We start from the raw sequence: 69,714 nt of genomic DNA, 5'->3' as shown, positions 1-69,714 counted from the left end.
AAGAAAATCACCGTTGGGCGCTCCCCTCCTGCCTGCCTACTCCCGCCCCCCCCCGCATGACCTCTCCCCTGCCTGCTCACTCCTCCCCCTATGACCTCTCCCCTGCCTGCTCACTCCCCCCATGACCTCTCCCCTGCCTGCTCACTCCCCCCCCATGACCTCTCCCCTGCCTGCTCACTCCTCCTCCATGACCTCTCCCCTGCCTGCTCACTGCCCCCCCGCGTGACCTCCGCTCCTACCTGCTTACTCCCCCCGAGCCCCCCCACCTTGACCTCCCCTCCTGCTTACTTAGCCCCCTGTGATGCGTCTGCTCCGGAATCACAAGTCTATTCCCACAGAAGTCTCTGCCTCGGGCTCTGCTTGCTGAGAACAAGGGACGAGACCCCCAGCAGGTATGTGGGTCCCACATCCCAGGTCTTGGGCATCCAGAGTCCGTGTCGGCCCCGAGCCTGGGCACACGCGTCTGCCTGGACGTCCACGTGTGAACTTCTGGGGGTAAAGGTGAGGAGCGGCTCCAGCAGGAAGATGCACCGGGTACCGCTAACTGCCGCTTTTCTCCTCCTTTCCCTCTAGGCCGAACCCCCAGGGTGTTTGGTAGAGGAAAAGCCCCTTTATAAACGATCGCTTCCCACAGACGGCAGCACACCAGGCGCGATGCTCACCCCGCCCGTCCTCCGGGAAACGCGGCTCAAAACCACGAGGCACCGGTCGCACCTGTCAGGACGGCTGAACTCAACAACACAGGAAACAACAAGTGCTGGTGAGGGTGCGGGGAGCGAGGCCCTCGGCCCCTGTTGACTGGACGCAAACTGGTGCGGACCCTGTGGAGAGCGGTGTGGGGCTCCTCAGAAAGGTAAAAATGGAGCTAACCTGCGATCCGGCAGAGTCACTACTAGGTATTTACCTGAAGAACACAAAAATATGAATGCAAAGGGGTACAGGCATCCCTGTATTTACTGCAGCATTATTTACAATAGCCAAATTATGGAAACAACTAAATGTCCATGGACTGATGAATGGATAAAGAAGAAATTATACACACACACACACACACACACACACACACACACACACACACAAAGGAATATTAGCCATAAAAAGAACGAATTCTTGCCATTCACCGTGACATGGATGGAGCCAGAGAGTATAATGCTAAGAGAGAAAAAAGTCAGAGAAAGACAAATACTATAGGATTTCACTCCTATGTGGAATTTAAGACAAAAAACAAATGAGCAAAGGGAAAAGAGAGAGAGACAGGGCGGGGCATCTGGGTGGCTCAGTCCGTTGAGAGTCTGACTTCAGCTCAGGTCATGATCTCCCAGTTCATGAGTTCAAGCCCCGTGCTGGGCTCTGTGCTGACAGCTCAGAGCCTGGAGCCGCTTCGGATTCTGTGTCTCCCTCTCTCTCTGCCCTGCTCCTGCTCACTCTCTCGCTCTCTCTCAAAAAATGAATAAACATTTTAAAAAATTAAAAAGACAGAGACAGGGGCGCCTGGGTGGCTTAGTCAGTTAAGCGTCCGACTTCGGCTCAGGTCATGATCTCACGGTTCACGGGTTCGAGCCCCGCGTCGGGCTCTGTGCTGACAGCTCGGAGCCTGGAGCCTATTTCAGAGTCTGTGACTCCCTCTCTCTCTGACCCTCCCCTGCTCGCGCTGTCTCTCTCTCTCTCCTAGAAATAAATAAAACATTAAAAAAAATAAAAAATAAAAATAAAAAGACAGAGACAAACCAAGAACCAAACTCTTAACCACAAAGAACACACTGATGGTAACCAGAGGGGGCGGGTGGGGGGACGGGGGGACAAGGCGATTGGGATTGAGGCACCCGCTTGAGATGAGCACCAGGTGATGTGCAGAACAGTAGAATCACTATATTGTACACCTGAAACTAACAGAACACTGTATGTTAACTACATTGGAATTAAAATAAAAACTTTAAAAATTTTAATAAGTAAATAAAGGGAGATTTGGAGGTTGGAAGGAAAAAGGATGGCTTCCCCTCCAGCCAGGGTGGCCATGTGACCACACACATGACGAGATGCGGCGGGAGGATCTGGCACAGGCTTCTGAAGAAACACTTTGAAAGGCCAGTCCCTTTGGATCTTTGCTCTTCCTGAAGGCTGCCGACCTTGACCCTGTGTTCTGGCCGGAACGTGCAAGTGGTAAGGGTGCGCAGTGGCTCTCAGGCTGTCATGGGAACGGAAACCACACGCTTTTCATCCTCAGATGGAGAAGGCTGGAAAGAGCATCAGTCTCTGCAACAAGAGCAGCCCCGAGTCTACAAAATTGTCACTTAAAACATTTTTTTTTAATGTTTATTTAATTTTGAGAGAAAAGGAGAGACAGAGTGCAAGTGGGGGAGGGTCAGAGAGAGAGGGAAGCACAGAATCCAAAGCAGCTCCAGGCTCCAAGCTGTCAGCACAGAGCCCGACGCGGGGCTCGAACCCCCGAACCGTGTGATCATGACCTGAGCCGCAGGCAGGCACTTAATGGCCTGATCCACCCAGGCGCCCCAAGACTTTGCTTTTATATCTGATTTTTAGAAGTCTGCAGATCGTGTGTCTTGGCGGGGGGGCAGTGGGGGGCGGGGGGGCGGTAGTGTATTCATCTTGTTTGGGATTGTCTGAGCTTCTTGGGTCTGTAACTAATGTGTTTAATTATTTCTGAACATCCTTGGCCATTTTCTCTCCAAACATTTTCTTGGTCTCCTTTTCACACATCTGCCTCTGGAATTACAATTATTACAAGTGTTAGGTTATTTGATATTGTGACATTGCTCCTTCGTGCTCTGTTTTTTTCATTATTCTTTTAATTTTCACTTTGTGCGTCAGCCCGGGTGAGCGCGAGGGGCATATCGTGAGGTTCACCGGCCCTTTCTCTGCCCGTGTCGTCCCCTGATGCGCTCGAAGGACGCCTCCTCTATTACCCATTCTGTTTTCAGTGACACGTGTCTGTGTGAAATATGCGTCCCTTCTGTGGTTTCACCTCTGCCAAAGTTTCTCACTCGCCCCTGAGCAGCGGCGTCCTTTTCCTCCAAAGCCCTGAGTGTGGTGGGCGCGTCAGCCCAAACCTCTGTCTTGTATGTGGTTGCTTTGTCTCCTGATGGGACGTCTTTTCTTTCTTGTCGTGTGCGTCCTTATTTAGAACAAATGCAAGGAGTCACGTGTAAGACATGGAGACTGAGGTCTATGGTATTCGTGCTGCGGAATGGGTGCAGCTCCCTCTAAGCCATTAGTGTGTGTGATCATGTGTCTATGCAGGCACGCACCCATATAGGTGCACACCACACACGTGTGCGCATGTGTATTTGTGGGTAGGTGTGCATACGTCTGTGTATTTGCATGTACACGTGCAAGAGTGCACATGCATACATATCGGTAAGCATGTGTGCGGGGGGGTGAACAATCGTGTGCATGTATGACAGCGCGTACGCACGTGCATCGCACAGTTTGTATATACATGCATAGGTGTGTGCATATGGGTGTGTGTGCACGTGTGTGTCTGTGCGTGCATGCACACATACGTGTGGGTGGGTGCGCGTGTACATGTGTTTGCATGTGTGTGCACGTGTGAAGTCCATCTAGTCTGGAGTGGAGCTGGGTTTGGGCTCTGTTGCCGTGTCACCGTCGGGCACAGCTGGCTGGGTCCCTGTGACACAGCTTTGCTCCAGGCTGGGCGTTGCTTTGGCAGAGGGGGTGTCTCTGTGCTCCCGCTCCAGGCCTTCCTCACAAGCCGGGACATCAGGCCGTCTCTCCCTGTGCTCTGGCCTCTCCCGGAACCGGGGTGCCGCTGCTGGCCAGCCTGGTATCGGGGGGGGGCAGTTCTGTTTTCCAGGCCCCCTGCTTCCGTTTCCGGGGCTCGTGTGCTCTGTCCTCCAGCAGCAGATGCTGCTCCCCTGTGCCCGGGTGCGCCGCACGGCTGTCCTTCCCCCAGAGACGTTGGGCCTTCGGTTCCTGGGGGGAAGGTTGGAGGCAGGCATCGCGCCTGGGCACGTGTGCCCCTCTGAGAGGCACCTCCAGTCTTTCCCCCAAGTGCCAGCCGGGTCGCGGAGAAGGGTCAGAGGGGGTGCATGCGCCCCTTCGGGCACAGCGGCCCGGGCTCCGGCTCTCATGCCATCCTGTGCCCAGCCTCTCCAAGCTGGTGACCGGCTTCACCTGCTGGGGCTCCATTTTCCTCCTGCGCCCGGCCACACGCCAGCCGACGCTCATGTCCCCTTCTTCGGAGGGGACACGATTTGGGGCTGGGCAACTTCCCCGAAGCTAACTAGTGGGGTTCAAGGAACGTGACAATTTGGGACTCCTGGGTGGCTCAGTCGGTTAAGCATCTGACTGGGCTCAGGTCATGGTCTCACGGTTCACAGGTTCGAGCCCCATGTCGGGCTCTGTGCTGACAGCTCAGAGCCTGGAGCTGCTTCCAATTCTGTGTCTCCCTCTCTCTCTGCCCCTCCCCTGCTTGCATCCGCTCTCTCTCTCTCTGTCTCAAAAATAAATAAAATGTTAAAAAAAAAACTTGTTTAAGTGAAATGGCGAAGGCAGCAGGAAGGAGAATACACTTTGCATCCAGAGGAGCAGAGACTAGAGCTACAATGGGCTTCTTATCAGAAACCACAGCAGCGAAGGGCCACATGGGGAAGCTTCTGATATACGGGACTCAGGGACCAGAGGCCTGGCCGCCCAGAGTCATGTTTCCAGCCACTGTGTCTGGGCCTCTTGCAACATCTCCATCTGTATCTACATGTAGTAACGTCTCCCACGATGGGGGGGGGGGGGGGGGGGGGGGAGGCAGGGAATGGGGGGAGTGACTCCCTGTGGCACAGAATTTCATCAGGGGATGAAAATGTCCTGAAATTAGATAGTGATGATGGCTGCACTTGTGAATATACTCATGGATATACTGATGAATACACTTGCGAATGCACTTATGAATATACCTCTGAATATAGTAAATATTGTGAATATACTAAGTATCACTGAATTTTATGAATATTATAAATACACTAAAAATCACTGAATTGGGCACCTAGGTGGCTCAATTGGTTAAGCACCTGACTTCAGCTCAGGTCACAGGTCACGATCTCACCGTTCATGGGTTTGATCTCCGCGTCAGTCTCTCTGTACTGACAGCTCAGACCTGGTGCCTGCTTCAGATGCTGTGTCCCTCTCTCTTTCTCTCTGTGCCCCTCCCCCACCTGTTCTCTCTCTCTCTCTATCTCTCCCTCTCTCTCTCCCTCTCTCTCAAAAATAAATAAATAAACAATAAAAATCACTGAATTTTACATTTAAAAAAGTGAAGTTTATGGTACATCAGTTATATCTCAATAAAAACATGGAAGAGAAAAAAATGAAAGAGAAACAAACATCTTTTCAGCTGAACAGAAGCTGGGAGAAGCCATTACCAGCAGACCAGCAATACAAGAAACGTGAAAGAGTTCTCTGGGCAGAACAACGCAGCCTCAGACACGCAGGGATCTGCATGAGGCAACGAAGTATCCAGAAACGGTTACAACTGATGGGACTAAGAAAGACAGTTTTATTTATTTCTGATTGCTGCAGAAAGGAAATTATCTGCAGAACAGAATGTGCTGTGGGTTGATAGCAAATGTAAAAGTTGCGTGTAGGAAACAAATCACAAAGGCTAGGAGGGAGGAGGTGGGAGTGTACGGCTGTGAGGTGTGTGCACCACACAAGAATGGACCGGTATGTGATGATTTAAAGACATCTGTGTTATGACAGCCACCGCAAAGCCATTCAATAAATCTCAGCGCAACCAATGGAAAGAAAAGACTATAGAGGCACAAGTGATAAGCTAGTAATAAGGCATAAATGGAATCCTAACAAATTCTGAATTAAGTCAAAGCCAACAAAAAAGGATAAAAGGACAAAGAACATGGGGCACCTGGGTGGCTTAGTCGGTTAAGCGTCCGACTTTCGCTCAGGTCATGATCTCGCGGTTCGTGGGTTCGAGCCCCGCGTCGGGCTCTGTGCTGACTGCCAGCTCGGAGCCTGGAGCCTGTTTCAGTCTGTGACTCCCTCTCTCTCTGACCCTCCCCTGCTCACGCTGTCTCTCTCTCTCTCTCCTAGAAATAAATAAAAAAAAAACATTAAAAAAATAAAAATAAAAATTAAAAAAAAAAAAAAAGACAAAGAACAGATAAAACAAATAGACAATAGTTGGCAAGAATATGGCAGATTTAACACCAATCATGGCAATCATCGCATTGACTGTAGACGATCTGAACACACCGAATAACACAGAGGTTTCCAGATCAGATAAAGACCCCAGTATATACTGTCCACAAGAAACACATCTTTTTTTTTTTTTAATATTTTATTTATTTCTAGGAGAGAGAGAGAGAGACACAGCGTGAGCAGGGGAGGGTCAGAGAGAGAGGGAGTCACAGACTGAAACAGGCTCCAGGCTCCGAGCTGGCAGTCAGCACAGAGCCCGACGCGGGGCTCGAACCCACGAACCGCGAGATCATGACCTAAGCGAAAGTCGGACGCTTAACCGACTAAGCCACCCAGGCGCCCCGAGAAACACATCTGAATAGTATTTTTTTATTTTAGAGAGAGAGAAGGGGAGGGAGAGACAGAGCACGAGCATGAGCAGGGGATAAGGGCAGAGGGAGAGAGAGAATCCCAAACAGGCTCCACGCTCAGCACAGAGCCCAACATGGGGCTCAATCTCACAACCCTGGGATCATGACCTGAGCCGGACGCTCAACAGACTGCGCCACCCATGCGCCCCAAGAAACACATTCTAAATATAGACACCCAGCCAGGTTAAAAGGAAGAGTAGACAGGAAAACCATCTCTTACAAACGCTAAGGAAAACTGAAATAGCCTTGTTATCAGAGCAGACTTCAGAACGGGCTATTTTCATGGGATGAATTCAGCAACAAGGCATATATATCTAACAGAAGAATTAACAAAATACACAGCAGAAAACCAGCTATCATCAAAAGGAGAAACAGACCAGCCCACGGGTGTATTCGGAGACTCTTCTCAGTCATCAATAAAATAAGTAGACAGAAAATCACTAAGGATACAGAAGTGCTGACCAACATTATCGACCTAATTGGCTTAATGACTTTTATAAAACCCTCAACAACAGAGAAATGACATCCTTTTTAAGTGCACATAAAACATTCACCAAAACAGACCATATTCTGATCCATCAAAAATATGAATTATCAAAAGCATATAAAGTATGTCCTCTAATCAGAATTAAACAGAAATCCAAATGAAAGAAAGAAGTCTGGATTTAAGGTGATGAAATGTTCTAAAATTAGATTACAGAGATAATTACATGACTCTGTTAATTAAAAAACACTGAATTGCCCTGTTTAAATGGATACACTTTATAGTATATAAATTACCTGAATGAACAAGAGAGTTTACCAAGGTCACACAAGAAATATGGCCACCATAAAAAATCTACTGAATTTGATAGGCTAGCAATGAATGATTAGAAATGAAAATATGAAAAATGTAATTTGTAATAGCACCCACATGAAATAGGTGTAAATCTAACAAAATATGTGCAAAGAGTATCTGCATAAATGGAAAGATGTACTGCATCTTGGGCTGGATGACAGAGTATTTGTAAAGTGTCAATCCTCCCGCACATAATCCCACTCAAACCCCACCAGGATCTTTGATAGAAATCAACAAGCTAATTTTAAAATGGACATGGAAAGGCAAAGAAACTAGAGTACTTTTCCAACTATTTTGAAAAATACGTACAAAGTTGAACATTTCCATAGTGACGTCAAGACTTTCTATAAAGCTGCCAGTCATCGACAGAGTGTGATACCAATGAAAAGTTAAGTCTGTTCAATACGTAGATTGGAGCAACTAGATGTCCACATGCAAGAAGAAGGCCCTCAACCCACCCCTTGCACAAAATTTAACTCAAATCATAGTCCCAAACATAAAATCTAAAACTGTGAAACTTCTAGAGAAAATCACAGGGAGAAATCTTTGCGGCCTCAAGTGAGGTGAAGACTTACTTAGAAAGGACATAGGGGCGCTTGGGTGGCTCAGTTGGTTAAGCATCTGACTTCGGCTCAGGTCATGATCTCATGGTTTGTGAGTTCGAGCCCCGTGTCGGGCCTATGCTGGCAGCTCAGAGCCTGGAGCCTGTTCAGATTCTGTGTCTCCCTCTCTCTCTGGCCCTCCCCCACTTGTGCTCTGTCTCTCTGTCTCTCAAAAATAAATAAACATTAAGAAAATGTTTAAAAAGAAAAGACACAGAAAGTGCAAGCCATATGAGAAACAAAATGAGACATTCACCAAAATTAAAACCTAAGCACTTCAAGAGACAGTGGTAAGAAAATGAACAAAAGACTGAAAGAAAATATCTGCAAAATGTGTCTCTTGATAAAAGTCACTCAAACCTCAATAAGACAAAAACCCAACGAAAATTGGGTAAAGGATCTCGAGGAGACGATTCACCAAAAAAGATACATTGATGGAAATTAGCACATGACAAGACGCGCCACAGCTGTAGCCTGGGATGGAAATGCAAATTAAATACCAGGAGATAGTGCTGTGCCCGTATCAGATTAGGGAAGAACCTCAAGACCAAGTGCTGGTGGGGAGGTAAGACATCTGGCCCTCTGCTACATGACTGTCAAGAATGGTTCAGCCACTTGAAACATAAATTTGCAGTTTCACGCACACCTAAATCTCTCCCACCGTACGACCCAGCAATCGCACTCACAGGTGCTTCCCTGAGACATGAAACTCAGGTTCGCGCGAAAGCCTGTATGCACACGTTCACACCAGCTTTCCTCACCATCTCCGAACACCAGGAGCAAAACCCAAATGTCCTTCACGTAGTGGATGGGTTGACAGACTGTGGCGTATCCATAAATTAAAGTAGCGTACAGGTTTTCTAAAGAGGGAAACATACTGCTACCCACAACAGCATCAAACTCAAATTTATTATCCCAGTTGAGAAAAGCCACCCAGAGGTCCGCAAGCTGTAGGAGTTCATTTACACGGCGTTCTCGGAAGACAAAACAGACACAGAAAACGGGTCAGTGGTTAGCGGTGGTGGGCGTGGAAAGAGAGGCCGAGTAGAAAGGGGCACAAGGGGAATCTGGGAGTGTTGAGCCTGTTCCCCATCGTGTCGCCATGGTGGTCACGTGACTCGACGTGTTTGCCGAAATTCACAGACTACTCGCAAACAGGGCATGTCTTTTCTACGTGTGAATTATATCTACATTATTAAACTGGTCTAAAAAGACCTGCAGGCTAAGAACAACCACAGGTTGGAAAGAGCTTGTGTCCTTGGTGACATCATGGGACTGCCATGCTCTCCCTCTGTTTGGCCGGGCCATCGGAGTGTACTTTTCAGTCATGTGCACTTGAAAATCATCTCTAACCGATACGGTTGACATGCTGATTGGGGCTTCATCTTGAGCACTCATCTTAGATGATTCTTCAGTCCCCAGTGAGTTTTCTGCTTTGTCTCTGGACTCAGTTGCTTAAACGGTCATGGGGTACCTGCCTACAAGTCCATTTCCATTAACAGATGGGATCGTAAGTGACAGTGAAGCACTAACTAATCGTCATCTGTCATTGCCATTGCTGTCATCATATGAGCAATTAGCATATCATCCAGCAAATGACATAGTTCGCCATTAAGGAGTGAAACCAGCGGCACAGAAAAAGACAATCAATTATCTTGCACCTTTTGGAAAATCATGCTGAACCACTGCGGCAAAACCAGCAATTAATTCTTTACTTACCGTCTTGGTGAATAACGACGTCAAGCTCCACAGAAAACTTCAAACATGCTGCTGCATTTCAAGAGGTTCCTTCCCGGGAGAGCTTCTACCACCAACTACCAAATGCTGAATTTCTTAAAGACTCTGCGAATGGTATTAACCCAGAAATTTTGAAAAGACAGATATTTGGATATGACGTCCAGCTGAATTTCAGCACAATCCTGTAAAATAACCCAAACTGTAGCCAAACGGCTATCACAATACCCTCCCCAAACTTCCTCCTTGAAGACTATGTCAATCAGGGTGCCTTCTGTCACAGGTGACAGAAAACCCAACTCAAAACTCCCCCTGTCTTCAAGAACAGGGGGAATTGCGATGTACTCAAGCTATGAAAAGTCCAGAGGAGGGCAAGGCCACATTCAGGACACCGTCAAGATGGCCAGGAAGTTCGTTCCTATTTCTCAGACTTCACTTACCTTCCTTGGGCTCCGATCTCTAGAAATGGAGAGAGAGCAACAGAAATAGTAGATATGCGGGTAAAGATAACATAGTATTGTTCCCCCCAAAACTATCTAAACGTGTTTGACAGTTGAAAGCAAAATGAAAACAAAAACATTGGCTGGTGGAGACTTTAATGTCTGCAAACAGAGCGTGTAGGACAATTGTGCATAGAGAGACCCACAGGGAGATGAGATTCCTATATTCAAATTGAAGCTGTAAAATACTGATTCTAATTAAACTGTGAAAAGTCAAAAATGTACTCTGCAATCCCTATAGCAACCATTAAAAAAAATTATGCAAAGAGATAGAGTCAAAACCAAACTAAATAAAATGAAATGCTAAAATAGACTCCAATAAACCAAAAGGAGTCAGGAAAGAAGAAACAAGAGAAACAAGAAAGAAGCAAACAGAAAGAAAATGTGTGTAAAACGGTAGACCTCAACCTAAACTTACCAATAATGACGTGATATATAACCCACCACTTACAAGTGGTTCTACATGATGACCTAAGGGCGTGCCATCTACAAGAAACTCACCTCAAACATAATGACTCAGGTAAATGAAAAGAGAATGGGAAAAGATCTACCATGCAAACACTAATCCGAAAAAATCAAAAAGCTCGACTGGTTTTCTTAATATCAGACAAGACAGACACCAGGACAGAGAATGTTACCAAAGACAAAGAGGAAGAATACATCCATCATAAAGGAGTCATTTCACCCAGAAGACCTAAGAATAGCACATGTGAGTGCACCTGTCTACAGAGCTTCAAAACACGGGAAAGAAAACCCGGCAGAACTGAAAGGAGAAATATGCAGATGCCCGAGTGCAACTGGAGACGCGAGCCGTCCTTTCCCAGCCACAGAGAGGCCGGGAGACAGGAACTCAGCCAGGGGGTGAGAAGAAACGGGCAGCCCGGTGGGCCATCTGGATCCAATCAGCATTTATGAAGCACTCCACCCAACAACAGCGGAACACACGAGACACTCGCCGAGAAAGGCCACATCCCAGGCCATAAAATAAATCCTAATTAATGCAGATAAGCGAAGTCAGAGCAGGTAAGCCTCTGGATGTAATGAAATTGAACCAGAAATCAATCACAGAAGAGTAACAGGTAAATTTCCAGCTACTCAGAAATTAAACGACGTTCTCCCAACGAACCCACAGGTAGAAGAGTAATGCTCACGGGAAACTAGAAAATATTTTCCACTGGGTGAAAATGAAAATACGATCTATCAGAATGGGTGGGGTCCACCCTCGGTGTGTGGGGTGGGGGGGGGAACTCATGGCACTGACTGCTTACAGTAAAGGAAGACACACTCCCAGATCAATCTTCCAGGCTTGATTAAGGACCTAGAGAAGAAAAAGCAAAACGTAGACCCAAATCAAGCAAAAGGAGAGAAGTGAATCTCGCCAAGTTGCCAAAAATTTCTAAGCAGGTACGTTCTTGCAGAAATACAGGCATCTCGGCAATTTCTCCGTTTTGGAGTCTTCAGTGAGAATTACCCACCGAGAGAATGCTTACTAAGTGTCCCTCCCCACGTGGCCCCACGTAGCCCCCACATCCCCGCCATCCCCTCCCCGTTTTCCCAGCTCAACATCCCAGCTGTGGCCGGCCGGCCCCCGCTTGCCTCCTGTTCCCTCCACGCACGCGACGCGCCCGGTCCCCTGCCCCACTTCACCCTAAATCCGTACGCGACCTAATGTCTCCATCCTCAGTCCTGCGTACTGAACACTGATATAAGGTGCTGTTTTAGGGGTCATATACGTGTTGTGTGGTCTAGTGTTTCTGATAATCCTATGGTGTAGGTACTGACAGTTCCTACATTTTACACGTGAGGAAACAGAGTCACCGACCACTAAATGACTTGCCAAAGATCCCACAAGTCATAAAAAGGGTAGCAGGTGAGCAAACGCGGACAGCCTGGGTCCTGAATGAACGCCCTCAGCCTCACCCCCCACGGTCTGCCTCCCCTCTGGGCACCCAGGACATAGCGGCTTCCGTAAGTTCTGCCTTGAATTTTGAGTGTTCATGTCCTTATTTTAATTTTCTTATTCGACCATGAGTCCTCAGAGCTCAAAGGCCACTTCATGTCAACTTCCTATGGAATCAAATTCAGGCTTAATACATAGCTCTGGGGTGCGGGGAGCGAGGGGAGGTGTATTGATCAGGGCTCCAGAGATAATTAGTTCATGTGATTGTGACGCTGAGAAACCATGAGATACGATTCAACGTCTGTCTTTTTTCTCTTTAAAAAAAATTTTTTTAACATCTATTCATTTTTGAGAGAGAGAGAGAGACACAGGGTATGAGCTGGGGAGGAGCAGAGAGAGCGCATGCGTAGGGAGGGGCAGAGAGAGAGGGAGACACAGAGTCCGAAGCAGCTCCAGGCTCTGAGCTGTCAGCACAGAGCCCGACACGGGGCTCGAACCCACAAACCATAATATGGCCTGAGCCGAAGTCAGACACTTACCCCACTGAGCCACCCAGGGGCCCAGCCATCTGCCTGTTTTCTTACAACCACCTCCACCATCTGCCCGGTGGAATTTTTCTATTTCTATTTTTTTAAGTTTATTTACTGATTTTGTGAGAGACAGAGACAGTGCGAGGGGAGGAGGGACAGAGAGAGGGAGAGAGAGAGCCCCGAGCAGGGATTCCTGAACCCATCGTGACCTGAGCTGAAATCGAGGCCGACGCTTGACCGACTGAGCCACCTGGGCGCCCCTGGAATTGTTTTTAGATACGTGCATAACCTCACAGAAGCTTCAGCTCCAGCCTGGCAGCGCTTCGGCGCAGCGGACCAGGCACGGCACACCCCACCTCTGCAGCCCGGCCGCCACCGTGGCTCAGAGAATTCATTTATTATAAATACTCATGGGGCGTCGACTGCACACCAGATACTCTTCCGAGCACTGGGGTGGAGCCGTGCACAGGTGTCTGCCTTCCAGGAAGTTCTCTTCCAGGGAGGGCGGGGGAGGAGCACACAAACACAGAAAGGGCGGACGTCGAACATCACACGCAGTAAGTGCTTTAAATAAACTAAGATGCCATTTGTTGTTCCTGATGGGAGGGGCGGGGGGCCAACGTGTCGCTGTAGCTGAGGGTCCGGGAAGAACATTCTTGCAGAACAGCTGCTGCCGCCCCGAATGACCTGGCGGATCCGGGCGCGCGAGGCTGTGAGGAAGGAGCAGAACACGGTAAGCAAGGAGGGAGGGTCAAGAGGAGGCTGGACGCAGGCTCGGGAGGCCCTGAGCCGCGGGACTGGATCCGCGTGGATGGGGAGCCACCGGAAGGCTTAGAGAGGCGGGCACTCGAGTTAGTTTGCATTTTCACAAGATTGCTCCGGCTGCCATGTGGATGGTAGACTGTTGGAAGGCAGGGCATCCCTGGAAGCAGAAAATGTCTTTTAGAATCTTCTGGAGACATCCAACCAAGAGGTAATGGCGGCTCAGGCCCAGGGGTTGGGGGGGATGGGATGCAGAGAACTGGGATAATTTAGGATGTGCTTTTGGAAACAGAGAGATGGGGACATAACAGCGACCCGGATGAGGCCAGGAGGGACTCGGGGAAGCCAATGGTGACCCCTCGGTGTGCGGTGTGAGCAACCAGGCAGGTGGTCACGTGACTTCAGAAGACTGAACCTGGAAAGGAACAAGGACTGGCATCAAGGGAAGGAGGTGCTGGACCCACGAGAAGCCCAGAATTCCACGGATAACAGCCCCCTGTTCTGCCAGGGCCCAGAGGGTCTGAGCGGGTGATTGCCAGGGTCCGAGGGCAGATGGGAGCCCATCGTCACCCCGTCGCCGTGTTGGGGGCCCTTCAGGAGCGGCCTGGTCACTGGGGAGACTCTGGGGGTATCATGAGAAAGTGGGAAAAGGGGAAGATCTTTTGGGAACAGGTTTGCCCACGGGACCTCCAGCAGCTGGGCTCTGAGGCAGAGGAGGGGACACGGGGACCCCAGAGGGTCTCCTGGAGGCCTCTCACCTCTTGTCTCAAGAGCGGATCACAGATGTCCCACTGCGCGCTGGCGAAGCTCCAGAGGACTCACACGTCGCCCACAAGAACCACTTCAGAAACCGCCTACGGAACTAAAAATGTCCTTGTTGAGTTTCTGGTTTGTAATTGGAAGGGGATGGAAATACCCACTTCTCAGCTCGCTCGCTCTAGTGCGTCTGTCTCTCCGTGAGCCGAGCGGACCCGCTGGGTCCCCGCCTGGGTGCCAGCCGCCGGGCTGTGAACGCTGCCCCGCGGACACCCCCGCGTCCTGCTGTGGGGCTCACCCATAGTTATTTGTTTTTGATACGCTGTTTTGCTAAGAGTCCGTGGAATGCGCCTCCCTTGCCAACCGCTCTGGGACAGAACAGAGAAGAGGCGGCTGAGAAGACAGTCAGCTCCTTAAGAGTCACTTAGAAAAAAAAAACCAAGGAGGCAGTTTCTCTGCCCTGCGCAGCTATCCCCAATCTTTCCCGAATAAAAGGTTCTTTCCCGTTACCTTTTCTTCTGAGACCTGAGAGCCCAGACCGGCCTCAGAGCGCTCACATCCCAGCCAGCGTCTGCTCTGTAATAAGTCACTTGGAATTCAATCAATTAGACGTTGTTCTGGCGAGCGGATAGGACCCAGGGGGAGGGGTGAGCACATTAGCACTGTCCCCTTCCAGCTGACGGAGGTCTCACCGGGACGGATTTTTTACCTCTCACTTGACCTCATTGAAGATAATCTATAGTTACATTAAAAAGGGGGGGGGGGGGGCTCCTGGGTGGCTTAGTCGGTTAAGCGTCCGACTTTCGCTTAGGTCATGATCTCGCGGTTCGTGGGTTCGAGCCCCGCGTCGGGCTCTGTGCTGACAGCTCAGAGCCTGGAGCCTGTTTCAGAGTCTGTGTCTCCCTCTCTCTCTGACCCTCCCCTGCTCACGCTGTCTCTCTCTCTCTCTCCTAGAAACAATAAATTAAAAAAAAAAATTTTTTTTAAAAAGATTATTTTACTTGGAGCGTAGCTGGTCGTACAGCTAAGATACCCCTGAGCGTTCCTGCTCCTAAAACACTTCAGAAACTCCTGGGAAAGAGGAGTTGAAGGAACTCCCAGCTGTTGGGTCTCATTCCAGCCTGGCCTCAGCTCCCGCAGAGCCTCTGGCCCACCGAGAATTCCAGAGAAGATGGCCTATCTCATATTGCAGTTTCTAAAATAAAGCAACGGTACCGCGGACTATTTAATGGGAGTGATTTTGCTGATTTTGTTTGGTGTGTGTGGGAGGGGGGTGGTATAGACGAGCAGAGCCTCCCATGAGCACATGTAAACGTGGGTACAGAAATGGGGAGACAGTGTAAAGGGCAGAAACAGGGCTCAGCCCCTGGCGGGGGTGGGGACAGCCACATCCAGCGATGGCTAATGGTAATTACCTGAAATGTCCACATTTGCCACAGAGATGATCATTTGGGTCACAGAACAAAGATACATAAATAGTTAATGAGTTTTAGTCCAAATTACTTTATTTCCTGATCCCTAAGTTTTGGATGTCTGCCTATAAACCACACTTAAGAAATCGTCTAACCCAGAATGTGAGGAATTTTTGGAAATTGAGTTTTTATGTCCCTAACTCATCTATTTGTCTCACACTTAACAACTGCAAGTTGTTCATGCCACTAAATAAAAACACACCACTTATGCAATGATTAAAAATCTTATTTCCTGGGGCTCAATCGGTTAAGTGTCTGGCTCTTGATTTCGGCTCAGGTCATGATCTCACAGTTTGTGAGTCTGAGTCCCACATCGGGCTCTGCACTGACAGGCTACTTGGAATCTCTCTCTCTCTCTCTCTCTCTCTCTCTCTCTGCCATTCCCCCATTAGATTTCCTGAATCCTGAACATAGTCTCTTACAGGTTACTTTAAACTAGTTAATTACTATTATTAATGTTAAATGCTGGTTGCATGGGTAACATTTATGTGCCCTGTTCCTTTTCTGTGCCTTTTATCAAATTATTGCTATAATAGCAGGAACCATCCTGTTGTTATTTCCTCATACACGTACTCAGAGATTACCAGACAAAGAGTATGTCAACTGATAATTATAAACATGGGAGATAATACCTATTTAAACTAAATGCTATTAAACCTACTAATGATATTAAACCTACTGAAAAGTATATTCTTCTGAAATCATTTGGTTTAGGTCTCAAACCATATCCTGGGGGCGGGGGGTGGCCAAAGTCCACTTGAGAACTAGAGTATGTCCTACGGCAAAACTTTCCCAATGTATACGCTCACAGTTTCAGGAAAATCTTTCCAAAATAATCCACAACATCAGAATACAATACTTCTTTAGCGCGCAAAGCACTCAGAAGGATGTTGTATACGGAAGGAACACACTCATGACTATAACCCAGCAGAGCAGACTGTCCAGCGTGTTGCTCAGACCCAGAGGACCAGCCGTGACACAGGCGGGAGGGAAACCCTGGCCTGTAGCCCCATCCAAGAGTAATACTATGTCTACAACCAGCCTTGCTTTCCTTTCAGTAGGAAAATAACCTTGAATCTGTGTAGCTGCTGAGCTGAATAGATGAAGGAACGCAGAATCCAAGACCTCTGGGCACCATGGAAGAGGCAGCAGAACAACGGGGTTTCCCTATTCTGGAAGATGAGAATGTGTGTCTGAAACCATGACTTTTTTAACATTTTTAGTGCAAACATATTCTTCGTTTGATCTTAGACATTTTGTGTATGCACTTGTAATGAGGAGCTCCTCAATCAGGCTGTGCCAGGTAGCACAGAGTCCTGGTTGAAAGAGTTAAGATTGTCACCCTTTCTTCACATCAGTGTTTATCACCATCATCTTCATCATCATAGACATCACCTTCATCAACACCATCATCACCTTCATCATCACTTTCATCACCACCATCACCATCACTGTCACCATCATCCCATCACCATCACCAACACCATCACCATCACCATCATCACCATCACCATCATCACCATCACCATCATCACCATCACCATCATCCCATCATCACCATCACCAACACCATCACCACCACCACCATCATCATCACCATCATCATCACCACCATCATCACCATCGTCACCATCACCATCACCACCATCACCATCATCACCATCATCACCATCACCATCATCACCATCACCACCATCACCATCACCATCACCACCACCATCATCACCATCACCACCATCATCATCACCACCACCACCATCATCATCACCATCACCACCACCACCATCACCATCATCACCATCATCACCATCACCATCACTACCATCACCACCATCATCATCACCACCATCATCATCATCACCACCAACATCATCATCATCATCACCACCAACATCATCATCGTCATCATCATAGACATCTTCATCATCACAAACATCACCTTCATCATCGTCTTCATCACTATCATCTTTATCATCATCCTCATAGCAAACACAACACAACAACCACATGCAGACCTTGTTCAAAGTGCCTACGTACAATAATTCATTAAACCCCTACAACTACTCTGTTGAGTACATGGGTTTTTGTTTTTTTTTTTTGAAAGAGAGAGAGAGCACCAGTGCAAGAAGGGGAGGGGCAGAGAAAGAGGGAGAGAGAATCTCAAGCAGGCTGCACACTCAGTGCAGAACCTAACGTGGGGCTCAATTTCATGATCATGAGATCACTGAGCTGAAATCAAGAGTTAGAAGCTCAACCAGCTGAGCCACCCAGGTGCCCCAGTACACGTGACTTTTAATCACTGCCTTGCAGGAAAATGAGGCCCCGCTAGGTGACGTAAGTTCCTAAAGTCACACGATTTATGAATAGGGGAGGAAAGATTTACACGAGGAAATCATACTCCAGCACCCACATTCCCAACCACTGCACTGGACAGCCACTCTGTGTCCTAATATTACAAAAGAAAAATAGTTTGCAGAAAGAAATGTACATTTTTAAATCTTAATTTTTGTTTTAATGTTTTTATTTATTTCTAGGAGAGAGAGAGAGACAGACAGCGTGAGCAGGGGAGGGTCAGAGAGAGAGGGTATAACAGACTGAAACAGGCTCCAGGCTCTGAGCTGGCAGTCAGCACAGAGCCCGACGTGGGGCTCGAACCCACGAACCGCGAGATCATGACCTAAGCGAAAGTCAGACGGTTAGCCGACTAAGCCACCCAGGCGCCCCGAAATGTACATTTTTAAAGCCTGCCTTACCTTGCTACTTGTGCTACTAGTGCACAAACATTCTACTAGTGCACAGCCTGGCACACAACTAGTGACTGCTTTTCTCTCTCTCCTTTCTCACACACACATCTCACACGCAGGCTCTCACATGCACCACAGAAGAGGGTATTTTTAAGTTTTCACAGAGATTTTGTGTGTGACGGTTGAGACTTTGGAAGCCTTCCCAGTCTCATGGCATCTTCCTTGCAAGAGAATGCTTCTTTCTTTAACATAAAAAGCCCTTCATTTTTTATCCCTGCTTTCACCTTTACCATCAGTCTCTTCTGGTTCGCCACAATACTAAAGCATGGGAATAGCGGGCCGAGGTGCCCAGCAGACTCTCATTAAGAGAGAAATAGTACCCCTCACACTTTGCTCTGCCTGAAATTAAGTCTGAGGCGCCTTAGGAAGAATTTTAAATTTGCGAGTCCACGTGGAACAAGAAAACAAAATCGCCGTGCAGGGCAAGTGTTTATAACAATTTACAGGGCACGCTGTTTCTTCTGTTTGAGGGGGGAAATATGATGTGGAGGCAATTAGATGTAAACTCTTGGCAGGGACTCAAGACTGACGAATACAAGAAAACATAAATGTAACGAGGAGCCAGCAAAACCTCTCCATGTGTTACTTTCCCAAGGCTTGAGTTAAGATCACCATAAAATGTGTAGCCAGATAGGTTATACCATCCTTACACAGAAAAGAATTCTTGCTATTTTTGCAGCGTTACCTGAGCCAAACATGAACTAATACCCAAGTACACATAGTAACCATTATAGAGTCAAACAACTGATGACTCAAGCTGTGTACACTGTTGACACTTTGGTCTTCTGCAAGGTTGAAATACACTGTGAAGAGGAACACTGTATCGAGGAGAAAAACAACTTTGCGGAGGATGCCGAAACCAGGAGAAAAAAAAAAAATACCGAGGTAGTGACGAAATCGGACATCGGAGCTCTGTCTGGGAGGGCCGGATCGTTGCCAACCCATCTGACCCATCTGCGAAAGGGGACTATATTACTGGTGCAGTGGGGGAGAAGGCTGGCGGTGCCTCTGGCTGCAGGCACGGATGTATCCAGGAGCTCAGGCGAGTGGGCATGAGGTCCCATCCCGCAGCGGGGCCCTCCCGCGTCAGCCTGACTCTCGGCCCCTCGCCGCATGCTGGAAAGATGTGGGGAGCTGTTAGCAGCTGCAGGCGTGGGCTCCCCCTCTGACTCATCGCGATCATGTCTCCAGACTGGTTTCTGATAAACATCATAGAGACATCGTGAGTACTTAAATCTCAGTTATCAAAGAACTGCCTTGAGTGCCTAATTAATTGAGATGAATGAATACATGGGAGGAGAAAGCTACCAGAAAGGAACCCTGACTTGCTGCAGATACTTGGGGAGGGGGGATCCTCAAAATGATAAGGATTTTAGGAAACATAAGGAAATCCAAGATTATTTATCCCCTGGTAATGGAAGCCAGTTGTCCAATTGCATACATTGTAGAGGCTTCCGAATTCCCCCAAATGCTTCAGAACTGGCTAAACAAGCGTTCATATTTTCGCAGGACAGCGTAGCAGCTAAGAGAAGGGGCATGGCCTACTGGTACCGAGATGCAGGTACTCCAAGAAGAACTGCACGAAAAAAAAAAAACAAGTCACCAAACCATCGGTACAACGTGATACCAGTGGGTGTAAAACACGCAGACAGACATGCTCTCTCTACGTAAGCACTTGTAGAGTCGCAGGAGTGTTCTGGAAGGGAAGAGAATACACCTCTGGGAATGGACGAAGGGCAGAGGCGGAGGCCCCTGTGTGTACGTTTCACCTCCTTCCGAGAAGCACGGAGCCAGCACGTGACGTGAGTCCTTAAAATCCTGTTTTATACGAGCGCCGAGCACACAGGAGGACATTCCATGTAAACGGGCCGCTGCTCTCTTACTGTATGTCCAGTTCTTCGCTCGTGTTTTTCCAAATGCACGCAATCCACCCTTCTGACGTTCCAGAATTTGACATCGACGGCAGAGAAGCTGCCCCTCCTCCCAAACCACGTACAGCAGGCATGGCCCTTGCTTCTGCTTACGGGCAGAAAGCAAAGACTATTCTCTACCCAGGCAGAGCCTTCAAAATTGCAGATGAAAGAATGCCACATGTTCTTAGAGCTCCTGACCCCCCCTCGCTTCTATATTTAGCGTGAGTTTCTTCAGATGAATAACCGCTTGTTTGGGGAAACGTCAGCCGCCCCGTTCCGCTCGGCCTTCTTTAGTCAGAAGCGGGTCTGTGTTTGGAAAACCACGAGCCCCGGCTTCGGAGTGGCCAGCTGGCCCTTGCGGGAAGTGGCCGTCGGCGGGGAAGGAGTCTCAGGGCGGGGTGCACCCCTCGCCGAGGGCGGGAGGGGGCGTAGCCGAGCGGAGGCAGGACTCGCGGCCCGGAGGACCCGCAGCCTTGCCACATGACAACCGTGCCCGCCGCCACCACCGCGGGCAGACGGCACGCGGCCCAGACCTCGCGGTACCTGCTCTGGGTTATCTGGGGGGCACATCGGCGCAGAGGGCTGGGCAATGGGGATTCTTCTCTGCTGCACAGATTAGACTTCTGCGGAGGATTTCCTCTGGGACGTGAGCCCAACACTAGAAAGGATAGTATTTCCAGTGTTTGTGTGTCTTGTTCCCACTGCCCGCCCACCACGCACCTGTTAGCTGGACCACGAGACCCTAACCTACTCTCCGCCTCCAGGCCAGAAACAAAGGCTTGAGCCCCCCATGGAGAATCGGACTAAGGCTCCAGGGTGTTCTCCTCACACTCTGTGTAAGAGGAGGCTGGGCTGTTGTGACAGCACCAACCAGGATCCCCCGCCCTCTGGCTTCGGCTGGGATCGCGAGGAGCCGGGAGTCAGCCGTCTACGCATTGGGGGCTGCCCGGCCGGGGCTGGTGTCCGGGGCGCAGCGTGAGGAGCTGGCTCTCGGAGGGCAGGAAGGAGCTCCACTGGTCAGGGGAGAAGCCACTTCTGGGACAGTGACGCTTCCCTAAAGGGGAGGCACAAAGGGCCACTAATCACACGAACAATTGAGCAACAGCATTAGTCATTAGGAAACACAAATTAAAACCACAGCGAGTTCACACTGCGCACACCCCAGGATGGCTAAAATTACAAAGCCTGACTACCCCCAAACGTTGGCAAGGATCTGGAAGGGTCTGAGCTCACACAGGTTGCCGGGAAGGTGAGCTGAAGGCCGCCGGTGAGACAGGCCATGTCTGCTACAGTGATGGGGGGGGGGGTCGTCTGCACAGCCGGAGGGTCTGCCCTGGAAGCCACAGGCCTGGCTCGGGGGGCAGCCCTCTCCACAAGGCGGAAGTGAGGGCTCCAGTTTGCAAAATCTCCTGATTTTTGTGGGGTTTTTTGGAGACACTGGAAATCCTAAATTTTTCCTAAAACCTGTGTGTGGTTCAACACTGCCAGCCACTCTGGGTTCTTCTGAAAAGACATGTGATGCCAGCAGTGTCTGTGCAGAGTGGTGTTGGCCAGTTTACCACCGGGATTTACAAACAAAGTAAAACCAGCAGGTCAGAGATCCCCGCAGGTGCGTCCATGCCTAAGGCGGCGAACGGCCCGGCCACCTCGCCCCGCCCTCCGTTCCTCCCAGACCCGAGCCTGCTGGATATCACCTTGCCGAGTGGGTCCACCAATCTGCTCCGGCACCTCTTACATGATGCGTGAACCCACACAGGGTCCTTTGTGCGCCCCCATGCACCCCGCTCCCATGATCTTCCCAAGTGATGCAAAAGGGTGTTCTACAAACATGTGAAGACCAGGGCGCCTGGGTGGCTCAGTCCGTTAAGCGTCTGACTTCGGCTCAGATCATGATCTCACGGTTCGTGGGTTCGAGCTCTGCGTCGGGTTCTGTGCTGACAGCTCAGAGCCTGGAGCCGGCTTCAGGTTCAGTCTCTCCCTCTTTCTTTGACCCTCCCCTGCTCACCCTGTGTCTCTCTCTCTCAGAAATAAATAAATAAATAAGAAACACGTGAAGACATTCATGGTTGACGAGGAGAACAGCACTTGTAACTCCGCCAAAGGGGACGGCTACTTTTAGCTTTCCTGATAAGTCTGCATTCCCTCGTACAGTTAAATGTTGCTTAGATTTATAATAGAAAGCAATTAACAGACACATTCACCACCTTCAGCTCATGGCTGCCTTTGGAAGGCAATGTTTCTAAAGAAGCAGATGAAAGCCAGGCTTCAGAGATCATTGTGTGAGGCAATGCCTTTTATATCTTTTTAAAAATGATTACAGAGAAATTTGCTTTGCCAAAAAAGCCAACGCCTAGTACACTTGGGCTTTATTTTCCTGGCATCCCTCAGCCCCCTCATTTTTTTGCAATTAGGGAAATATTTGATGATGATAGCAGCCCACTTTGGGGCCAGGTTACCCCCTTTCCCTGCCCCGCCCTCCCCGGCCCTCCGATCCTTCCTGATTTCCCAAAATTGCCTCCCCATGGGGAAATCTAACCTCTGACCCCTGCAGCTTACTTTTACTGGCTGTGTGTTATCTTGATCCGAATTGCACTCATTCCAAATCCTCCCGGTGAGAAGTAGAGCCTATTTCAAGTCACGGCTGACGCCCAGCAACCCCCACATGGGACAGTGGACGGAACGGGACACAGGCTTTGGAAGCGACGAAACCCAGGTGTGAACCCCAGCCATGCCTCCTGCCGGCCGATTAACCCCCTGCAGCCTGTGAACCCTGTTTCCTCTCCCTGCAAAATGGAGAGAAGCGAGTTTATTCCAAAGGGCCGCGCTCCGGACTGAGAGGTTGCGCTTACAAAGTGCCTGAGGCATAGCAGCCGCTCACCCTAGAGTAGCGTCTTCCCCTGTCGCCTCGGAGCAGAAGGAAGGACCGTATTCCCAAGACCCCTCCCCGTGCACGTCCAGCCCCAGAGGCTGGGCCCCTCCCGGACCCTCACATCGCAGATGACGGACGGGCAGTCTGCTCTCACACCCCGGCCTCCCCGGGACTCCTCGGGCCCAGCTGTCCCTGAGCCACCTTGGCGCCTTGGTTGATTCTCTTTTCCAAGCCTGAGCCCCCAACAGAGATCTCTGTGAGCTCTCGACATCCTTTCCAAATGTTCCTGTTTGCACGATAGAGCCAGCATCAGTCAGGCCACGGCTCGCAACCAAGGACCTGACTAATATACTTGATATCAGTGGGGGGGAAATGTTTACACATTCTTTGTTCTCGGCCAAGCTGGCCACCCCCTCCTCCCCACAACCACATGGGATGCAACAGCCAACGGGCACGCCCTTGGCAAGGTCCCCATGAACTTGTCTTGTGAATTTACGACGGTCCAAACAGCCAGGCCTGGTCATCATTTGGCCATAAAATACGCGCTGGCAGAGATGGGCCGTGGAGGCGGGGCTGAACTCTGAAGGCACCTCCCTTCGGAGCATAGAGACAGAACCTAATTCTTCGAGAAGAATGGCCAGGAAAAGGCTTCCTTGGGAGGTTCCGAGCAGCGCACGCGTCTACGTGCTGACGACGGCATCTCAGGGGGTGAGACGCTCAGGAACCCTGAAGGACACGGTCTACTTGCATCGAGTCAGGCCTGTTGTGGTCCCAATGCCGGAGGCCACGAGGCTGGGGGGGGGGGGGACAGCATATGATTCTCATAGCGTTCTCCCCCCAGATGCAAAAGAAACCCAAGTCTAGTAGGTAAGACCATGGCCACTGGCAAAACAAGGAAATCTAAACACGTGGGACGCTCATGCAGGACACAGGTTTCTTCCTTGTTCACAGACACGTCACGGGCAGCTCCCTTGGGTGGCAGTCAAGGTCCCGCGGCCCCCGCCCCACCGCCGCACACGGAGCCAGCGGGAGACCAGGGGACGGCTGGTGTGTGGGAGGTTTGCAAGTCAGGACACCAGCCATCCCCCGGTTCCATCGGCCACGCCTCCCTGCCTGCCAGGGCCGGGACGTCACGCGCGGTCCCAGGGAGAAAGGACGGTGGTGGCCGATGGCACAGCCCTGACACCTGGAGAGCCAGGCTGGAACGAGCCAGAGCCCAGCAAGAAGCTGTTCCGGATGCGTCCTGAGCAGCACATCGCCCGATGGGACTGGGCTCTCAGCGGCGGCTTGTCCACTCCTGGGAGCTCAGTCCAGGACCACAGGGGACGTGTGGCCCCACGGTCAGTGTGCGGAGACATGAGAGCACTTGTTTAAGATGCTGAGCATCAGGGAGTCAGTGTGGCAGTGCCCACACTGAACACGCGGCCACCTTCCGGGCTGACCGTTGGCGCTCTGAGATCACAGGGCTCCTGGGCTCCTGTTATTTCCCGTGAGCCCAAAAAAATGCAAGCAGAACGGCCCCGCCAGCGGCTGTCCCCACAGCGCCCCTCACACCCTGCACTTGACGGCGGGAGGTCAACCCGACTGCTGCCTCCTGCTTCCCCTGGGAGGCCTGTTTGTCACCAGCTATTTTCTCCAAGTGTAGACAGGATGGGGGGGGGGGCACAGAGCCAAGGCCACCCAGCACATGCACGTGGCCCCCGGTCTCCAGGACCACCTAGCTCCCCTCTGAGTGCAAGGCTTACGCCCCGAGCTCAGCCCCGAGGTCTGGCAGATATGCCCGCCTGCCGAGCCTGGGCCACATCCTGATGGAATAACACCCTCTGTCGCTCGGCGAGGCGCCAGGCCTGCGCCATGCTGCCCGACACGGATCGGGGAGGGACAGTACCTCCTTCCCCCGGAGACCAGCAGGCTGGGAGCCGGGCGGAGGGGACGCGGGTCCTACGCGGCGCCTGCCGCGGTGCAGGGCGCCCCCTGGTGGGCAGTCCGGGCGCATCGCGGTTTCCCGGGCCCAAGGTCAGGCGTGGGACGTGCGCCCGCCCTTTGCAGAGACCGGTTTGTCCACAGAAAGGCGGCATTTCCTGCACGGAGGGGAGCCTCGGCCCGCACGGCCCCTTGCTGTCCTCACGTCGCCCAGCGCTCTGCCCACACGCCGCGGGCCCAGCAACTGCGGCCACCCTCCCCGGTTCCCCCCGCCCCGGGGTCCCCCGCCCCCGCGCGCCCCGCTCCACGTTCCCTCGGGACTTCTGCACGAGCTCACGCCCGGCCGGGCCGTTCTGCCCGCGGCCGCAGCTCGTTGGTCCTGAAACGTCCGCAGCGGCCCGTGTGTCCCTCCAGCAGCAGCCCCGGCCGGACAGGGACCGAGCCCCCCGCCGCTCAGCGCACGCGGGGGGCACCGGCGCCCCGGGCGCAGCGGGGCGGCGGGCGCGGGGCGGGCCGGGAGGTGCCCGACTGCAGCGGGGCCCGCGGGGGCCCTGAGCGCCGCGCCCGGTCGGCCTGCACCAGGCCCGCTCCCCGGGGGTCCCGCGTGGCTCAGCGGCAGGAGACCAGGGAAAGCCCAGCCTTGGCCTCCGCCGCCTGCCCTCCCTCCAGGCTTCAGGAGCCCATAACCTCTAGAATCTTGGGACTCCCTGCAGGGGGAGTGGGTGACGGGGCCCTGCAGCCCCTGGACCCCCCCCTCCAGCCAGCGGGGACCCAGCGGGGGCGGGGCTTCCGCAGGGAGCGCAGCCCTGGGGGGCGGGGGGTCCCCTGCGGGGCGGGGGGGGGTCCCCTCGCCCGAGGAGCCTCCAGGAGCCCGGCTCGCTTCGCTGCGTCTTAGTTTAGGTTTCCAACCGCCGCTCTGCCCAGACGCAGCCTCGAACCTGCGCGGAAGCGGTGCAGGATCGCCGAGCCGCTGCGCCCCTGCCCGCGTGGCCGCGACCTGCCCGCGGATCCCACGCGAACGGGCCCGCGCTCCGCCGGGACCCAGGAACCGGGACCCAGGAACCGGCACCCAGGAACCGGGACGCGGGTGCCGGTGGCGGGCGCGGCCCCGGCGGCCCCGCACCTGCTGCTGCGGCGCGTGCCCCCCTAACTTCCCGGCCGCGTCGCGGTCCCTGGTACCCGCGCCCGCTTCCAGAGGGAGGGGCGATGGCTGGTACCCGCGGCCGGTTCGCGCGGAGTCTCCCCCGCGAAGCGCGGCCGCAAGCGTGGAGCGCGAGCGCCCCCCTGTGGCGGGAGGGGCTCCCAGCAAATGCCGGGCGACGCGGAGCTGCCCCCCAGCGTTCGAACTCCCGCGGCCCAGAGGGCGGGCCCCACACCCCGGGGACCTGGGTGAGTGGTAGCGGGACAGTCATCCCCGGGGGCAGGAACCTTCTGCGGGGCTCACCCGCCGTCACTGAGCGTGGGGAACGGGGCCTGACGTTTTAAACGGATGTGTGAAAACAGGTAAGAAAGGGTAGTGAAGCCACCTCCACGGCAGGGGTGAGGGCACACCCGCGTGGGCAGAGTCAGGGAAGCTGGGGGCAGGCCCCCACCCCGGAGCAAGGCCAGCTGAAGGGGGCCCCCAGATGCCCGTCCCGGTCCCCAGCACCTCCTGGAGCAAAGGGGCTTTGCAGGTGTGGCTAAGTTAAACCACCTGGAGACAGGGTGGGGGTCCTGGCCCGTGGGCTGAGCCCAGGGCCTCCCTGGGACGGTAAGAGGAAGGGGGCCACCTGACCGGAGCGGGGGGGGGGGGAGGGCTGGGGGGGGCGCCTCTAGCAGCTGGATGATGCGGGGAAGGATTAGCCCCCGAAGCCCCCAGAAGGCATAGCCTGACGACACTCTTCACTTCCCACGCCCAGAACTGTAAGAGAATAAACTTGTCTGAGGCCACTTTTTAAAAAAGAGAGAGAGGGAAAAACCAAACAAACAGGAAGGAGGTTGCAGGGAGGAGGCGCAGAACAGGAAGAGCAAAGACCCTGGGGTCTGCAGGGGGCCTGCGGGCCTGAGGGGCGGCGCTGGGGAGGGAGGCACAGACCCTGCGACCCCTGGAAGCCTGGGTTTCATTCTAGAAGGCCTCAAGTATTGTAGTTATGTCAGTAACTGAGACTGTTAGAAAGATGGCCCACGACGTGTTGGCTCCGTTTAACAGACCCGTGTGAGCCCAGGGACACCCTGTGGGGCTGAGCCGGCGGTTAGCGGACAGGAGAGCCACGCCCCGTGTGCTCTGGTTACCCGGCCCGGCCAGGACACAGCCACCGGGCCACGAGGCCGATCGTCCGATGAAAGAAGCACTTCATCATCTCGGGCGAAAGAGACTTATCTTGGTGATTTTCCAAACTCGACTGATGGGAAGGTAATTCAGCAGCACTTTTTTAAAATTACAGATTGCCAGGGGCACCTGGGGGCTCAGTCGGTTAAGCGTCCGACTTTGGCTCAGGTCATGATCTCACGGTTCGTGGGTTTGAGCCCCGTGTCGGGCTCTGTGCTGACAGCTCAGAGCCTGGAGCCTGTTTCGGATTCTGTGTCTCCCTCTCTCTCTGACCCTCCCCTGCTCACGCTGTCTCTCTCTCTCTCTCTCTCAGAAATAAATAAAACATTAAAAAAATAAAATAAAATAAAATAAAATTACAGATTGCCAGCCCGGCTCCCCGAAGACACTGGCCTACTAAGGACCCGGTAGATCTGGGGATGTTTACATCCAGTAGACACCCTGCATGACCCGAAATAGAAAATCTGAGCCGACCAGTCACGAGAAAGGTTACTAATTGCACCCGTCATCCAAAGCCTCCCAACACAGAAAAGCCCAGAACCTGCAGGCTTCACTGGCGATTTCTATCAAACACGTAACAAGGAATTAACACTGATCCTTCTCAAACTCTTCCAAAAAAATACAAGAGGGAACACCTTCCAAAGTCCTTTTCCAAGGCCGCTGTTACCTTGATTTCAAAGCCAGACAAGGGCGTCACAAGAAAATTAAAATCCTAGGCCAATACCCCCAATGGACATGGATGCAAAATTCCTCCACAAAATGCCTGCAAACATTTCAACAGTGCATGTTAAAGGCACGATAAAGTGGAATTTATTCCTGGGGGTGGGATGCGCCATATCCACAAAGGAAGGATAAAAATCATAGGATCATCTCAGTAGATTCAGGAAAAGCATTTGACAAAATTCACCATGCTTTCATGATAAAAGGTCTCAACAGAGGGGGCCGTGGGGGCAGCGTGACTGCCGTGGACGACAAGCCCCAGACAGTTCTTCCTGTGGCTGCTTTGCCGACAGGTTCCATCAGGGACGGTGTAGGATTTTGCCAGATGCTCATCAGGATTCTATTGGGATGATCGCACGGCGTGGCCTGTGATATGCTTAACTGCACTGATTAATTTTAATGCTAACTATCTTGCGTTTCTTGAATCCCTCCTTGGTCATGAAGAGCCATCCCGTCTATGTCTCACTGGATTTGATTCGCTGAAACGTTAAGAATCTTTGCATAAATGTTTATGAGTGATCATGATCGCTGTTATCCTTCCTTAAAACAGTATCTGTGTCTGGTGTTGGTACCAAGGTAATGCTGGCCTCAGATGGGTGGGGAAGTAGTCCCTCCTCCTCAGAGGCCTGAAATTGGTATAGAATCTTCACTATTCCTTATTCAGATCTTTGTTAGAATCTGCCACAGAAGCGTTCTGAGCCTACAGTTCTCTTGGTGAGGATTTTTAACGTATTTTCAATATCTTTAGTGTATAACAATGTGTCTTTAATAGACATGAGGAGGGGCGCCTCGGTGGCTCGGTCAGTTACGTATCTGACTCGATTTTGGCTCAGGTCATGATCTCGAGGCTCATGGGATTAAGGCTCGTGCTGTCAGTGAGGAGCCTGCTTGGGATTCTGTGTCTCCCTCGCTCTCTGCCCATCCCCTGTTCATGCTGTCTCAATCTCTCTCTCTTTCTCTCTCAAAATAAACATTTAAAAAATAGACACGGGGCTGCTAAAGTAATGCTTGTGTGCCAGAGTGACCTACAGTAGTTTGTCATCTACATTGTTGGGTTTAACAGCACATTTTTATGTCATTAGCCCTACAGTATCTTAATTTCCCTACCATTCCTAACACCGTGCCTTGTTTTTAACCCTGATTAGAGGTTTATCAATTTTATTGATCCTCTCAAAGAACCGGCTTTTTCTTTCCTTGGGTTTTTCCTATTACCTGTTTTTCTCTTTTGTTGAATTGGTCTGACATTTACTCACTTTCTCTCTCCTGCTCACAGTGAAGCTTCATTGGCTCCCTTGTTAAGAATTTCTTAAGGAAGGGGCACCTGGGTGGCTTAGTCGGTTAAGCGTCCGACTTTCACTTAGGTCATGATCTCGCGGTTCGTGGGTTCGAGCCCCGCATCGGGCTCTGTGCTGACTGCCAGCTCGGAGCCTGGAGCCTGTTTCAGTCTGTGTTTCCCTCTCTCTCTGACTCTCCCCTGCTCACGCTGTCTCTCTCTCTCCTAGAAATAAATTTAAAAAAAAAAAGAATTTTTCAAGGTGAAAGCTGAGGTCATTGATCAGAGACTTTTTTCTACTCAACTATCGGTGTTTAGTGCTTTAACTGTCCTTCTCGTAAACAGAATGCTACAAATTCCCTCACAGACCTGCTTCCGGGGCATCTGACAAGTTCTGAGATGCTGTTTCTATTCTCATTCCGTTCAAAATACTAATTTCTGTTGTGATTTTTTTTTTTTTGACTCTTGGGTAGAAGTGTGTTATTTAGTCTCCAAATACTTGGGCATTTGGCTGAGATTTTTCTCTTATTGGTTTCCAATTTCTCATTCCCTGTGGTTAAGGAACATATTTTGTATGAAGTCCTTTTAAATTTACAAAGACTTGTTTTATGTCCGGAATGTGGTTTCTCTTGGTGCATGTGTGCACTTGGAAAGGCTGTGTGTTCTACTCTTGTTGGATAGAATGTTCTAGAAGTCTCAGCCGGCTCAGTTTGGGTGATGACGTGCTCTGTATCTTCTCTTGTTCTGTCCATTACTGAGAAGGTGAGTTAACCTGACCGTAATTGTGGATTTTTCTACCCCTCCTTATACATCTATCAGATTTGCTTCATGTACTTTGATGGTCTTTTGTCAGGTGTGTGAAGGCTTATGATGGTTGAGACCTCTTGATAAATTGATTCCCTTTATAATTATAAAATGATCATCTTCATCCTGGTTTCTTTGCTAAAAAGCTTTTCCACTGATAGAAATACAGCTTCCTTTTGATTAGTGTTAGCATGGTAAATCTCTTTGCATCCTTTTAAGTTATTTGTGACTGTAGTTACAGTGGGTTTCCCAGGGAAGTCACACGTGGCACGGTGACTACCATTGACTGCACTGTACTATACACTTGACAGTCGCTAAGAGAGAGTGCCTGGCTGGCTCAGTCGGTTGAGTGTCCAGCTCTTGGTTTCAGCTCAGGTCACGATCTCACGGCTCACGGGATTGAGCCCTACATCGGACTCTGCGCCAGCGGCACAGGGCCTGCTTGGGATTCTCTCTCCCTCCCTCTCTCTCTTTGCCCCTCACCCACTCACTCACGCTCTCACTCTCAGGATAAATAAACTTAAAAAAGAAAGTTGCTAAAAGAGTAGATCTCAGAAGTTCTCATCACTAAAAAAATAATTGCAGCTACGTGTGGTGACAGGTGACAGACTTCTTGTGATGATCATTGCAACAATATACACAAAATCTCAAAGCATTATGTGGTTCATCTGAAACTAATAAAATGTGTATGTCGATTATAGCTCAATTTTTAAATTAAAAAAGTGGGTTTCCTATAGGCGGGATATAAGATTGCACAATTTGTCAATCTCTGCCTTTTAATTGGGTGTTTCTACCATTTACATTAGAGTGATTATGAGTATGGTTAGACTTAAATCTACTATCTTGACATTTTGTATTTGTCCCATCTCTTCTTTTAAACTTTTTCCTTCTTCTACTTTCTATCGAGTATTTTTAGTGATCTTATTTTACCTCCATTATGTACTTATTGGGTCCCTGTCTCCCAGTAGCTGCATTAGAGTATGGGGTGTATAACCCAACATGTCACAGTCTGTCTTCAAGTGACCCTACCTCACACGGGGTATAATATAAAAACCTTGTAACAGTGTACTCACTCCATTCCACCCTTGCTGGCCTTTATGCAATTGTCACGGTACATTTTACCTGTGCATATGTTATAAACCTCACATTACATTGGCATTAATTTTTCTTTAAACAACCAATTATGTTACAGGGGCACCTGGGTGGCTCGGTCTCTAATGCATCTGACTTCGGCTCAGGTCATGATCTCGCAGTTAGTGAGTCAAGCCCCGCGTGGGGCTCTGTGCTGACAGCCAGCTCAGAGCCTGGAGCTGCTTCAGATTCTGTGTCTTCCCCTCTGCCCTTCCCTAGCGCATGCTCTGTCTCTCAAAAAAATAAGTATTTAAAAAAATTAAACAATTACGTTACAAAGAGATTAAACCGTGGGAAATACATACACCCACGTAGTTACCTTGTCCAGTGTTCCTCGTTCCCCGACTGGGTCCAGATTTCATCTGGTGTCACCGTCCTGCGTTTTTCATAGCAGAGTCTCCAGGTAACGAATTCTTCTAGAATCTGCATGCCCAAAAATGTCGTCATTTCACCTCTGTTTTTGAAGGCTATCTTTTCTAACTAGATAGAATTCTAAAGTATCACTTTGGGGTTTTGTTTTCTGTTCAGCTGTTGAAAGATGTTGCTCTACAGTCTTTTCATTTGCACTGATTTGCACGTTTTCGGATGCAGAGCCTGCTGCCCTCCTTAGGGGCGCTTCTCAGCACAGAAGACACGGCCCACCGCTTTCAGGACTTTCTTCCCGATCCCTGGTTTTTAAAAAAGGTGATTACTGCCTGCCTTTCTGTGGTTTTCTTCGTGTCTCTTGTGTTTGGAGTTCATTGAGATTTTTGAATTTGTGGGTGTGAAGCTTTCTTCAAACGTGGGTGTTTTTCAGCCTGTACCTCCTCAGTTATTTTGTCTTCCAGCCTCCTTTGCTTGGGAGACTCTGCGTTCACACTGAAGTAATCCCACACATCACTGATGCTCTGGCGATTTCATTCAGTTTTTTCTTACTGTTCCTCTTAGGGTATTTTCTATTTCCACACCTCCCAGTTCACTAATCTTCTGTTGCATCTCATCTGCCATTAATCCCATCCAACATGTTGTGTGTGTGTTTTTTTATATATAAAACTGTTTTCATCTCTAGAAATCAATGTTCCATACGCCGTTCAATCTTTCTCTAGCTTCCGGAACATATGGAGATCGTTACAATAAGAGTGTGATGTCTTTTACTAATAATCCTATAATCTGTGGCATTTTCCGGATCGGTTCTGGTTGATGCTTCCTTTCATTATGGGTAACATTTGTTGCTTCTTTGCGAGCCTTGTGATTTCTTACTGGTTGCCAAGCGTTGGTTGTTGGATATTTCTGCATTCCTTTAAATATTCTTGAGCTTCTTTCTAGGATGTACTAAACTATTTGGAAACAACTTAATCCCCTCCAGTCTTGATTTTAAGTTTTTAGGCACGATTTGAGCAACTTTTAGGTCCCATTCTGCACTATTTCCGAGGCAAAAGCATTTACCTAAAGTGCCCATAAAATTTTAAGTTTTCATTCTGGCTGGTGAGAAGAGGAACTATTTCCGTCCACGAGTGTGCTCTGAGATGCACTCTCTCTAATCCTTTGGGTAGTTCCCGCCACATCCACACTGGTATTCAGATGAAGACACAAAGGACCCTCTGCAGATCAGCGAAGTTCTGTCTCTGCAACTCCCCCTCCAGCACCCTGCCCTGCACAGTCTAGGTCTGCTCCTCTGACCCCCAAGTCCATCCCCCGAACTCAGGGGGACTGCTGGACTCCCCCTGGGTCCCTCGCCCAGGGCACAGCATGCACACTCTCTCCGGGCAGTGAGCTGGAGTATTTGAGGGGCTCACCTCATTTCTTGGCCATGTCAGAGATCCTGTTTGTTACTGCCTGAAATTTAACATCTTAAAAACCATAGTTTTATCTATTTTGCCCAGCCTTTTTTTTTTTTTTTTAACTTGTTTCAGGTGTGTGTGTAGAGGGTAGAAGGCAGGAATCTAGTATCCATCACTCCCTCTTAACTAGAAGTCTTGGCTTCTCACTACATATAAATACATACACTTTATTCACACCATTGTGATGTAGGCTTTCTGTCACGTGAAATTAAAAAAAAGAAAAAAGAAACACCCTGACAAATACAACCGTCCACAACGGATTGTTTCATTTCACTTTGTCAAAGTGTCTTAAATTATGTCAAGGGAAGATGTGCGTGGGTCACCCGGAATCTTTTTAAAACGCCAGGACTCAGGTAGGAGCGAAGAGCTACCAACTCGTCTCAAGTTAATACAAATTATTTCTGATGGCTTTCCACCCAGAAGCTGAGATTGGCCAGACTGAAAATGGAAATAGTGGTTGGGGGAAGGAAAGAAAAAATCCGAAATCAGGAGAGGAAACTGGGTAAGCTGGCTGGGAAGAAGGCAGAGCTGTGTTCTGTGGGAGAATATTAGTGGGAAATACTTAAGTAAAAAGCCAGGAAGATGCCAGATCACAGCGATTTGGGACAATCATATGAAATTGCCACTTTGTAGGTCAAAGTGTAAAATATCAGTCATTTCATACAATTTGACAAAATATGTTTTCCCGCATTTCACAACGAGCTGACTGGCCCACTGCAAAATAGCTTGCTGTCACGGTGAACACCACTGGTGGGTACAGGCTAGCCACTGTACATTGGTGTTTTCGGCGACCCACGGTCCCGACACCATCAGGTGGGGCCGTGGGAAGACCACAGAAGGGGTGGTCAGTAAGGTGCGTCTGTGTGGAGACCCAACTTTAAGAAGGAGCCAGACACTGGAACCCTCTCAGTGGGGCTCCTGCTGGCTCAGTGGGTTAGGCATCCGACTCTCAATCTCAGCTCAGGTCTTGATTTCGGGGCCATGAGTTTGAGCCCCATGTTGGGCTCTGCGCTGGGCATGAAGCCTACTTAAAAAATAAAAATTAAAACAAAACAAAAACCTTTCAGGCAAGTGGAATGGAAAACATAAAGGCCCAAGAAGGGTAGGAGCTTAACATTTTCATGGAAGAGATGGGATGCCCACCAGGCATGCCCACCAGGAGTGAGCAAGCCCCCTGGCTGGCCCTGCCTCTTTCAAAAAGAACTCAGGATGTGGTCAAATGAGACATTCGTGGACTAGCCCGGGAACTCAGCCCCACTCTCCACTCCCTGTTCACACGCAACCTTATGTAAAGTTGTCAACACGGCAACTATATTTTATTTTAGAAACTCCCATTTTCTTGGAATATGGTGCTATTGAATGACCCATCAAAGAGAGGTCCAGCCTGACCATGGGGTTTTCAAAAGATGAGAGAGTGTGTGCCACGCGTTTTTACAGAGAACCTGAGAGCCACCGGGAAGAGTGTGTGCTGTGCCATCGAGCTGACCCCTCCTGTCCCTCCCTGTCTGCCCTTTTCCAGGAGGGGGCAGCTCTCCTGTGGCGCCCTCCTCAGTGAGCTCCGCCTCTCCGCCTGGGAAACACCAACCACCGATGCGTTTTCTTCACTAAAAACACGGGCAGTTCATGGGGCGCCTGGGTGGCTCAGTTAAGTGTCCGACTTCGGCTCAGGTCATGATCTTGCAGTCTGCGAGTTCGAGCCCCGCGTCGGGCTCTGTGCTGACAGCTCTCCCTCTCTGACCCTCCCCCACTCACTCTGTCTCTCTCAAAAATAAACAAACATTAAAAAATTAAAAGAAAAGAAAAACAAATAAAAACACAGGTGGATGTTCAGATGTTTCGTCCCCTCAGGCTCCCCATCACCTCAAGACCCTGATACACATGCTCTGTGCCTCCAGTACAGGCCGGAAGCCAGCAGACAAAGCCCTTCTCTTATTCTGGACTAGAGAAAATCTCGAGAGATCTGTAGTTCATTTTAAGAAGACAACACAACCTTTTTTGACATTTAAAAGTGGACCATATGTCAGCCGGGCTGCGTGCCTCTCAGACCTCACCCCTGCAGTCTGCAGAGCAGGCCTGGGAGCGGAGGATCACAGGGAGCCTCGTTTCACCCGTGCAGTGGTGACAGACGGAGCCAGCGGCCCAGGCGCCTGTCAGTAAGTGCAGGGAACACTCACAGCACCAGTAACGGCAACACAGAACCGGAAAACCACCCATCAACCTCCCTTAGGAACACGGATGCAGAATTTCGCAGAGAATGCAGGAATACATCAAGTAAACACGACGGCCAGGCCGGCTTTCTTCCAGAAATACAACAATGATTGACACTAGGAAATCCATCAGCATTGACAGATTACATCGGGCGCCTGGGGGGCTCAGTTGGTTAGGCATTCCACTCTCGATTTGGGCTCAGGTCATGATCTCACGGTTTGTAAACATAAATAAAAAGTTTGTGAATAAAACCAAATTATTATAAGTAGAGGCTGAAATGGAATTGTCAGATTTACTAATCATTTCTAATAAAATCTCTATAAATAAAAATCTTATGTTCAGAATTACTTACCAAAGACCAAGAATAAAAACCACTTAAAACAGTAAAAGAGGAGGGGCGCCTGGGTGGCTCAGTTGGTTAAGCATCCGACTTCGGCTCAGGTCATGATCTCACAGTTCGTGGGTTTGAGCTCCGTGTTGGGCTCTGTGCTGACAGCTCAGAGCCTAGAGCCTGTTTCACATTCTGTGTCTCCCTCTCTCTCTCTGCTCCTCCCCCACTTGCCCTCTGTCTCTCAAAAATGAGTAAACATTGGGGCGCCTGGGTGGCTTCATCAGTTAAGTGTCAGACTTCAGCTCAGGTCATGATCTCACAGCTTGTGGGCTCAAGCCCCGTGTCGGGCTCTGTGCTGACAGCTCGGAGCCTGGAGTCTGCTTCAGTTTCTGTGTCTTCCCCTCTCTCTGCCCCTCTTCTGCTAAAGCTCTGTCTCTCTCTCTCAAAGCTAAATGTTAAGAAAAGTTTTTTAAAAAAGAATAAACATTAAAAAATGTAATAATAAACAAAAATATATCCTAAATACCTTTTAGGAGCACATAAAATAAAATTTCACATTACATAGAAAGTGAGACCTTTGAAACATAAGCAGTGCAAATAAGCAAAGCATGAATTAGATAAAAGTTGGTCTGATGTAATTTATTAATAAATAAGAATTAGTATTTTTTTAACTTTTGTAATGTTTTATTTATTTCTGAGAAAGATAGAGACAGTGTGAGCAGGGGAGGGTCAGAGAGAGAGGGAGACACAGAATCTGAAGCAGCTCCAGGCTCTGAGCTGTCAGCACAGAGCCTGATATGGGGCTCAAACTCACAAACCATGAGATCATGACCTAAGCCGCAGTCGGACACTTAACCAACTGAGCCACCCAGGCACCCCAAGAATTAATATTTTTAAATGCTTATGGCTGATATTAAAGAAATTACAAAAAGATCCCAACAACTCCAAGAAAAGAATAAAGCAAAAAAATTAAAAAACATAGAAATGTGAGAGCGATCTTTAAAATCCAAAAACTTTCATTTTTTAATCTAAGAACAGTAAGAGAATGTTCAAATGTAAAACAAACAATAAAGGAGAATTTAATTGCAGAAAGAAAATTGGAGAGAACCTGCACATGGGTGTTTTGAGCAGATTCAGTTAGAATTACAAAGCTTGGGAGCAACCAAGACGCCCTTCGGTGGTGCCTGGATAAACTGGGGACTGGACAGTGGAACAGTGCTCGGCCCGAAAAAGAAACGAGCTGTGAAACCGATAAAAGGCACGGAGGGTCGGAGATGCGCACTGCTGAGTGACCGAAGCCAACCCGGGAAGGCTGCACGCCCAGCGATTCCAACAGTGAAAGTGGTTCGTCCTCACTGGTGGTAAGAGAAACGCGAATTAAAACCACACTGAATTACAGATCTTCTCTTACCATGATTGCAAAATTACAAAAGTTTAGTAACACACTAAACTTTTCGGAACACACGCTGTTTCTGATGCCGTGGGGGAACGGGTCCCCGCACACCCCGCCAGCAGGAGCGTCAGCTGTCCGGCCAGCAGCTGTCCAGGCCAGGAGCGCCCCGCGGCTGTGCCTGCACGCACACAAAATGACAGATGTGCAAGGCTGTATCTGAAGCCGGGTCTGTAAGAGTAAAAGACTGTAAACAACCCTAATAGCCCCGAGAGGGGACTGGCCACATAGCCACCCGCGCACCCACACGGCCACAATGCTCCCCAATTATTTAAAGAGAAATCTCCACGTACTTTCCACCCCCCTGCAAAGGGAGCTACGCTGCTGTGCACAAACAGCAAAAGGCGTCACATCTAAATAAGTTAATGTGTGTGTTTCTTAAATGGCAGTAAAATAAAGAGCGGTGTTTGTGATGCATAAACAAATTACGGCAGGATTCAGAAGAAACGAATTAAGGCCATGACCCCGCAGGGAGAGGCCAGCGCTGCATGGAGGGGGTGACTTGTCACCAGCCTGCCTCATACGTTTCTTCACTTTGGGACCAGTGACTGTGTTCATAAACTGTTCAAAAAACTCTGTTCAAAAAACTAAAAGTCTGACAAACCCGTTAAACTTGCGTTCGCACACACAATAGGATGCTGGAGAAAACTAGAGAGCCTGGCAGTGTGTTGCCCTTGGTTACCTGGGTGGGAAGAGGATGAGAGGAAAATAAAACGATAAATTTTAAAAGTGCACGAGAAAATGGGCACAGAAAATGGACAAGAGCCATCAGGCCACGCAAGGTGCTTGTCTCACAGCACATGACTGATTGTACGTGGCCTTCATATTTGTATAAATTGTTTGGATTTCTTTTAAGTAACACCCACTCCTGTGTAATCAAAACATGGTTATTTTCATTTTTAAGAAAACTCTAAGTCAAAAATGCCATTTATTTCTCAAGGAGAAAAACCAAACAGATTTTACATTGTTTAAACAAAAAGAAAAGAATCCCTTCATTAGAAAAAATAGATCAGGAAATCAGAACCATGGGCACCCTCTTTTTAAAAGGGAAATTTTTTCTTATTGAAAACAGCTTAATATGTTTTTAGGTGGAAATAAGTTTAAATTCAGTTGTATCTTTTACTTATCCTGTACTTTTTTACTCTCTTAAAAACGTCTTAACACTCAAGGAGAGATAAATAGAAACCTGCTGTTTTAGAGAGATAAAGAAATGCCAGACATACAGTTTCAGGCCGTATGAAGCATTTTTTGGATAATTCTGTGATCTCAATTTCTACTGTGAGCGTCAGTGGTTTGTAAGTATATTTGTTACTTGTGGACACTAGATGGCGCTAGACGGGGTTCGTGCTACATCCTCTTAACTCTATTAACCATTATGCTAACTTTACTGTTCTCTTAACATTCTCCTTAATAAAAAGTTTTAAATTTTAGGGGCGCCTGGGTGGCTCAGTTGGTTAAGCGCCCAACTTCAGCTCAGGTCATGATCTCACAGTTCCTGGGTTCGGGCCCTGTGTCAGGCTCTGTGCTGACAGCTCGGAGCCTGGAGCCTGTTTCGAATTCTGTGTCTCCCTCTCTCTCTGACCCTCCCCTGCTCACGCTGTCTCTCTCTCTCTCTCTCAGAAATAAATAAAACATTAAAAAAAATTTTTTTTTAAGTTTTAAATTTTATAGTACAAAATGGGTATGAGGGGCGCGTGGGTGGCTCAGTCAGTTGAGCATCTGACTCTTGATTTCGGCTCAGGGCCTGATCCCAGGGTCGCGAGATCAAGCCCTGCTTTGGGCTCCGTGCTGAACATGGAGCCTGCTTACGATTCTCTCGCTGCCCCTCCCCCATTGGCACCCCCTCTAGCGCTCTGTCAAAACACATAAATAAACGTGAAAAAAAATTTTAAGGGGCGTGAATGATTCAAGAAGAAAGGTTGCTGAACTTTCCCTTTAGACCATTAAAGCCCCATGTAAAGTGGGGTCAAGAGGGCAGTTCCGTGCTGTCTTATTACCACACCGGTTCTCTAAAACGTGACACCTGATGGTTTTCCTGAAACCAAAAAGACACACAATTCATTTGTTGCCTTCCATGATAAAACGTTGCTCTGGGAGGTTACTAACGCGCCTGTAACTATGCTGGTGTCACGCAGTGGCCCTGCTGTGAGGGCTGGAGGGCAGGACCCCGGTCCTCAGGCTGGCCACATGCTTGCTCACGGTGCCACGGCCACCCGCGCGGCCAATGCTGAAAGAAGAAGTCACTACTTACAGAGGGAAGAGTTTGGTCCTTCTGTATCTGAAGTGGTTTCTTTTTTCTACTTCTCCAAATTACCTTATTTACGGGAAATGCCTCTGGAATCAGTAAATAATATAAATCAGGGGAGCGCCTGGCTGGCTCAGTCAGTTAAGCATCCAACTCTTGAGCTCAGGTCTTGCTCTCAGGGTTGTGAGTTCAAGCCATGTGTTGGCCACAATGAAGCCTACTTTAAGTAAGTAAGTAAGTAAGTAAATAAATAAATAAATAAATAAATAAATAAATAAGATTGGCAATACCTGGGACTGGCCAAGCTGAGAATGTTTGTCATATATTGTAACTTAAAACCAATCTGGTACCTGAGTTGAAACCCTGACTCACTAAAGCCTAGCTTGGCCAACATGCTTAATATTTCATCTCCAGGATCACCTGGGGGGCTCAGTCAGTTGAGTGTCCAGCTCTTGATTTCAGCTTAGGTCATGATCCCAGGGGCGTGGGATCGAGCCCTGCACTAAGCTCTTCACGGAGCATGGAGCCTACTTGGGATTCTCTCTCTTTCTCTCCCTCTGCCCCTCCCCCACTCGCACTCGCTCTCAAATACATACAGACATACATCACAAGTCTAACCTCCAAACATCCAGTTTTTCATCTTTAAAATGAGGAAAATAATAGTGTGGATCAATTGGGATTGTTAAAAGCATTAAATGTACCTAATATTGTATCTGGTACATATATGTGTAAAAACTCACTGTTTGATTAGCATTTTGTCATATATATATGTGTGTGTGCTACACACAGAGTATTAGTACCACCACTAATAGATACCAATAAGGCATACCTTCCATGAGGAAACTGAGTTAAATTTCAACTCAAATCAAAACTAGCCTATCACAGTTATGATGTTAGAGATTTTTTAAATGTTTTATTTATTATTTTGAGAGATAGAGAGCAAGCAAGTGGGGGAGGGGCAGAGAGAGGCGGAGACACAGAATCTAAAGCAGGCTCCAGGCTCTGTCTGAGCTGTCAGCACAGAACCCGACGCGGGGCTCAAACCCACAAACTGTGAGATCATGACCTGAGCCGGTCGGATGCTTAGCGGACCGCCACCGAGGCGCCCTCACATTCAAGACTTTTTAAAGGTACGCGTTTAACACTGTTGGTAGATCAAATGTACTGGTCTTTCCTGAGTACCTGTCACAAGGTGGGGCCCAGGGGCGGGACGAAGGCCCTTGGTGCCCCACTGTGCGTACCTGCAAGGCCTCAGCTGGCCCTGGGGACTGCTCTGGGGACCACAGGCAGCACAGAGCCTCACCCGGGGCTTGAACTCCCAAACCATGAGGCCACCACCTGAGCCAAAACCAAGAGTTAGACGCTCAACCAAGACACCCAGGCGCCCCAGCATCCAACCCTCCTAACTAAGCTTGTGATCGAAGACAAAAGTCACCCAAACACAGGATTATTCCGTAGAGACCACTGTAAAACCCCTACTCCACCCGTCCCCTGCTGAGTGCCCGCGTCCGTCACTCCCCAGTCGGCGGTGGCGGTGCCCCTGGTGAACAGTACGGCAGCAAAAATCAGCTAAGGGGTTCTAAGTACTACGTAAGAGGCAAGATTTGATAAACTGTATAAAAGTCGTGTGGAAGAACTGCCCACACTTCACCAGGACACAAGAGTGTGGCGGACGCAGCTGGGCTAAGATGGAAGCAGAGAAATCAGAAGGCTGGTCAGCACCCGGAAGAAATAATCTGAACATAAAACACAACAAACAGACATTTTTAGATTAAAAAAAAAGAATATGAAAAGGCTGTGAAAATCAAGTGTGTGTTGAAGAATATACCATAATTCTTCCATAAGAACCGTGTTCTTCCCAAATTCAGGCAATTCATTTTCGGTCTGTTGCAGGAATCAGCGTATAATAACAATTACAAGCTCAATGACAGTAAGTACAAAACTTGTCATAAATTTTAGCTTCATTTTTCAAAACAAAGGCTCAATCATTTTTCATTCTTCACTTGGAAATGGTGATGCTTGTTTTAAATAGATTTATCTCAAGTGACTACTTTTTTTGAAAAAAAAAATTTAACACGTTTATTTATTTTTGAGACAGAGAAAGACAGAGCACCAGTTGGGGAGGGGCAGAGAGAGAGGGAGACACAGAATCTGAAACAGGCTCCAGGCTCTGAGCTGTCAGCACAGAGCCCAACGCGGGGCCCAAACCCACAAACCGTCAGGTCATGACCTGAGCCAAAGTTGGATGCCACCCAGGCGCCCCTCAAGTGGTTTTAAAGCACTGCATTTTGACTGCATGTGGTTAGTAGGAAAGCAAATATAGGGGAAGAGAGAAATCAGAAACTACATGGTGTTATTTTCTTAAGTGGGAATATTGGCATTGTTATCCTAGATCTATGATGTGCTGTAGGATAAAGCAATTACATAATTATATGGACATTATTAAAAACCAAGATTTCAGCATTAAAAAGATGTAAATATAGGGGCGTCTGGGTGGCTTAGTCGGTTAAGCGTCTGACTTTCGCTCAGGTCATGACCTCACGGTTCGTGAGTTCGAGCCCCGCGTCGGGCTCTGTGCTGACAGCTCAGAGCCTGGAGCCTGTTTCAGAGTCTGTGACTCCCTCTCTCTCTGACCCTCCCCTGCTCATGCTGTCTGTCTCTCTCTCTCCTAGAAATAAATAAAAAAACATTTAAAAATTTTAAAAAAATGTAAATATAAAACCTAAGACATAAAAATCATAATCTTAATTTTTAATTGAATATAACAATGTGATATGATTTTATTTTTTCCCTTCAGAAAATATGTATTTCCTGTATCTACCAACCCCAAGGACCAACTAGTAAGGACAGAGGCCCCAACACCTAGATCCTGGTCTCCAAATAGCATTCCTCCAGGGCTTCCTGGGGAAATCCTTGCTGCTGGGTCTAAAGCAAGAAGGGTCAGGATGACCCCAGGACATTGTCATGCCTACAAGCAGAAAACGTTATTAAAAGAGAAAAGGATCCTATGCAAGTGATATGGGCTCCGCACTGAACAAAGAGCAGTTTGACCATCGAATTGGAAAATTATCACTGCAATCGTGAAACGCACCAAATATACCGACACATACGAGCACGTAATGACACCACAAACAGAAACAGTGCCGTTGGTCAGCTCTGGAGACTGCTACGACACCCGGTCACCAATCCGGAAGATTGATAAAGGACAAGCATCAAGTATGTATTCTGCCTGTCCCTATAGACCGCCTTTCAGGGCAAGCCGGTGGGGGATGCAGAGCAGTCATTCTTCACGAGAGTCCCAGCTATCCGACCAAGCCGGGGAGCCGGGCAGGAAACCCCCACCTTGCGGTCCCTAACGGCTGATGGAGCCGCACTCGCGGGTGAGCGCTGAGGCTGTGGGATCGCTGAGGCTGTGGGATCGAGGACGGACTGGGACTCTGTCCTTCACTGCAGAAATGTCCTCACGCAGACAGAAGCCGCCTTGTAAAAACGTGTGACACCGACACAGATGACCAGGGTTGTTGCTGATGGAATCCCCACGTGAGCTTCTTGAGCCGCGCAGCAGTCGTGTTCAGACCTCACCAAAATCGAGATCAAACAAGGCGCGCAGACTGCTTCCAGCTCTTCTCAGGGCTCCTTGTAAGCCACAGCCCCTTGTTCTCCCCTCCCCCCACCCGCCCCCAGAGGAAATTGGTTGTACTGTGAGTTTCCCATATTCTGGACTTAGCTGAGCAACGTAATGTAACCTATTTCTATAAACGGGTGGGTAAGAGCTGCATCCAATTCAGGTTCAATGTTTCGGGCAGTAATATTTCACAGGCCGGCTTTGGGGTGGGGGGTGAGGGTGTTTTCACTCATCGGGGCAGCCGAACCAATCACAACTAATCAAACCAAAGCAAAGCAACCAGCAACCGCAGGGATAAATCCTGATACCCAGAAGCCACTGACGTACCAGCACCTCTGCAGGGGGAAGGGGGAAGGGGAACAGAGGGCCAGCCAGTCTGAGGGCAGCACGGAGGGCGGGCTGCCCCTCTGCGTATCAGGAAGCAACTGCCGGCAGGGCTCAAGGACCATCTGCACCTCAGGAACTCTCAGTACAGAGAAGCTGTAGGGAGGGATGGCTGTGCCCCTCAGAATCCCATACTGAAGCCCTAACCCCGGGTGGCTGGACTGGGAAGAGGGTAGTGGGGGGGGGGGCGCAATGCAGGAGGTCACAGGGCGGAGCTCCAAGGGGTAGGACTACTGATGGCCTGAGACAGAGCCTCAGTAGAATCCAATCCCTGCCCAACCTTGACCTTGGACTCCAAACCTTAGGGGCTGTAATAAACGTCTCCTGTCGGAGCATCCCCAGGTCTGGGTGCAACAGGCGGAAGCCCCTCCTAGAACAGGCCCCACACCGAGGAGAAGCTTCTAGGGACAGATTCCCAAGTAGGCAGGACAGGGAAGAAAGAAGCAAAGGAGACCCTGACTCCACAGAAAAGCCGGGGCGGTAAGAACTGGGGAATTTGGAAGTTTGCAGATGCTTCTCAAAGATGAGGAACGCTACGGAAGGGCAAGGCCGCCCGAATCCATGCCTCCCCTCCCAGAGGTTCAGGGAGACAGAGTTCCCCGAAACAGGCAGCACCGAGGCGTTAGGGTGAATGGAGGGGACATTTGGGAGGGAGGACGAGGGGACAGAAGTGAACATAGACCATGACCTGCTGCCAGAGAGATGCGTCCTCTTGAAAAGATTACAACTATAACCTTAATGTTTCAAGATGAGCCGAGAGAAATTATCGACATAACCCAAGATATTAAAAAAATAAATCAGGTCTCCAATGAGCAGTGTGACGATGCCTTTAAAACTCAGTGACTTTCATAAACTCTGACCAAATAATCCCATTTCAATTTCTTGGAAAGAAAACACTGTTCAAGCCATATGCATAAAAATGTTCATTTATGTGAAAATGTTAACAGTTCAGCTATTAACAATTATTTGAAGAATACATAACCATTTTCATCACAACACGTGAGAGATCCGTGCTCCCTGCCTCCCCACAGCCCTGCGGGCGGCACCCCTCATCCCTGCGGGCAGTGGTGGACCCAGACCCCGGGATCTGTGTGCCTCAGGTCTGCAGCTCCCTATTCTGACGGCACCTGGGGGACGCGGAGACCCTGCCTCCCGGACTACCCCCCCGCCCCGTCACATCCAGGGGGGGTGAGATTCTGCCTCGGGGCCCCCTCTCTGCCTCCCGGACTCCTCCATCCGACTATCACATCGGGGGGCGGGGGGTGAGACTGCTTCCCAGCCACAGCCACCCCAGGTCTTGAGTCAGGGCTTATCAGGAAGGGACAGCATTCCTGACCCCAGAGAGCGTGGGGACAGGACACAGCCTCTGGAATCGAGGCCTCCGTGGTACAGGGTCTCGGGAAACATGAGCCCCAACTGCTCACTGTCATGACAAAGCCTCCTTCCAGGGACTCCCATCACGGTGCTCGCGTAATAAGACCCCAGGCCTACGGCTCCCCTGCCCCTCGGTCTGTGCTGCTGCGACAGCACCTCACACGGTGACCGGCAGCTAACAGAGCACAGGGTGGGAACGTGCACGTGGTAACCCCGCCGACGCCTCCGTGTCAGTGGTGATTTGAGGGGTCTGGGCTGTTGCATGGGGGGTGGTTTTGTAATTTCAGCTCTCAGTTTCCAAGTCAGCATCGATGTTGTCTGGTTAGCCCAACTCTCCCCCGGGTCTTCTCCTTTAATGCACCCCACACGTCACCAGCCCAGGTCTCCCCAGCTCCAAACGGAAGCACAGCACAAGGCGAATGCCTGAAGATGGGGTGAGGGTGTATGTACCGTTTGTGCACTTCTGAAAACACAAGACAGCTCAGTCAGTGGCAGCACGGGGTGGGGGGGGAGGGGGAGGTATTTGATAGGATTAATTCTGTGCACACTGGTGTCTGCATCTCGCACCGTGTCAGAGGCTGGGGACGGGACGTTGAAGATGGCGTGGCAAAACACACACACAAGCCTTTTATGTTGTTTTTATATATGGGGGGCGGGGAGGTTCAAGAGAGCACGTGCATGTGCACAAGCTGGGGAGGGGCACAGAGAGGGAGAGACAGGATCCCAAGCAGGCTCCGCACTGACCGTTCAGAGCCCAATGGGGGCTCAAACTCACAAACCAGGAGATATGACCTGAACCAAAATCAAGTCAGACGCTTAACTGACTGAACCCCACAGGCCCCCCCGCAGAACTTTAAAAAAATAATAATTTTGGGGGGGCCTGGGTGGCTCAGTTGGTTGACTATCTGACTCTTGATTTTGGCTTGGGTTCATGGGTTCCAACAGTGCAGAGCCTGCTTGGGATCCTCTCTCTCTCTCTCTCTCCCTCTCTCCCTCTGCCCCCCCGCCCCTCCCCCACTTGCACTCTGCGTGTCTCTCTCTCCCTCTCAAAATAAGTAAACTTAAAAAGAAAAATAAAAAATAATTTTGGTTTTCCATCTACTGGATTTGGTAAAGCAGAGCACATCTTCAAAAGTTACAATTAAAAACATGGTGGTTTGAGTAGCGTACAGTTCTAAGCATTGGGAATAAATTCCCCTTTTAGCGCTGAACCCACTGAGGGGCGCAAGCAGGGGACACACAAAGCCGACCCTCCGAGGCGGGTCAGCCGCCACAGCAGCCCGCGCACACTACAGGCTCCTAGCAACTGTCAAAAGTGGTGTAAGAGCATCTGGCACAGAAATGCCCACGATGAAAGCAAAACACGGTGACGACAGTGCTGTAGCGCCAGCCGGCTCTTGGGGAGAACGTCTGAAAACGCGTGACCAAGCATCCATGAGTCGCCTCCACGAGGCAGGGAGTGTGGCGGCTGTGTCTTAACGGTCCAGGTCCCGGAACTTTTGAAAGTACGACGTATGAACTTTTCTCACCACGCGTAGCACTGACTGCACGCGCACTACACTCAGGTGTGGCCTGCGGGGAGCTTGCTCCTTTCCCCTTCGTCCAGGAGGCAAACCTGTTTACAGGGGACACGGCGCAGAACGGGTGCAGAACGAGCGCAGCACCCCGGCGCGAGTGCGGGCAGCGGGGCATCATGTGGCCCTCAAGACGGAAGTCCTGCCGCCTGCGCGGATGAACCCGGAGCGGCGAGGTGAGCCAGGCCGGGCCACCGCGGTGGGACAGAGAGTAGCCCGGCGGAAGGCGGGCCCGGGGCAGGGGCCGGGGGCCGGGCCCGGGGAGGGGGGCCGCGGGCACAAAGCTGGTCCCGCAGGGGCGGCTCTGGAGACGTCCCACCCTCTCCAGGTGGCACGTGCTCTCACCACACAAAGAACGGAGGTGGCGGACTCGCTGACCAGCCTGGCTGGCGCGCCCTTCTCACCTGCATCCGGACGCCCCGCGCTGCGCGCCCTAAACCGTAGTTTGTACTTGCCAGTCACACCTCAGATGGGAGGAAAACCCTAGTTGTCGAAAGCTGGTGCCCGGCGCTCACAGCAAACGCCCGTTCCAGCGTTTGCTGCACGTGTGTCGGACGGACAGGGAGAGGTCTGGTCACGGCCACTGGCCACCCTCCGAATTTCTGGGAACGCTGTGGCGCGGAGGGGACCTCAGTGGGGCACCTGCCCCCAAGCCTGCCGCCACGACGGTCTCCGAGCCACTGCTCCTGCCCTGTAGGGGCCTTCCAGGTAGGGGGCTAAGGCACCAGGTCCCCGCCCCAGCCCGGCTCAGCCCTGTGCCCCAAAGCCTTCTCTCCGCCAGGTCCTTCCCAAGCGGGCCCAGTTCCCGCTTTCTGAGCTGTGGTTTCCAGACCAGTGCCCTGCGGCCCGCGGTCTGCTCAGGGTGTGTGGAAGCCTCTGTCCGGATCACAGAAGGACCACTTGCCTGGCGTGTAAAGGCAGGGAATTGAAAACCAACAGAATCCCAGCTTCCCCTCCCCTCCCCATGGCTCAGCTGACAGTGTCACAGTGTCGTTCTGACTCCCTGGACCCACCTGGCAAGGTTACTCCGTCTCCCCTAAAAAGGAGCCAGAGGGGCACCTGGGTGGCTCCATCAGTTAAGCGTCTGACTTCAGCTCAGGTCATGATCTCACTGTTCGTGAGTTCAAGCCCCACGTTGGGCTCTGTCCTCACAACTCAGAGCCTGGAGCCGGTTTTGGATCGTCTCCCTCTCTCACTGCTCCTCCTCCTCCACTCGTGCTCTGTGTCTCTCTTAAAAATAAATATTAAAAATTTTTTAAATCAAGTACAAACTAAAAAATAAAAACTACCTGGAATGGGTGGGAGAGGCCACAAACCCCCAACTCCGGGGGTGGGGGGAGATCCCACCCCTATGGTCCTCCCCATCCCCATCCCCCAAATGCTCCTCCTCAGGGGTCCCTCAGAAAGCACAGTAAACAGGGACAGTGGGGAGCATGAGGCGACCTTTGCCCCCATGGCAGCGAGACCAGTGAGGGACACCACTTACCCCTCACCCAGAGCAGAGGGGACAGTTGGCCATCTGGAGAGCACTGCGGGGGACAAGAGCAGCTTCAGTGGGGAGAGGGGTGTCCCGGGGGCCCGACAGCCAACGACTGGACACCCACTTCCTGAACAGAGGCCCACCTCCCAGCCCCCAATAGGGCTTCAGGCTTGAAGGGTCTAGGGTGCGGGAAGGGTAGAGGTGCACCTCTCCGGCAGCGGATGCCTGCCTGATTCTGGAATAGTCTGACGAGATGCCTGCAGCCCCACACAGTGGAGGGAGTCCTCAAAACAGGCCAAGTGTGTCCCACGTGCACAACTAGCAAATCAATCTGAAGCAGGTGCTCAACACTGAATTTCCTGATAGTGACACTCACAGAAAACACCAGAAACCCTCAGGGGAGTTGCTTCAGGTACACACATGCTTCTCCGCCAAGAAGGGTCTCCTTTAGTTTAACACGTTTTTGCAACCCTCTGCCGTCCCAGAGGTGCTGATGGGACACAGCAAGTCCCGAAAGTGCTTTTCACGCATCTCGCCCTAACTGCATTCCACTGGTGCTCCACTGCTCACTGCCTGCCAGCGCCCTGCCTGCCGGCTCCCTGCCTGCCAGCTCCCTGCCCGCCTGCGCACTGCCTGCCCGCGCCCAGCCCGCCAGCTCCCTGCCCGCCTGCGCACCGCCCGCCAGCGCCCCAAAAAGGTCCAACGCCCCCAAAGGCACCACCGTCCCACTGTGTGAACTCAAACTCCGCTCCTCCCGTATCCTAAGACCATCCTGGGTCTGCATCGGCTCAAGGGCCCAGGCGGCTTTCCATTCAGGGCTCCCCCGTTAGACTTCAACGGAGGGAAAAGCTCCCGCCATCTGCTCCAGCCTGCGGAGAACCGGCCATCCTGCTAACTGCTACTTCCCACAGCGAGTAATAGAGAGGATGCAGGAAATTCAGACAAAAAGCCGTGTCAGACTTGTGACAAAAGACTTGTAAATTCTCTCCCACAGGTTAAGTGAAGCAGCTTCCAAATTACATTGTAGATTCTGAATATTCATGTCACTTGCATTCCATGAGGGTCACAAACACACATGCCTTGTATTTAGGATCTGAATGAAGTTTCATCTCAATTATGGGAAGAATCTGATCACATCTCAGACTGAAAACCTGGTTTTAAGTCAAGCACGGAGTGTGGCACACAGAGCGATTCTATCCACTGTACCCTTCACTCAATATGGAATCTTCTATTCTACCCTTTGGATCTCATTTTTCAGTGTATTTAAGAGATCTCTTCTATCTTTTTAAATAGGAAAAGTAATCATCTAAAGACAAATGGGCACCTAAACTTTGGGAACTGAACTACAGCAGTCCTCACGGGAGCCAAAGAGCTTAAGACTTAACTGCCACAGTATAAGTGATGACGGGGCCAAACTCAGTAAGATCCTCTCATTTTTAAATGCAGAAATCATACAAAAATAAATGGTTTAATCCAATGGAATTTTGCAATGTTTTCATTTACTGAGAAGCCATTCTAAGGTCTACTTTTCTCTTGTGCTATTTGTGCCCTTGAACTGGCCACAGAGATCCTTTAGGAAAAACCAAGAAAGCTGCAGGGTGCCCAACACAATTCCCTCATCTTCGGCATCGTTAAAGCTTAGGAATACTTGGAAGCAGCAGGTGAACACAGAACGTCTTCCTGAAAACCAACTTTACATCAAACGTGTCACATTGAGACAAAAAGCAAATAATCACACAGCGTTTTTAACAAGAGATGTTTTTAACATGAGATGATTCTCAAGTTCCTGCCATCGTTTGTATGGTTTCACCGACTTTCAGAAGCTCTACACTAGAACATGGTTACTTTTGCCACAAAGAAATAGCAACTGCAATTCTTAAAGTTACCTATTTGACACGTCTAGGACGACACAGACCAGTTACTGACCAGGTCACGTAGGTCTCAAGCTCTTCCCTAGGGGACACCACTTCGTCGAGAGGCAGGTGGGATTAACACGATCGTAGCTTCACCACGCTGACAGGGTTCACACTTCCTAACAACTTACCCAACAATACCAGTGATGACTGTCCGATCATTTGCATAAAATGATTCAAACATACAAAAAAGAAAATAACGTAACGCCGAATACTTCGTACAGTGACACTAGTAACACAGCAATTTAAATAGTAACGTGGCACAATTTTCCGTTAGTGGTTTTCAAACTGCTTACCAAACAAGGGATGAGTTCACTTGCTTAGATATTTGAAATACAACTTTATTCTGATTCTAAACGAAAAGGAATGGGAAGGACAGTGACAAACGAGATTTCACCACTGGATATTGTGATGTGACTATAGCAGTCTTATATTTGAAACTCAGGAAGGAAACAACTGCGTTCCAAAACAGCTACATACGAGGTCAAAAAAATGAAGGTACTTTTTAAACGGCCACATTCACTCTGAAGCCCATCCGCCTCCTTGAACCCCCAGACGAAGCACACGTTCTGCTCAGCTACGTAATAAAGCGGCAAACACGCCGCACCACTGCCATCACAGGACAGCTGCCTATAAAACTAGACTTCTGACGCCGGCTGCAGCCGCTCTCACAGGTCGTCGTCCTCGTCCGGGAGAGCAGTCGTCTGAGCGACCTGGGGACAGACACACGTGGTGAGGCTCGAGCCCCCGGGACACCCCGCGGCACGACGAGCGGCCCCGGCGGGCACGGACGCCTCACCTCTAGATCGTGCTCGTACTGTGCCGCCAAAGCCGGGTCCATGACCACCTCCGGCGGCGCGAGCGCGGGCATGGCCACGAACTCCAGGTTCGGGTCTCCGATTAGCTTCCTCGCCAGCCACAGGAAGGGCTTCTCAAAGTTGTAGTTACTTTTGGCAGAAATGTCATAGTACTGTTTAAAAAAGAAGCAAAGTTAATTAAAAAATATCTACTTGTTCTAGGGCACGTTCCAAACTATGTAGGGTTCCTTTGACCCGTAGTTTACGCATCCCTTTAACCGTCCCTGTTGTTGGGCGTTTTGTCCCAGGCTGAGCCGTTATGCAGCAGACAAGAAGTTTTAAGACACGTACCTGAAGGTTCTTCTTTCGGTGGAAGACAATAGATTTTGCCTTAACTTTCCTATCCTTAATGTCCACTTTGTTGCCACACAGCACGATGGGGATGTTTTCACACACTCGTACCAAGTCTCGATGCCAGTTAGGCACATTCTTGTAAGTGACCCTTGATGTGACATCAAACATTATGATGGCACACTGGGCTGAAAGAGAGATTGACAGTAATCGTCACCCGCCCGCGAAGTCCTACACAGATGAACAATGCTGAGGACCACGGGCTACATCTCATCCCGAATGAGGTCTACATTTCTCCACTCGTTCTCAAGACCTCTTCCAAGTCTAAAAATCTTGTATCACTGTAACACACAAGGTTTAAAATTCCACTTCCTGCTAATGCGTGAATGGCCAGCTTGCCACATCCAATCTGTCCCTGTGATACTTCAATTCTGCCTCACCCCAAAATCTGAAGTAGACTATCAGTAAATCAGCATTCCAGACAACTTGTCTCTTTTATGCAAAAGACCTAGGAATCTAGTTTTAAAAGTCCTAAGGTGACTAAATATAGATTATTCCTTTGCCTAAAAACAGTGGAATCTAGGGGCATCTGGGTGGCTCAGTCAGTCCTACTTTGGCTCAGGTCATGATCTTGCAGTTCGGGAGTTCAAGTCCCACATCGGGCTCTGTTCTGACAGCTGGGAGCCTGGAGCTGCTTCACCGCCCCTACCCGCTCGTGCTTGTTCTGTCTCTCTCTCTCTCCCCAAACTAGATAAACGTTTAAAAGTTTTTGAGAGGGGGAAAAAAAACCCCAACACTCAAGTCTCCAGATTGACCTATAAGGAAATTCACGATACAATAGAACAAGCCAGAAAAATGTACAATCTAATAGCTTTTAGCTCAACACTTTTGGCGGGCAAACACAAGTCCACATATTTGTACATATTCAAAAGAGGCTCAAGTGATGGAAGGATTCCCAACAATTTGTCATCACAGGAGTGAGATTTCAGGAGGCGTTTTCTTTATCCACCTTTATTTGGTACAATGCAATTGCAGTCAAGCATTTTAGAATAAAAATATCTGTAAAACTTAATACAATTGGAAAAAAACCCCAGCTATTCCTGAAGCTACAGCAACAGTGTGTGATGCTGGGTATTCTGTGAAACTCCGGATAAAAGCAGTCTGTCCTGAACGGTGCCCATCATGACACAGCACAGGACGCACTGGTACAACTTTTCCATGGAGCCTCCCCTCCCCGAACGTCACACACCGCGAGTAGTCGCCTGAACACTTTCCCGGAACAGACGGCGGGGGAACGGCCCCGGAAGCAGATAACACCGGACAGCAGCCCAAGCGCACGTGAGGCCCCTACCTTGGATGTAATAGCCGTCTCTGAGCCCCCCGAACTTCTCCTGCCCAGCCGTGTCCCACACGTTGAACTTGATGGGCCCTCTGTTCGTGTGGAACACGAGGGGATGGACCTCCACGCCCAAGGTGGCTGCAACACAACACGACACGTTAGCCCACGAGCGCCGCCCTCGCAGGTCCCCCCCTGCGGCGCCCCCACGTACCTACATACTTCTTCTCAAATTCACCGGTCAAGTGACGCTTCACGAACGTGGTCTTCCCGGTGCCACCATCGCCAACCAACACGAGCTGCGGGGAAGCGAATTGTTGGAATGACCCCGACAACGTCACGTTTCAGGACCCGGAAGCCCGGGCCGTTGAGCCCCCTGCGGACACGCGTCCGCGGCCCCTAACGCCAACTTTGCGGGTCCCGAGGGCGCTCCGAAAACAAAGGCTTCCCCGCGGCGGCCGCGCGATGACTCGGACAAATCAAACTTGGGCACCGCAGCGTCCCCGCGCGATCCGGGGAGCGCACACCCCCGCCCGCTCCCGGGGCCCGGGGGGAACCGCCGCAGCGACACGCGCTCGGGGCCGCCCCGCCCGCGGACCCCGCGTGTCCCCGCGGGCAGCACGCATCCCCGACGACAACCTACTTTGAACTGGACTTGGGGCTCTCCCTGGGCAGCCATCGCGCTGGTGCTGCGGAGCAAAGAGAAGGCAATGGGGCCGGCGGCTCGGCCCGGGAGCCACATGGCCCGGCCCGCCCCACGTGCCCAGGCCCACAAAGGGGCGCCGGCGGCCGGGCCCCACGCGCGCACACCCCGGCCGGGGCGGGGGCCGCGCGCGCTCGAGGCGGCGGCGGGCGGCGCTCCTCCCGCCCGGCCGGCCGGGCGCGGGGCCTGGCGCCGAGCCCGCGGGGGAGGCCTCGCGGGGCGGGAGGCCGGGAGGCTGGGCGGGCGGAGGCCGGGGCCGCAAAGCGCCCGCCCGATCGCGAGCCCGGCCCGCCGCTCGGCCCTCTGCCGCCGCCCGGGCCGCCCGCCGCCCCCCGGCCCGCCGCCCGCCCCCCGGCCCGCCGCCCAGGCCCCACCACGGCTCGCGTCCAGGCGCCGGCCTGCGGCCTCCACGGCGGGGGGAAGGGGAGACCACTTCGCCGCCGCCGCCCAGCCCCACAAAGCCACCGGCACCCCGGCCCAGGCCGCCGCCCGCCCTGGCCCCCACGAGCCCCCTGCTTTCGACCCCGAGGCCCTGTGGCCCCCGGCCTGGTCCCAGCTCACTACCTTCCAGAAGCGTCTCCGGCCCGTCTGACTGAGGGCTGGAAAGATGGCGGAAGCGCAATTCAAATGCCCGGAGACGCAGCCGACGCCGGCGCGCGCCGAAGGAGGGCGGGGCAACGGCGCCGCGCCGCTCCCACGTGGCCCGGCGCGCGCGCGCACGCACGCCGCGGGCTCGGGCGGCCACACCCGTCGGCCAGGCGCGGAGGGAAAGAGACGCGGGGGACGGCGGGCGCGGGCGGGCGCGGGCCGCAGGGCGGGACGCCGGGCGGGCGCGCGCACGCACACCCGCCCGCAGGGGCCACATGCGCCGGCCCGGAGGGCGGGGTCCCGCGCGCGCGCGCATGCGCCGACGGCGGCACGGCGCGCCCAGACGCGGCCGCGCCACGGAACTGGGAGCGGAGGGCAGGCCCCTTGCGCGGGAAAGTCGCGGGGAGCGGCCCACACAAAGCCCCTGGGCCTCCCCAGCCGGGGGGCTGGCACAGGGCTCCGCACGTTGGGGTGTGCGCCACGCCCGCGCCCCCCTGAGCTTCATCCCCTTGACCCATGGCCTCTTCCCTGTGCCCCCAGCCCCTTCCTCCCGCACTCTCCCCGCCCCTCCCCCATCCCTGACCCCTCTCATTCACTCCTTGACCCCCTCACCCTTCGCTGTTTCCAGTTCCCCCACCTCTGTGTCCCTGGCCTCCACCGGGACTACTGGGGGTAAAGGACGCAAAGACCTGCTTTTTCCCTCCTTGCAAAGCCAGCCACCCTTTTCTTAAAGCCTCCAATTGGCCAGCAGCCTTGGTCACCGTACCCTGCAAACAGGATGATGAAATGGTGTGTTTTCAACTTCGGCAGCTCTTATCCCGGTTACACACACGATGCAATCGTGTAGATTTCAGACTCCGGAGGGGACTAAGCTGCCAGAGTGCAAGACGGCTCCACCTGCACTCAGCCCTCACATGCCGTGGGGCACCCACCTCGGAGGTTCCTTACAGGTAGAAAACGAGATGAGTCACAGGCCCAACTAGTGTTGACTATTCTTACCATCCGTTGGCATTTAGCCAGGGTGTGGGCCGGTGAGAGTCCTCCAACCTCTCACCCTAAGTCTAAGGCCGGGTTTTGGCCTTTGTGTGGACAGCCACAGATTCTCCTTGACCTACCTCTCCTTGGTCCACCTCGCAGCAAGAGCAGGCAGCTGATGGCCCCATCAGAATGTCGTGTTGCTCAGAAAGGATTCCAAACAGGGGGACTCTTTCCAGAGTGAAGACAATCCAAGTGACCAGGAAGGAGTTAGCCACCTAGTCCTGAGTGCACTTTGCACCAAGTGCACAGCCTGTTGGGAACACAAGTGACATAAATTGACCACAACTCTTCTGAGGACCTGCCTACTGGGTACTCAAGTCCCAGTCCCCAAAGGACCCTCAGGAAAACCCAAACAGACCCTCCATGCTACTGGTGAAACTGGTAAAGCATCCATGCGGAAAGCTGGCAACTCTACTTACGTTTCTGGAGAGGTTCCCTGGATTTAGGCTCACCGTACGCACCGGGAGACAGTGTCATCGTGCTTACCGTAACACAATAATAACAAACGGAACTTTCATACATCCATTGATAGGGAAACATACAAATATTTAACTGGATTACTGTACAGCATCTGAAAGGAAGCAGGTTCATCTGTATCAAAAGGGTTAGATTCCTTTTTTATTTTAAAATTTTTTAACGTTCATTTATTTTTGAGAGACAGAGCATGAGCGGGGGAGGGGTAGAGAGAGAGGGAGACACAGAATCTGAAGCAGCTCCAGGCTCCAGCTGTCAGCCCAGAGCTCACAGACTGTGAGATCATGACCTGAGCCAAAGTCAAATGTTCAACCGACTGAGCCACCCAGGTGCCCTTCAAAAGGTTAGATTTCAAAGGATAATGAGAAGAGAAGCAAGTTTAAGAAAGATGTGATAATAGCTTTATACAATCTATAATTTCATATAGGGATCATATAGTATAACACGATTTATGTAAATTTTTGTAAACACGAAACCACAATCTCGGATGTATGTAGGTAAATTTTTAAAAACTGACTGCAAGGATATGTAGATTGAATTCTGATGCTGTTGTTTCAAAAGACCATAGAAAGGTAGGGTGCAATGGAGGTGGGCAGTCAAAAAAGGTGACCTGCAAGTTTCCATTTCTTCTGTTAAAAGAAGGTAACTGAGGCAAATATGATGACATATTAACCATTGTATAACTCTAGGTGGTGAGAGCACCAGTGTTTCCACCTTCTGGCATTTTTGAAAAAATTTCTTCCCATAAGAAGCGCCAAGGGGAAATAAACCAAACGTATCAGTTATTCTCACACTGAGCATTCTAAACGGAGCCCCTGGGTGGTTCGGTTTGGTTGTTAGCTGCAGATGGCATGCACCCGCCCAGTCGCAGAACTTCTGAAGACGATCATCTTAAAGAGCACAGTGAAATATGGGAAAATGGACTCCAGCTGGCACTGAGAGTGCGTTTCCCCAGGAAAACTGCCCAAGTTCTTCCAATTGCTATGGCTTTGCTGCTTACAGAGGTACTTCCTTGTCTCTGCCACCCGACGGGGATTGCACACCCCTGCTGAGCCTATAGTTTCCACCAAAGAAGTAACAGAATTACCAAAAAAAAGTTGCAGAAAGAGTAAGAGGAATTACCTTTAAGTTCCCCAAATGTTAACCTTACTCATTTGCCTTGGTCATTCTCTCCTCCTTTCTCTCAGTATATATGGTTTTTAAAACACACGTAGGCTTTTTGTTCTCTGGGTTGTGTGTGGGTTTTTTTAATGTTTTATTTATTTTTAAGAGAGAGTATGAGTGGGGGAAGAGAAGAGAGAGGGAGACACAGAATCCGAAGCAGGCTCCGGGCACCAATCTGTCAGCACAGAGCCTGATGCGGGGCTTGAACTCACAAACAGTGAGATCATGACCTGAGCTGAAGTCGGACACTCAACCGACTGAGCCACCCAGACGCCCCACTCTGGGTTGTTTGAGAGTAAGCAGCCAACAAGATGGCCCTTGGTGCAGATTTCTTAAAAGCAAAGACATTCTGTTACATCACTGCTGCTCAGTTACTCAAATCAGGAAATTAACATTGTTGCAATTCTACTATCTCCTCTACAGACCTGAAGGGCCACTTTTTCATCTCACTTCTGTTCTATATCTGGTGCAGGATCCGTTCAGGATTAGGGGTTGCCTTTAACTGTGTGGTCTGTTCTGTTTCTTTACATCCAGAGCAGTAACTCCATCTTTGTCTTTTGTGACCTGGACACGTGGCAGAATAGTTAGTAGCCAGATCTCTTGTAGGATGCCCTCCAGTTGGCTTTGCCTGGCATTCCCTCTGGATTGGACTCAGGGTGTGCAGCTTGGGCTGGGATACCGCAGAGCTGACGCTGTGTTCTTCTCAGTGCATCTTTTCAGGAGGCACAGAGGGATCCTCGTGAAACGTTTCAGACCATCCTTCTCCCCTTTGACACGGTGGCAGTTTTCTGTATCGCTTCGATACGTGACATCTGGGGCTGCCTGGGCCCTCCGTGAGCTACTTCGCCACCCCGTCGACAGCTCCCGTCCCTGTAACCTTGCTGCAGCCACACAAGCCTTCCTGAATCTCAGCTCAGCCAAGTTTGTCCCTGGCTTAGGGCCTTTGCCCTGTGGTCCCTCTGCCTCAAATGCTCTTCTTCCAAATCCTTGCCTGACTGGCTCCTTATCACCCTTCAGGTCACAGCTCAAATGTCACCTCCTCAGGAAAGCCCACCCAGACCAGCCTTCTAAAATGGTGTCACCGCAGCAGACATTTCCCATCTCAGCCCCGACTAGATTTTCTCCGAAGAAGCACTTACCACTAACTGAAAATAGTTTGCTTAATTATTTACATGCTTACTTTTTTTTTTTTTTAACCTTTCTTTTCTTCACTAGAATAAACGAAGCACCTTGCTTGGCACCATATTCAGGGTATCTAGCACAGGGCCCGGCACGTCATGCGTGCCCAGTAAATATTTGTTGAATAAGTGGGTGAATTCCTCTTAACCCCATCTGAATACAGAAAGACTGATCACAAACAGCGGCATTAAATGCTAATAAAGTAATAGTGGTTTACGTACACAAGCCTATTAGAACTTTACTATGCTATTTCATGTCGAAGACTAATCATTAAGCAAATAACAAACACTGACCGAATACAGGCCCAACCTTTTCTACCTGCGCAATTTCCAACACCCCCCTTGACTTTGCAAACCAATAAGGAAGGTAGCCTGAAAGATTCCATTATCTAATCCATTCATTAATACTAATGATAATTTGTCAAAGCGATCATTTCTTTACTGGACACAAATGTTTTATTTACATAGGGAGCACACTGATGCCCAGATTACATGCTACTTCTTAGCATCAGCACTGAAATTATATTCCCCGGACACCAGAATGGAGAGACCGGTCACATATTCACGGTGGACGTCCATCAGTTTCTTCCACCCAACAACCAGGGTGGAGCAGAGGGTGCATTTTGGCGGCCCATGAACTAAATTGCGGCTTGTGCTCTACTGGGGTGGATCGCAACACGCTGGGTATCTGAACTGTTTGCCAGCAACATGTGATGCTTTTCAAAGTGAGTCCACAAATTCTTTGATATTTCTCTCTTCAAGAGGTTGAGCCTAAGTCACCTCTCCCTGAGTGTGGGCGGGACTTAGCGGCTCCCGGCTAGCAAAGGGGGTCTGTCTGAAGGGACAGTGAATGACTTTTGAGACTTACGTCACTGAGACCCTGTGACTTCGGCCTTGCTCTCTTGGGTCACTCACTCTGGGGAGGACACGGTGGGGACAAGCACAGCCCTGTGGTCAGGTTTGTGTGACAAAGAGTTGAGCCCAGGGGGCCTGCCCGCCTGTGAGGGAGTCTTCCGGCCCCAGTCAGCCCCTGCCCGCATCTTGCCTGCAGTCTCATGAAGCACGACCACCCGGTGAAGCCCCTCCCGAAATCCTGACTCTTGGATGCCGTGTGAGGTTTATTGTTTATTGTCATTTCAAACAGGAACTTCGGATGCAATTTGCCCTGCAAGGAGTGATGGATCTACAGCACACAAAGCGAAGATAGTTTGCATAAAAAGCCAGATATCTGGTTTCTGGTTTCTTTTGAAAATCAAGATTGGGAGACACCCGTCCCCCCTGCTTTCCTGCAAGGCCAGGAGCATGTGGAGGTCAATACCTGCTGTGCCCACCGCCCCCTCCCAGATTCATTCATTCACTCAGCTAATATTTGGTGACCACCTACTATGTACCAGGCATTCCCCAAGGACTAGGGCAGTGAACGAACAGATCCAAAAGATGTTGGGCTCCGGGAGCTTTCATCCTAGAAGGAAGAAACAGGAAGTAGACTTGGTAAAGAAGTCAAACATATAGGATAGCAATGCCTGCTAAGTGAAAACAAAGCAGGTACGGAAGATACGGAATGTCAGTGGAAGGAGATAGAGACCAACAGGCCTTCCCTAAGGTGGTGACTTTGAGCAAAGGCCTGTAGAAAGTGAGAGGAAACCCCACAGAGATAGCTGAGGAAAGAGAATTCCAGAGACAGGGCATGGCACGTGCAAAGGCCCTGAGGTAGAAAGCTGCCTGGAGTTGTCAGGGAGAGCAAGGAGGCATGTGGCTGGAGCAGATGTTACGAGGGCCCCACGTTCAGGCCATGTTTCTGTGTAGCTCAGGGTCAATGAGTGCAAGGAGCCTCTTGTATTAAGAACAATGGTTGCTTCTTTATAGCGAGTGGAACCTTCAAAGCCAACTGCTGGCAGTCCACGGTGGGACAGAGGGCTCTCTGTGAAAGAAGTTTTCACTCTGTGTTCCGTGTGACTTTAGGGGAGTGTGGTCTAAGAGAGAGGATAGAAAATGCCATAAGAGAACACAGGTATGTAACGGAACAAAACAGGTTTAAAAAATAATAATAATAATAAGGTTATTTATATCTATTATTTAAAAATTTTTTAAATATTTATTTTTGAAAGAGAGAGAGACAGAGCATAAGCAGGGGAGGGGCAGAGCAAGAGAGGGACACAGAATCCAAAGGAGGCTCCACGCTCTGAACTGTCAGCACAGAGCCCAATGTGGGACTCGAACCCATGAACCATGAGGTCATGACCTGAGCTGAAGTCGGACGTTTAACTGACTGAGCCCCCCAGGTGCCCCTGGAACAAAACAGTTCTAGTCAGGGGGTGTGACGGGCCTGGGACACCTCAGACGGATCTAGATACCTATGTGTCTCTGTGTATATCTAGATAATCCAGCTAGTATCCAGATGCTTAGATTTACCTTGGGACAGAGAGATAGAGATCTAGTGTGTATCCGATCTATAGTATAGTATCTATAGAGCATCCGTATCTGTGTGCATACAGCACCCACACATGGAAGGATGTATAGATATTTCTATGTGAGCATATAGATACCCAACTTCTATGAAGAATTCCAGTGCATATATTTTCTAGTGTATCTTTAAGTGTCTATGCCTTTAAATTTTCAGTATATGCTTTTGTCAGTGTTTCACAAATCGTGGTACATCTTAAATGCTTACTTTTAACAAACGGGTTCTTATAAGACATGGTAAACACTGATGCTTACTGTGCTATTTATAAGATAATTACAGGGTGTATTAGTTTCCCGGGGTACCTGAAAAAAATACCACAAACTAGGTGCCTTAAAATAACAGAAACTTTCTTTCTCTCTCTTCTGGAAGTCTGAAATCAAGGTGTTGGGGAGGCCATGCTCTCTGAAGGCTCTGGGGGAGAGTCTGTTCCAGGCTTCTCTCGCAGCTTCATACAGCTGGCGGTCCCGGGCTGGCCGAGGGTGCCTGCGGTCTGCGGGATTATTCTAGAGCCTGCTCCCTGCCGCGTCGTGGGGTCCCCGTCTGTGGGTCTGTGTCCTAAGCTCTTCTGATGAGGGCACCGGTTGCGTGGGATCAGGGCCCACCCTAACGGCCACATCTCTTAACTTGCTCACGTCTGTAAAGACCCTATTTCCAAATAAGGTCACACGCACAGGCGTGGGGGCCGGGTGGGACTTCAGCATGTCTTTCCGGGGGACACAATTCTACCACAACACAGGGCTTATAAAAACTGTCATAAAATCAGAGTGAGCTGTGCGAGAACAGCTCAGAACCGGGGCACAAGCTTCGGGGTGTCCTTCGCTGGACCCTGACCGCGTGTCTCAGAACTGCCCGTGTGTGTCAGCTCGCCTGGAGGCCGGGGAAAGGCAGGGCCGCGTGTCGCTCGATGCTACCGTCCGACTTACACAGTAAGTCAGATGTTACCCTAGCTTCCCACCATCAACAGATATTGAGGTGTGTTTTAGCCGTTTTTGCAGTAAGACAATGCGACAGTCAAGGTCCTTAAACATACGGATGTGCAGCCTGGGTCTTTTATAGCCACGACACTTTAGGTTTCTCAGGAGGAATCAGTAGGGTCAAGGGATAGGTGTCTCTTTTTCTGTTTTTTCTAGAAATTGGGGAAATAGTGCCACACTGTAGTTTTATGGTGGTGGTGGTGTTTTTAAGATTTTACTTGTAAGCAATGTCTACACCCCACGTGGGGATCGAACTCACAACCCCGAGATCAAGGGTCATGCACTTCTCCCACTGAGCCGGCCTCACGTCCCTGTCCCTCTACAGTTTTAATCAGTGTTTCCTGATGATCAGGGATACGTGTATCTTTTCATCCCGTGGGCTGTCGTTTCAGCCCACAGGTCAAACGGTGGCTCTGATCATAGCACTTCAAGTATTTTTCTCTTGGATGACATCGATCCCAAGGAAAAGTCACGAGTCATGATCTACAATGTTTTAAATCCTGTGTCCTTCCATTCATATACAGGAATACATAAAATAATTCTTGGGGCGCCTGGGTGGCTCAGTCGGTTGGGCGTCCGACTTTGGCTCAGGGCATAATCTCGGGGTTCGTGGGTTCAAGCCCCATGTCGGCCTCTGTGCTGACAGCTCAGAGGCTGGAGCCTGTCTTTGGATTCTGTATCTCCCCCTCTCTCTGATCCTCTCCTGCTTACTGTCTCTCTCTCTCTCTCAGAGATAAATAAAAAAACATTAAAGAAAAATTAAAAAAATAATTCTCTGAAAAATAAACCACGTGTATGTGTGGTAGGCAGGATAATGCGCCCCAGGGGTGTCCGTGCTCTGTTCCCCGGAGCCCCTGACTGTGTGGCCTTCCCCAAAAGGGACTCTGCAGGGGTGATCAGCAATACAGACCTTGAGAGGAGACACTGTCCGGGGAAGCCATGTCTAATCACATGGGTCCCACAACGCAGAGTACTGGCTGTGGTCAGACAAAAGCTGTGACAAGGACAGACGTGTTGGCTGGCTTGGGAGACAGCAGAATAGCCCCCAGCCACGGAATGTGGTGCTCGAGGAGCCGAGAGAGGGGAGGAGACAGACCCTCTCCCAGAGCCTCCAGAAAAGGCAGAATTTAGCTCAGCCAGACATCCAGCTCCCACAAACGTTAAGATCATCAATGTGTTTTGCTTTGAGCCACTAACTTGGAGCTAATTTGTTACAGTAGCGAGATGAATACAGTATGTGACATCATAAAGCTCTTTCCAGACAATATATTCAGCCCCATCTTTAAAAGTGTAGCCATGGGGCGCCTGGGTGGCTTAGTCGGTTAAGCGTCCGACTTTCGCTTGGGTCATGATCTCGTGGTTCGTGGGTTCGAGCCCCGCGTTGGGCTCTGTGCTGACTGCCAGTTCAGAGCCTGGAGCCTGCTTCAGTCTGTGACTCCCTCTCTCCCTGACCCTCCCCTGCTCACGCTGTCTCTCTCTCTCTCTCTCCTAAAAATAAATAAAACATTTAAAAAAAAAAAAAAGTGTAGCCTTGAGGCGCCTGGGTGGCTCAGTCAGTTGGGTGTCTGACTTCAGCCTGGGGCATGATCTCATGGTTCGTGGGTTCGAGCCCCGCGTTGGGCTCTGTGCTGACAGCTCAGAGCCTGGAACTTGTTTCAGATTCTATGTCTCCCTCTCTCTCTGCCCCTCCCCTGCTCACACTGTCTCTCTCTCTCAAAAATAAATTTTAAAAAAAGTATATAAAAAAAGCATAGCCTATTCTAAGCTTAGCGTAACGATAAGTTAAACATGGCAACTGCATTTCCAAATGCCTGAAATGCTTATCCACGTTCACGTTTAGGTGGTGTATACAGGATCAGGGCGCGGTGAATTCTTCAACTCATGATCAGAACAAATACTTTATGGTCAACTGACAATCCTTCTTTAGGATTCTGACTTTGAATGCATTTCTAACAGGTGCCTGGGTGGCTCACTCCATTAAGCATCCAACTTCAGCTCTGGTTGTGATCTTGCAGTTCATGGGTTCAAGCCCCATGTCGGGCTCTGCGCTGACGGCCCAGAGCCTGGAGCTGCTTTGGATTCTGTGTCTCCCTCTCTCTTTGCCCCTCCCCTGCTTGTGCTCTCTCTCTCTCTCTCTCTTTCTGAGAAATAAACATTAAAAAATTAAAAAATAAAATAAAATTTCCCCTAGTGTTTCATTAAGTCCAATAAAAATAAATTAATTTAGAATCACTGAATTTTAAAATAGGCAGGAACCTTGCTGGGTTCAAATCCAGACTCTGGCCCTAAGCTCAGTATCCTATACTTTGTCATAACTCGCCTGCCACGTAATGAAATTTACTTCGGGATGGGTACATGTACAAAAGCAAATTGTATGGTATAATTTTTTCATTCACTTAACAAATATTTAACACTTCATGTCTGCTGGGCCCCCTTCTCAGTGTTGGAGATAATTAGGGGAATAGTGGATAAAGATCCCTGCCTTTCATGGAGTGAGATTCCAGAGAAAAGGGGCAAATAATAAACAGCCAGCAAAATGCATGTGTACATGGTGTACCTCGTCAGAGGGCTTTGGTGCTATGAGGGGAAAAGGGCAGAGTAAGGGGTTTGGAGTATGAGAAAGGAGGTGCAATTTTTAACAGGGCGGGGCAAGGACAGCCCTCACAGAAAAGGTATCATTGGATCAAAATCTTGAAGGAAGCAAGTGTTAAGACAGGCACAGCCAGCGCAAAGGCCCTGAGATAGAATGGGGCTGGCTGGGAGTGAGTGTAGGGAAGGGTACTGGAAAATGAAACTGGGCATGGTCAGATGGTGCAGGGCCTCCCAGACCACTGTGAGGACTTTGGCTTTTACTCCAAGCGAGTAAATAATTTATATGTAAAAATTATAAACTATCCCATAAATCTGCACACCCTGTTGTCAAGGTATATAACCTTCGGAGAGTTGGCTGAAACGTCAGTGTACTGAAGAATGAAAGATTCTGCAAGCAAACATTTCTCGTGGATGAGTCAGTCAGGGAAAACAAACCCAGTGGTCTAGAGTGGTCTAGAGGAAAGTTCTAGGCTACACAGAAGAAAGCTGGAGACAAAGTGTCGGGCTGTGTGTTGCCCTTCCTGTGAGTCTGTGGCCTGGAGGCTTTCTACCTTGATTTCAGGAGGCATTCGGTTCTGTTCTAGCTCTGTGGAGTCACTTCTCACTCCCCGGGGACTAAGTGGATGATTTATTTATTCAGTTCATGTCAACCAAAGACATAGGTATATGGGTAGGGAGGAAGGACAGCAAGGTCGGTAGTCAGCAAAGTCGCTCCACGCACTTTCACAAATTACTTGTAACAGTCCTCGAGGAGGGTCATACATGCCCCGTCCTCCGGGGGCTAAATTCCTCATTTTAGTAAATGGCCGTATTAGTTTTCTATTGTTGCCATAACAAATTATAATAGTTTAGCAGCTTTAAACAATACGTATTTATTGGTTCGCAGTTCTGGGGCTCAGAAGTCTGGGTTGGGTTCTCTGCTTTGGGTGTCAGAAGGCTGACATCAAGGGGTCAGGGGTTGGCTGTCACTGGGAGACACAAGGAAGAATCGGCTTCACACTCAAGCAGGTAATTGGCAGAATCCAGGTCCTTGAAGCTCTAGGACTGAAGCCCCCGTTTCCTTGCCGTATGGCAGCCGGGGGCCGGCGTCCACCCTTAGCTCCTAGGAGTCGGTCTTTGGTCTTCGAACGTGGACCCTACATCGCAGAGCCAGCGATGGGGCACTGAATCCTTCCCACAGTCGGGGCCTCTCTGATGTCCCCTCTGCCACATCTCCTCTTCCAGCTGCAGGAAAGTTCTCTCTTGTACAGGTTAGACGAAGCTCACCCCCAGAATCCAGGCAAGTCCCTAACCTGCCAAGCCCCTCTTGCCACGTGAGGCGACATGGTCACGCAGCATATGTGTGTATGTAACAGAGGCGACAGTGACAAACTATGCGTTGGTATCCGCACTCTCATCTTTCCCCGCAGGGTAAGAAAGTTCCGGTCGACGGTCCAACACTGTCCCACGTTACAAGTCCCGAGTTACTAAAGGCTGAGGGGTGGGGTGGGGTGGTCACCAGGCAGGGCCTGCCCTCGCGGGACACAGCCACTGGCCACTGGCCGCCCCTGGGGGGAGAAAGGTGGCCCGCGGGCCTGTGGTGTGTGTGGGCCGTCCTGGAGGGGCGCTCTGGGCCCTGCAGGGTGCGGGGCTCGGCCCGAGGAGACCCTACAGACGCTTTCGGAGCCATGCTGTGGGTCGTAAGTGAGGCCTCTTAACATTTCTTGGGATGCTTTAGTCCTGATTGGAGTCACCTTTAAGTGCTTTTGACCGTGGGCGTCCCTGTGTCTGAGGGGAGGACCGCCCACACCCGCACATCCTGATGCCACCCTCAGGCTGGGGTGGGGGCACATCCTGATGCCACCCTCAGGCTGGGGTGGGGTCACTGGCCACTGCCGTGCAGGACACGCCTTCCCAAAGAACATCCTTTTTAAATTTTTTTTGTTTTTGTTTTATTTATTTACTTATTTTTGAGACAGAGAGAGACAGAGCATGAGCGGGGGAGGGGCAGAGAGAGAGGGAGACACAGAATCTGAAGCAGGTTCCAGGCTCCGAGCTGTCAGCACAGAGCCCGACGCGGGGCTCGAACCCACGAACCGCGAGGTCATGACCTGAGCCGAAGTCGGACGCTTAAGCGGCTGAGCCACCCAGGCGCCCCAGAAGAACATTCTTTAGGGTCACGCGGTACCCGGGGCCTGTGCACGTCCCCGCCCCTGCCTCCAGAAGTGGGGTTCCCCCAGCACCACGTGCGTCACCGCACAGCCGCCTGCTTCCACGAAGCCGGTACAGGCGGTGTGGGCCCTTCAGGGGAAGCCCGTCCGGGGCGCCGGCAAAGCGGCACCCAGTTCCTCTCCGCGGCCTGGCTGCAGGGCTGACCAAAATGTTCACCGTTTTTAAAAATAAATACAATGAGGGGCGCCTGGGTGGCTCAGGCGGTTGGCGTCTGACTTTGGCTCAGGTTTGGGAGTTCGAGCCCGGGTACAGGCTCTGTGCCGACAGCTCAGAGGCTCCAGGTTCGGCAAAGCCGACCCTGTCCTTGCCCCGGGCCCGCCGCACCCCAGATCCCTTGGCTTCCTCAGGCAGGCCGCACGCCCCCACCCCTCCCTGGCCCTTCACTTCCCCGCCCCCACAGGTCCCGCCCCCCCACAGGGCCCACCCCTCTCCCTTCCGGCTAGGTCTGTGCCCCGCCCCGCCCCGCCCCGCCCCCCGGCCCGCGGCTTTCCCGCGGGAAGGCTCCCGCAGGCTGCGTGGCCCGGGCGCGGCGCGGCCGGGCATGCGCAGAGCGCACGGGCGCGGTTGCCGTGGCAGCGCCGGCCCGAGGGGAGGGCGGCGGGAGGGCGCGGCGCGGAGCCGGCGACCGGCAGGCTGAGGCGGCGGCGCGTCCACCGAGAGCCCGCGGCGGCCGGAGGCGGCGCCGGGCGGGCCTGAGCGGCGGGCGCGGCCCGGGCCCGCGGGGATGCGGGACCGGCTGCCGGACCTGACGGCGGTGAGCGGCGGGCAGGCGGCGGATAGCGGTCCGGGCGGGGCGCGGCGGGGCGGGGGCGCGGGTGCGGCTCCGGGCGGGGCGGAGGTGGGCGGGGGCGCGGGGGTTCGGGGCGGCTGGCGGTGGGGGTGAAGGGGAGAGTAGTGGGCGGGGAGGGGGAGGGCAGGGCTGGGCGCGGCGGGGCGGGGAAGGGAGGGACGAGGGTGCGCTGGGGGGCTCGGGGTGGGCAGGACCCGGCGGGGAAGGAAGAGCAGGGCCGGGCGACGCGGGGGGGTCGCGGGGCTGGCGCCCCCCGCCGCGCCCGGGTGGGCCGCCGTCTCCGCCGTGTCCAGGACGTCCCCACAGCCGAGGGACAGGAACGCTTACTGCCCTGACAGGCGGGAAACTGAGTGTTTGAGAGCCCGGTTGGCCCGGGGTGGGGCGGGGGGCACGGGGCAGTGGCCGGGCATGGAACCCCGTTTTCTGAGCCGCGCTCTGCTGCTTGCCCAGGCTGAAGTCGCCCCGTCGCGTTGCCCGGCTCCTGAGTCTTCGCTCAGCACTTGGGACAGCCAGAAGTTACTGGACTCCGGTCGGCCCCGCCCTAGGGGTGGGCGTCGGCCGGCTCCCCGAGGGCAGCGGCTTGTCGCCATGCCCGTCGCCGCCGTGCCCACCGAGCGCGGGGGTCCCCCGGCGCCGCGCAGCCCTGGCCTTGCGCCGAGCGGCGCCCCTGTTCGCCTGTCTTCCCACCCAGCGCGTCGCCGGGAGGGTGTCCCTTCCCGTGAGTGAGGGAGGGGCGTCCCTTAGGAGGGGGCCATTGTGAGGTGTGTGGAGATGACAGCACCACGCGTGCATAGGATGTGGCCGGGTTGAGATATTTTAGGCCAACAGTCAATTAGGACTCTTTTTTTCCTTTAAAAATAGGACTGTTAATTAGTGCCGCGTCGTGTTCTGTTCCCCAGGGCACAGGGTGAGGCTCTGCCCTCTGCTGCCAGGCAGTCTCGGAACAGGGTGCCGGGCCCTGCGCCCTGAGGCACCCATTGCATGTACTGAATGAGCTTTGCTTCTAGAATGCAGCTGGTTATAGGCCACGCTGAGGAGAATAGAGGGAATGGACCCAGAGGTCATCATCTGCGTTCCCCGGGTGCCGCGCGCAAGCCGGGCTCCGATGGGCGATGAGCTGCTCCCGAGCAGTCGTCGCGTTTCGGTTTACGCTCATTCCAAGAACGCTTCTTCATAGTGATTGTTTTCCTTAATGGTCAGATGTTGTGGCCTCCGCAGTTTGCAGGCGAACATCTGGTAAACACAGCAAACAGCCGCGCTCAGCCACAGACCTGCGCCAGGAGGGGCGCACGTGTTTGCCGAGTGCAGGCTTGCCGAGTGCGTCTGGACGGGCGAGCTGCCACTGTTCTAGAAAAGGTCTGCAGTCGCGTATGATATTGGGGGTTAGTTAGGAAAGATGTGTATGGAGAATGTATATGCAGCTTTTCTGGGCCTGATTAGCAAAAAATAAATCGGGCAATTATTTACCACTCTAGGCTTGTGTGGCCTCCGGCAGCGCCAGGGAGAGCACGTGACCTGTTGGGATCTAGAATTTCAGAGCTAGAATGGCCGTGTCTGGTCCAGCACCTGTTTTAGATAAAGACACGGAGTAGTTGTAGAGCCCGTTACTGGATGTTTCTGCTTCTGGAGTTGTCTCATCTTGGGCAAATTATTTTTAAAACTCCCCAAACCTCAGTTTTCCTGTACGTAAGATGGGGATAATGATATCTCTCTTGCTTACTCATAGAAACAGTTGTGGCACATAAAATTATCTCCCGTGTGTGACACTGGCAGAAGGTGCGACAAACGCCATGTAATTATGAGTCCTATTCATATTTATTAGGTTCTTAAAATATTTCCAGGTAGTTAAAAAAAAGCAAACTTCTATGTGGAATAAAAAATATTAATTTAAAATTGAATTTGACAGAGGCGCCTGGGTGGCTCAGTCGGTTAAGCGTCCGCCTTTGGCTCAGGTCATGATCTCACGGTTCATGGGTTTGGGCCCTGCATCGGGCTCTGTGCTGACAGCTCAGAGCCTGGAGCCTGTTTCAGATTCTGTGTCTCGCTCTCCCTCTCTCTCTGACCCTCCCCTGTTCATGCTGTCTCTCTCACTCAGAAATAAAGAAAACATTTAAAAAAAATTGAATTTGACATACTTATAACTTTTAATATTTAAAAACTCCTCTGAAAATTACCAGAAATAAAAGTTAAACTTTTTCTTTCCTTAAGGAAATGTAGCTTTTCCAGGTAGTTCATGGAGTAGTTGAGTGTCTGCTCATAACCATGTTTCTTTTTTTTTGTTGTTAATTTTTTTGATGTTTTTGTTTATTTTTGAGAGAGAGAGAGACAGCTTGAGCAGGGCAGGGGCAGAGAGAGAAGGAGACACAGAATCTGAAGGAGGCTCCAGGCTCTGAGCTGTCAGCACAGAGCCCGACGCGGGGCTCGAACCCACGAACTGTGAGATCACGACCTGCGCTGAAGCCAGACGCTCAACCGACTGAGCCCCCCAGGCAGCCCTGCTCATAACCATGTTCTCAGCAGCGGGTGTTTTCTTCCTAGGTGGACTTTAGTTGGGTAGATAGTTAAAATGTCTCATTAACAGTGTCCAACCTGGAAAAATGGTTGTTATAGCTCCAAAAAAATTTCCCTTATTAGCTGTTAGTGCTTCCTCCTGAGAAGATTACCCCTGATAACCATTCGGAAAAGAGTTAAAAATGAGTATGTCCAATACTATTTGCTAAATGTAGATGTAGCTGCTTCTAATCGATGATTCTCTTTTGAGCAGCCCGTTCACTTGGGTGCAGAAAGTTTAAGTGACTTACCCAAGGTCTCCTGGACTCAAAATCCAGAAAGATGTTTCTGATTTACAAGAAAATAAATGAACCACCAACAGACACACCAGTGCCCGGCCTCTAGGAGGCGCCGTGCCAGGCGCAGAGACAGGAAAATGCCTCCAGCAGGTGTGGAGGCAAACAGCCCGGGGAGGGAAGGGGCGAGGCTGGATGAGCTACATCTGGGATGTGAGTAAACGAAAATGGAATACCCTTCTAGGAGGCGGTAACTCCAAATGTGTTTTGATTGCCTTTTTTAAAAAGTTTGTGCATGCAGATGGATGTATCTGTTATAGCTGAGAACAGACAAACTATGATTTCAACTGTGGGAATTGTTTCAGGGAAAATAAACACAGACAGAGTTGTGGGTATGCGTTAGTAGACCTGAGAGAAATGAGCAAATTA

General features: G+C 50.9%; 2 protein-coding genes and 1 long non-coding RNA gene across 4 annotated transcripts in view; 2 read left to right on the top strand and 1 right to left on the bottom strand.

The window, feature by feature from the left end:
• The first annotated feature begins 26,503 nt into the window (after window positions 1–26,503).
• On the top strand, window positions 26,504–43,261 carry LOC120243455. The gene is made up of 2 exons (XR_005531328.1): window positions 26,504–26,588; window positions 42,287–43,261. It is a non-coding gene; the product is annotated as an uncharacterized LOC120243455 (long non-coding RNA).
• A 6,898-nt stretch (window positions 43,262–50,159) lies between these two features.
• Window positions 50,160–53,691, bottom strand: RAN (RAN, member RAS oncogene family). Its single transcript, XM_039249584.1, has 7 exons — window positions 53,591–53,691; window positions 52,967–53,012; window positions 52,538–52,622; window positions 52,339–52,464; window positions 50,988–51,175; window positions 50,639–50,809; window positions 50,160–50,552 (listed from the first exon to the last, which is right to left on the bottom strand). The coding sequence occupies exons 2-7, from the start codon at window positions 53,000–53,002 to the stop codon at window positions 50,508–50,510; spliced, it is 651 nt and encodes a 216-aa protein (XP_039105515.1). The 5' UTR covers window positions 53,003–53,012; window positions 53,591–53,691; the 3' UTR covers window positions 50,160–50,507.
• A 12,525-nt stretch (window positions 53,692–66,216) lies between these two features.
• STX2 (syntaxin 2) overlaps window positions 66,217–69,714 on the top strand; it is a 35,001-nt gene continuing 31,503 nt past the window's right edge. For both annotated transcript variants that reach the window (XM_039249581.1, XM_039249580.1), the window contains exon 1: window positions 66,217–66,463. In XM_039249581.1, the coding sequence (XP_039105512.1) occupies window positions 66,434–66,463 (30 nt within the window). In that variant the 5' untranslated portion in view covers window positions 66,217–66,433. The remainder of the gene's footprint in view (window positions 66,464–69,714) is intronic.

This window comes from Hyaena hyaena, unplaced genomic scaffold (genome assembly GCF_003009895.1).
Source record: "Hyaena hyaena isolate Hyena2069 unplaced genomic scaffold, ASM300989v1 scaffold_343, whole genome shotgun sequence".
In the NCBI taxonomy this organism is placed as follows: Eukaryota; Metazoa; Chordata; class Mammalia; order Carnivora; family Hyaenidae; genus Hyaena; species Hyaena hyaena.
This window is presented reverse-complemented; position numbering and strand designations above follow the sequence as displayed.

What these genes read in the sequence shown, in the direction of transcription:
- RAN (XM_039249584.1), bottom strand. Translation starts at nt 53,002, where the DNA reads ATGGCTGCCCAGGGAGAGCCCCAAGTCCAGTTCAAA. An exon ending in AGCCCCAAGTCCAGTTCAAA is followed by an intron (nt 52,623 to 52,966) that starts GTAGGTTGTCGT and finishes GCTTCCCCGCAG; the next exon opens with CTCGTGTTGGTTGGCGATGG. An exon ending in AGTACGAGCACGATCTAGAG is followed by an intron (nt 50,553 to 50,638) that starts GTGAGGCGTCCG and finishes GTCTGTCCCCAG; the next exon opens with GTCGCTCAGACGACTGCTCT.